Below are 72,089 nucleotides of genomic sequence, written 5' to 3'. Positions count from 1 at the left end.
CCAGATTTGCATCAGCTGAGTAAAGGCTTTCCCTTCACCACTATTAGGAACACCTGAACTATTTTTCCCCCCCGACACAAGTGTTTAGTGCTGGGTCAGAGGAGGTGCTCAATAATCTAGGCTTTGGGTACATCAGTGGATATTACGAAGACCCCTAGCCTCCTGAGGTCTAACTCCAGCTATCCATGAAAAACCACGGGCAGACTGATTTTGGATGGAACAGGTTTATGTAAGGGCATCATAAAAATGAAGATTGAAGGCAGAATTCTAGGCTTCTGGACCCGCTGCTCATTCCCCAGTTATTTATATCCGTAATTCCCTTTCTGATGTCCCACTCTCATCCTAGATTAGAATATACTGACTTTTACTGGACACTGTACTTCCCAGAAAGGACCCCAGAAGCACCAGACTCCTCTAATGATATCAAGTGAAAGCTAAAAATGCAAATCTTGACTTATTTGACAGAAGAGGTCGAACAAGAGACAAAATGATTTCTGAGTGTAAAGCACTCAGTTGATAGCGTTATGTAAGAGTTACCAGAGCAATGAAGGGCTACTACCAGGATAGCCTTTCCTCACCTAGAAAGTGGACCACTTTCAGTGATTTCCTTTCTAGGTTCTCTCCAGACAATGCACCTCCATTCTGCCTACACCCCAGGCTGACCACCCTCATGAGCCCACTCCCTTATACACCAGTAGTCTTCTTTCAAGTATTTGCTTAGCTTCATCTCATTGAGTCTTTCTGACCAGCTCATGTTGAACTGGTTCCCAGGATCTGTTTTTTCTAACACTTTCTACAGTTATTGAAAGTACTCTTAGTTAGCCCTCTTTAAGTGAAACCCCGAATGAGCCTTTTGGCACTAGAGAAAAGAGGAGAGAGTTTCTTCAGATGAAAAGACAGGAGAGAAAAGGAGATCTGCAGGTTAACGGTCTGCAAACTGGGCAAACACAACCTCAGCCTCCTGCAGAAACTGGAAATGTGCTCCACAGAGGTTAGGGGAGAGGTTGCCTTTTATAGAGAAAGTCCCCGCTCCGGTTCCCTATTGGTCCAATTCCATGCAAATTACATCTCCTGATTTGTTCAGTTTTAATTGGTCAGGATCACAGTTCTGATTGGTGAGTCAGCATTGTGTGTTCAGATTGGTTATTAAAGGGCAGTTCTGATTGATTGGGGTGTCTAATAACCCAATGCAGCTGGCCTACCAGGAGGAAGGAAGGGGGAAATCAGGCCTAGGAACCTCTCCTTGCAGCAACGTTTCAGGAATAAAGGGCAGAAGTACAAGATGGGGATGTTTGCCTGGGGCAGAGGGAGAAGGGAAGTAAAAGCTTCATAAGACTTTGGGGCTCAATCCATACTGCATAGAATCTGCATAACACAATGTGTTTCCCAAAGGAGTGGGATTCTGCCCAAATTCACCACAAATCCCTGTGCAGTCTTCAGACCATGGGAGAAGCACCATGAGAGAGCAATCAGATAATTTTTAAAAAATAATCAGCATTGGGAAGGGGTAGTGGTGCCTGCTAGGGGCAGCCAAGCCTAGCAGGTGCCATCGATTAACTGTAAAAACCTTAACAATATTGAAAACACACCTCATTCCAAGCACTAGGCTAATGGATTTTTATGTATGTTATATATTTACTAGTCACAGTCCTTGGAGGTCATTTGACCTCCCCGATAGGATGTGACAGAACCAAGATGGTAGCCGACTGCATTTGTTCAGGGGCACGCACGTGCACGCACACACACTACACACACACACACACACACACACACACACACACACGGCCACCCCTACTTCCCCAGGAAACTTCAGACCCACTGTGGGGTGAGCTCTCCAGGGGCTAAATATCGCTGTGAGTTTTTCTGGTGGCTTTTTTATTCATGTGACCCCATTTGATTTTACTGTTGGTGAAACCAAAGAAGATGTGGGTGGCGATAATAAAACACTTCGATTTGTTAGGGAGAAGGTAAATAACCAAGAATCACAAATAAACAAAAGAAGTCCAAGCTCAGCTATCTGGAGGGATGGGCCCCTGGGGCAGATCAGTAACTAGGAAGAAACTGATTAGCGCTGAGAGCTGGCAGATTGCTGTCCCAGCAGGGGTGAGAAAAGGGAAGACAAGCCTTGGGGGTGTGCATGGGGGGTGGGAAGCCTCTCACCCTCCTCCTTCCCTCCCCACCACCCCAGGGGGAGGCTAATTAGCTGGTGCCTATTACTAGGCCCCAAAGAAGTAACTGCTCCTTAGCTATACTTAGACTAGTGGTTCTTAGCCCAGGCTGAATTTGGAACCACCTGGGGGCTTTAAAAATGGCCCCCTCACCTCCTCCGATTATCATTTAATTGATCTGGGCTATGGCCTGGGTGGAGGGAATCAGGATTTTTAAAAGCTCCCTCAGGTAATTCTGATGTGCAGCTGCCAAGGTTAAAAACACCTGGGTTAGAACAAGCCCTGAAGGAGAGTTGACTGCCCCTAATATTTCGTGAGCAACTACTATCCCCCAGGCACTGTGCCGGGTGCTTTATATGGATCCTTTTAAATCTTTAAAATCAGCTTGCAGGTAGGTGTGTTCATTCCATTTTGAAACGTGAGTAAACTAAGCTTTAGGGCTAAATCAAGCTCAGAGTCAATCCTCTGGGCCTGCCCCCGAGCCCAACCCTTTACTGCTATAAACTCTCTGGGAGGACAGCACCATCATTTCCCACAATGAACTGACAGGTAGAAAGAGACCAGAGATTATCTCCCCAATCACTCCCCAGGATGGACTAGAAAGGCTCTCCACACCTTTTACGCCAATATCCTGTAACTGTCCTTGAACCTGAGTCTTCCTCACCGCTGTGCTGCCGTTACCTCTGAAAACGGTTTGCCCGTTGCTACTTCATCTTTCTTGTCCCTACGATGATGCCACCACGTTAGGTGCTAAGGGACACAGCAGAGAAATAGAATACACAGTGCCTGTCTTTCCGAAATCTCTTGAGTAGCAAATGTTAAATGAAACTGCTTCGGAACAGTAATAAAGGGCGGGGGGCGGGGGGGAATTTATTTGAAAGGCAATGAATGGCTCTAGCCCTACTTATTTACAATGTCCTCACACCAACTGCACCAACACCCTGCGGTCGCTCGTTAGAAATGCAGAATCTCAGGCTCTGCCCAGACCCGCCGATTCAGAATCTGCATCTGAAATGGTCCCAGTGCGATACGTTTTTACAGTAAAGTTTGGAAGCAGTGGTCGTTTGGAGCAGTATTATTGGCATTACTTCTGTCTCATTTGTGGCTTTAGGAACATGTGTTTTATTCTCTTTTCCCTAAGAATTTCTCCCATATGCACAATTTTTCTTTTCTCCCCCCCCCCCCCCCCCCCCTTAGAGCACAGCTGCAGTTCTCCCAGCCCCTCCTAAAGCACAGGAAACCGAGATGAGCAGAGAACCCGGGTCCCATTCACAACTAAGTCCTTTGTCGGGTTTCTGACATGGCCCCAGGTGCCCTGGCACAGCTGCTGATATTTAGTTACGTTCTGCACCAGCAATTCCAGCATTTGGGAAGTGAAATTCATTTTTATCTCACTGGCTTATGAAAGCCTGGGGCAAAGGAGGTGAAGAAAGAGGAGCTGCGAGGAAATCGGGATTGGAAGCATCAGGTGTGGCAGTGAGGTCGGCGCATTTTCGTTTTAGGTTCTGGCGTTTTATTTAGGCCTCAGCAAACTATCCCTTTAAATGGAGATGGGAGAATTTCTTTAATAAGGCCACAAACAAAGGTTTGTCGTTTTAAAAAGCTCAGCATTTGACTCACGAGTCCTTATATTGAGTTACACCTTGAACAAAGGTTATGTTCTGTTTGGAATGATTACTCTCGGAAACGTTCAGGGAAGTCCTCTTGAGCATGATCTTCAGACACTGGTAATATTAATTGTTTCATTTAATCAGGGAGCTACGACCTCATTTAAGCTCACATGGATGTATGATTTTCACTCAGTCAAGTAATAAAGTGAATCACTTTTTAGATCCTAGGTCTCCTGTTTAACAAACCTGTTCTCATTTTAGCATTAAAAATAAAACCCTACCTTGGTTATTGAGCAGATCCTAAAACAAAACCTACTCAAAGGGAGGAATAAATGTGCACATATTAGGGAACTCTTTGGAGTTGAAGGATGCAGGTGACTTTGAAACAAACTGATTTATTCTTGCAAAGTTGCAGAATTATGCTATATAATGTTTGCACTTGGGAAAATTAATTATGAGCCTAAGTCATGGGTTAGCAATATAATTACACTGATTAGTGTCATAGGATAAAAATAAAAAGGAAGGCCTGTGACAGCTTCCCGCATCCCCTCCCGCATCCACTCCCCAGAAAGGCTCTTAAAGGAACATTTAAAACACAAGCCTTTGTTCCCTCAATCTGTGGTGCTCAGGTCAGGTGGACCCTGCGGCGTGGCTGAAATATTTCAAACAGTCACTCACAAATGTGTCATTTGACCTGCTGTTCTTCCAAAGAGGTATGAAAAATGTGTTTCTTGCTGAGATAACTTGAAATCAAATAAACATAATCTCTTTAATTCTTTCAAAATAGTTCTATATTTTAAGTCTAAACACAATAGAACACAAAGCTTCTGGCTTTAAAAAAAGTTTATTTTTTTATGTGTGTGGTTGAATTTTTTTTCTTCCAGTTTGTGTTAGTTGATTTTAAGAGTATAATTTACATTTTGAACCAAGTGAGTATGTGTCCTTCAGTTTAGACAAACACACAAAGGATGGCAACGTTGTTACTTGGTTAAAGGTATATGTGTGTTTTTATGAGTGCTATCTATAACCAAAGACAGATTTCTTATGTATATTAACCACCACTTGATAGACCAGAGAAAAGTCTTCGCCAAGGCTTGCAACAAATGGAACGATATTTCCTTATGCAAAATCGGTTCTGGTTCATTGTTTTTATTTATCTGAAATAATGGTACTCACTCAACTTTGTAATAACACCGTCATGGCTGAAGGGAGTTTGTTTTAGGTATTATATCTATTATCGGCTTCCGCTCCCTTCTTTAAACTGAATCTCCAAGGAGAAAGTCTGAATGTAGCTCGGATTTAAGAAGAAAAGAAAAAAACAAAAGCTTTCCTAAAATCTCACTGGATTGGATGTTATTTTAAATTGTTTTAAGATTTTTAATAATTCTTGTTTGTTTGCCCTTGGCACTGAGCATCGAATAAAACAGAACTTGCCTTATTCTTAGAGAATTATAAGGCTCAGAATTACATGATGTATAATATTCGACTAATTTCTTTTGCTGTTTTGAGGCAAGCCTATCTAACCTTTTGATAGACAAGGAATATTTATCTCGAGGTCCCGGGCAGTGGCTAAATTCAGTAGTTTGGAAGTATGTGCTTTGCCTCAGCACCACTAGAGTGCGCACTGGTGCCATAAGATTTGGAATTTCCTTAGACAAAGTAGATGGATGAATTACCTAGAAAAGCACCTTTCCGTCTAATTATGGGCCCCTTTAAGTGTCTTGGTAAGACTGGATTTTGTTCATGGCTTTACCTTCAATATTAACACTTGATAATATTTTTTGAGTTTCATTTTTGTAGTTGAATTAGCTCCACTTAACTCTAACAGGGTGCTGAGAAATAGTACTTCCCCTCCATCCATAAGCTATGTTTTCAGGCAGGAACTCTCACTTTATTTATAAATTGGTGTCACTGTGGCCCCAGTGCATGAATGTATGGTGGGGTGACTTGGGAAGAAGCAGCCCCTTGATTATCTATTGCCCTCCTCTCCAGGCCCTGGCAGAAGACCCCTCCCCCAATCCTGGCCGTCGGGGTCATGAGGGAGCAGTCCCTGCATCTGCACTGGAGGCCAGCCGTGCTGGGGGACAGCGCGGAGCTCATCAGTGTGATCCCAGCGCAGGTGAGCAGCACCTCATTGTCCCTCAGCCCTCTACTGAAACAGAGCCCTGCCTTCCATCTCTACTCCTCTCCAGGAGAAACCAGGTCACTGAGGCTCTCTCCAGGCACTGTGGCCCCCCATCCCCTGGTATCTCCAGTGATCCAGGGCCTTTAGACAGCTTCAGATGGGATGTAACTTCCTTCTCCAGGCACGAGTCATGGATGCTCCAGCAAAGTCTGAAACAAGGTCCTTGTGGCTGGAAACACTTATCTCCCTAGATCAAACTCTGTCTGCCCAGGGTTCAGAGATCATGAGCTCTTTCTGGCCAGAAGGTGCCCCAAGACCACTTTCACAGAAGTATGGAGCTGCCTGGAGGCAGGATGGAGGCCCAGCTCCGTCCCTGAGGCAGACTGGCCCTAGGGGGACCACAGCCCCTAGTGCCATCTCAGGTGGCCCAGTGCACTAGGTTCCTCTGCCCCTGCACGGGCCTGGAGGGTCCCCCATAGGTGCATAACCACCTGTGTGGGACTCAGTGCTCCTGTTCCCATGAACCTGTTAGATTCGGGGTAGACAGCACCCCAGCCCCCAGTTCAGCTGCACAGTGATGGTGAATGCTCTGCAGTGGAAGGTTTTCTTGCACAGTGGAGACATGAACAGGTAGTTTGGGAGATTTCAAGGCCCTTCATCCCCCCCACACAAAATAATCTCCACCTGGCCCTTTTCAAAGCCACCTCACATAAAAGCAGAACCTAAATAAAAGCAGTGCATTTACTACGTAAGTACAGCTTTAAGCCCAGGGATGTGATGAGCAGCCCCTCCAGCTTCTGAGCAGCGCCCCATCCACACGGCCATCTGCGAGCCGGGGCTCATCCGCAGCCCCTTCCGGAGCTCAGGGGAGCGGCCGCAGCCGGACGCTCCACCTCCTGGGGCAAATGAGCACCATCTGTCCTGCTCCTGATTTTCAGATTCTGTCAGGATGAGGAGCCCCCAGAATGCCAGGATTTGTGGCACCTGAGAACCCCCATAAAGATGGTTTGTGATGGCAAAGCCTCCAAGCTGACCCTGGCTCTCCTCTTGCTCCCCTGAAGTTCCCTCAGCCTCTGCGCTTGTGCGATCTGCAGATGCTCCTTGAGCAGGAAAAACAAACGAACAAAAACACAAACCCCACTATCTGCTTCCCACTCGGCAGCACTGTGATCCTGTAGAAAGAGCACAGGACCCAAATTCCTCAGCTTGTCAGTTGTGTCATCCAGGTTTACTCACATTTTCTGGGCCTCGGTTTCTTTTTTTGTAAAAGACAGAGGATGTGAGAACCAGGCTTCATGTGAGTCCTGCTACCCAAAAAGTGAAAATCGGTGCTACTCACTTGGGCAGAGCATTTGTCAAGCTAGTGCACTCACCCATTTACTGATCCGCTCACCTGCAGATGGTTGATCAGTGCCATTGTTCGAAACTGCCCTCAAAAGGGACCTAGTGTATTGTTCCATGTCATTTATATTAGTCACCAAACAAGCTATAATTTCAAAGCAACACAGGTTTGGCAGACTTGAATAGAAAAAACAAATCTGAGCTCGACACACAAAAAAATGTTTTCCTACCACAATGCTGACTTTTTACCACTACACATTATATAATACGTTGGCTTTTTCAAATTATTGCAGTTATTTAACTGACACTTATTAAATGTACTGTGGGAGACACTGGAGATATAAAAATGAAAAGAAATATGGTTCCTACTTCTGAGCCATGCATATCCCACTGGGAAATAGAATCCATACTTAGGCACTGCAGAGGGAGACTGTTACCTAGAATCTATTGTGCATAATTATGGTTACTTCCAGTGTATAGTGATGAACGCTATTTGCTAATCTCATGCCAGCATGTAAATGTGGGAGTATTTCTATTTGGGAGTACTTCCCCCTGAAGCAGCCTACCCTATCCAATATAGTGACAGGAATATAGAAAGAATACTATGGAAAGGGCACTGGACTGAAGCCCAGTTCCAGGGCTGCCATCGACCAGCTGTGTGGCTCAGGTGAGATGCTTAACTTCCCTGGTGTCTGCTTCTTTATCTGTAAAATGAGAGCTGTAACTTTAGATCAGTGGGCCTCAGACCAAGCTCATCAACAGGATCACCTGGGAAGCTTTGAAAATATGCAGATATGTGGGATCTACCTGGAACTACTAATTAGACTCTCCAAGGGTGGGCCCAGGAATCCACAATTCTAAAAAGCGCTGCCAAATGTTCCTGATGATCAGCCAGGTTCAGGAAATACCATGTTAGAAAATGGCCACACTTGGTCTCTCTTTAAGACGCCTCTTTTCTCACCCCACTTACAGAAATCTCTCACATCCACCCCTGGTCTCTTGCATCACCTTTCCACTCCTTGCTGAGGGATTTCACAACATGCTCCTTTGCATCTGTGGCCTTAGAGACACACCTCTGCTTCTCCTATGTCCTCAGGCCCCCCCTCTATAGCAGCCCATACTGCTCTGACTGTTTGGGTTCCAGCCCTCACAGTTCACTAACCCCCCCCAAGTGAAGCCATTTCTCAGGATGAACCCAGTCCTTCCCACCCACCCCCCACCCCCACCCACACATCCACACACTCAGGCTCTGGGGCCAACCCTAGCTCAAGACCAGGGCACTTCCAAAACTAACTCCAGGACTCAGTGCAACATCGAGGCGTACCGACGACATAGCTGCGAGTCACGGCCACTGTGCGGGCCCTGAGATGAAACGCGGGGGTCTGAAGTCCTGCACTACCGCTCACTGGCTCTGTGACGACTCGGGCAAGTCACCTAACTTCTCCAGAGCTCCCTTTCCTCATCTGTAAAATGGGAATGAAAATGTTTTCTAGCTCACAGGGCTGCTGGGGGTGTACAATGAGCTGATGCGTAGCATTTTTCTGAGTGTGCATTGATGCAGCAACTGTTCTGAGCCTTGTACAGGAACGAACACATTTGTCTCCAACCCAGCCAGTACTCTACAACTCACGTAACTTCCTTGACGAAGAGCCTGGCGTACAGTAGGAGCTCCTTAAATATTCATTTAAAGAAAATCTGTTATTCTGACTCCGTTTTTATTTAGGATCCAACATCTAGGCTCTTGCTTTATACACTGGGACTATGCCTTTATCTTCCAGCCCAATTCCAGCCAACTCTGCATTATTCTCTAAGGCGCCACCTTATTACCTGCCCCTTAGCAGTGGCTGAGTCCTGGGGGAACTGGCTCAGCGCTCCCCCTCGTGAGGCCCTCCTTCCAAACCCCTGTATCTTCAACACCAGTGTTCCTGTTGTTCTGCTGTCACCCTGAGGACACAGCTGTGCTAGCCTGATGGAAGATGGGGGACACATGGAGAGTTACGTTCTCCCAGCAAGGCCGCCCCCGACCAGCTAGCAGCCAGCCCATCCTCAGACATGTGAGCAAGGTCAGCCCAGACCAGCAGAGTCACCACGACACTTTCCCCAGAAGCACGAGCACTAATAAACCCTATTATTACACGCCACTGAGGTTTTGTAGTGTTCTGTTGCACAGCATCATTGAAACAATAGGTGACTGGTGCGTAAATGTTAAGTGGTATCACATGAGTATAACAAAGGCCAGAATCTGAAAAATTCTAGAGAATAAATAATCCAGTTTCTTTTCTTATCCTGTAGACTTCCCCACATTCTGGAGGGAGAAAGGCTATAGATTAAAGGAGACTTAAAAGACTTATGAGCCAAAGGCAATGTCTGGATCTTATATGAACCTTACTAACAAAAAAAGCAAACAACACCTGCTATAAAAAATTGTGAGACAACCAGGGAAATTTAACTCTACCAGGATAGTTGATGTTTTAGAAATTATCACTAATTTTCAGGTGTTAGAGTGGTAATATACTTACGTTTATAAAAAAGATACCATATTTCTGAGACACGTACTGAAACATTCATGGATGAAATGATGTCTGGGAGCTTCTTTAAAAGAATCCAGTAAATCAAAAAGTAGGGGAGGGGTATTGATGAAACCAGATTAGCCATATATTGGTGTTAGAGCTGAGTGATGAGTTCTAAAGGTTTATTCTACTATTCTCTCCAGTTCTGTGTATGCTTGAAAATTTCCATGCTAAAAAGGAAGGAAATGAACAAACTTACAGGGACAAATGATGAGTCACAAAATGAGATCAAACTAGAGACTTACCACACAGTGTTATGGTGAGAATCTCAAGCTGGGCTATTAAGACCTAATTTGAAGGTCTGCATTCTTTAGTGTTAAGGTGGAAGCAACCATGACATGGCCTCAGACTATAATGGGGGAAATATAACAGCAGAAAATAAGCATGCAAACAATCTCGAGACCAATAAAACCCAATGGCACAAAATAAGAATCAACAGATCTAACAAATGGGAAAACGCACAGCTCAGAAAATAAACAGAGCAAACCTCAAGATAGTAAGAAGAAAATAGCAATGGTGAAAGTAGAACTGGATGTTCTGGGGGGAAAAACAAACTTGTGGTTATTAAGTAAGGCTAGAACGGTGAAAAACAAGAAGCAAGTAGATACCATGGAGGTGAAACATACAGTTGATTGTATATACCACTAAAGCATTCATTAGGTGGGCTAACTTAGAGCCTCTTTATAAATGAAGAGATAACTAGTAAACTAGAAGAAAGAACTAGGGAAACCTCTCAAAATGTAGCTCAGAGAAATAAGAAGTGGAACATAGGTAATAGATGTAGAAGCAAGGAGAAACCCAGTTGGAGCTCCAGAAGAAAAAGAAAGGTAACGTGATAGAGAAACAACCTTGGAAAAGATACTGGCTAATGTTTTTCCAAACTAAAAGACCTGAATCTTCACATTAAGAAGAACAAATGAGTGCCTAGCGGAACAAAGAAAGATCTATGCCCAGATACATCACGGAAAATTTAAAAACAATGAAGATGAAACAAAAAAATCCCAAAAGCTGCCACAGAGAAAAGGCAAAATATCTAAAGGAATGACAACCTGATTGATAACAGATTTCTCATGAATAGATGCCAGGGGGGAAAACAAACAAACAGAGTCATCAAAGTGCTGAGGGGGGGAAATGATGAATCTAAAATTCTACCCAGCTAAATTGTCATTCAGAAAAAGGGTGAAAGAAAAGGCAAGTTAAGACATAGAAAGGTTCAGAAACTACTGAAGAATATATTTCAGGGGAAGAAAAATGATCCCAAAAGGAAATGGCAGGATGAAAGAAGTAATTGCTTTTTCAGGCAGTACTTAGATGTTTTTTATTTTTTCCAAATATTGCCTGAAAAAGGCACCTGTATTTAAATAGGAATATTATAATGCATTTAATTACATTTTTCTTCATCTATCTCCATTATCATTACTCCGATTAGGACGAACGTCAGCTCTCCCATAGACTACTGCAGTTGCCCCTAACCACTTTTCCTGCCTTTCCATAAATGTACAAAACATTCATACATAGTTTTAAAGACCAATTATAAGGAAAATACCCATATAGCCACAGCCCAAGTCAAGAACAGAAACACGGATAGCACCCTAAAGCTCACATGTACCCCTTCCCAGTCAAGGCCCCCACTCAGCCCCATAGGTGACTACCATTATCCCAACATCTGTAATAATGATTTTCTGATTTTCTTTATAGTTTTAAACTCTATGGATATATCTCTAAATAATATAGTTTAGTTTCACTGTCTCTCAACTTTAAATACCGGAATCATTCTATATATATTATTTTATCGCTTGCTCCTTTTGCTTAGTCATTTTTGGGAGGGTCGCCCGTACCATCGCTGTAGTTCGTTCATTCCCTTTGCTGGGTTTCATTGTATAGCTATGCCAGGAATGCCATTCTCTCTATTCCATTGCCGATGGGTGTTTGAGGTTGTTTCTGCTTCGGCACTATTACAAACAATGCTGCTATGAACATGTTGTATCTGGCTTCTGGCTTCTCTAGGTACAAACCTGGAGTGGAATCTCTGGGTTACAAGCTCTGCACATCTTTGTCTTCACTAGAAAAATGTCTGTTTCCAAAGTGATTTTACCAGTTTACACTCCTGCTAACAGTCCATTGTTCCACACAGTTGTCAACATTACCCGTGCATAGACTTTCATTTTCACTAACCTGGTAGGTGTGTGGTATCTCACGGTGGTTTTAATGTGAATTTCTCTGATTACTAATAAAGCTGAACACATTTTCATACGTTTATTGACAATTTAGGTCAAATTTTAAGAATATTTTCCAAAGTTTTGATACATATAGCTAAACTGCCCTCTAAAATGTGATACCAAATTCCTTTATCACTGATACTCAACAGATATTAAATAACTTTGACAATTGGAAAGGTGAAAATGGCTCTCTGTTTTTATTTCAAATTCCTTTGGTTACTAGTACATTTGAGTGTTTAAAATTACTTTTCTAAGACACTAAGCCTACCACTCAGCCCCGGTGTATTCTCTAACTGGAGGTCTGAGGGAAGCAGAGCCAGGGTGGAGAGGCCTGGGCTGAAGGAAGCCAGAGGAGCCTGCTGTCCTTGAGGCTGCAGGGAGGGGTGGAGAGTCAGCATGCTTACTGACAGAGTTAGAGAACCGGCCACTCTTCATCCTCGAAGGAAATTAACTGCGAAATTAATGAAGCTTAAGTTTCACAGTCACAAGCACAGGCTCCTTCTAATGCCTGTGCCTAATTTTGTATCTGCAGTTTTATATTCTTTTGCTTAGAGGACTCTCCAAATTTCATAAACTCAAGCCCCATAAAACCTAGATATGTCGTCCCTCTTCATCGTCCTCACCTCTCCGTGACAAGCTGAGCACATATATTTCATTGACATTACTTCTAACTTAGCTTCTTGTGACACATCTGCAAAATTTCCCTCATGCCATAAGAAAATTAAAAAAAAAGGACCAATTGGCTTATTTTAATCTGTCTGAAAATCACTCAGCAATTTAATAATAGCATACGGGCTTATAATGAGTCATAGTCAACACACGCGATCAAAGTAGTTCTCGACTTACTCGCACATACTGTACGCACACCTCCCTTTGCTAGAACCCACGGTTCGACTCCGGGCTCCCGCTCTTGGTCCTCACGTGTAGTTCCACCCCACACCACAGGGGGCAGAAGCAGCCTTTCCGCACTCCGGTTTTCGACCCAGCTTGTCTCTATCAGGCCCTACCAAGTCAGCGAGACAGGGGGGAAATGGCCATGGCGAAGGAAGACCTGTGCCCACGCTTACTTTCTTAAGAGAAAGCCTTTCCCATCATAACTTCTTTGAAGCACATTATAACTCTGTAAACCCCAGCGCGTGAGAAAACTCCCAGGGCCTGGCTCTCGCGAGGCCTCGCCTTTTTATGCACCCCCCCCCCCCCCCGCTCCGCTGGAGAAAGGTGCGGCCCGGCCTTCGGAGGACCAACCCGGAAGTCGCCCCGCCGCGCCGACCGAGCCCGCCTCGTTCTGCGGAGGAACCCTCGCGCTGCCTGGATTCCTGTGCTCGCGGGGTCCTCCTTCCTGGGCGCCCCTTCCCCGGTCCCCACTGGTCCATGGGTCTCCACAGCGACGGCAGGGGCCCGGCCCCGGGGCGGGCAGCCCGAGTGGGACCTCGGAGCTCCGGAGGCCTGTGCGGCGGGGTCGCCGTGTTCGCCGGCGTGGCCGCCGTGTTCACCCTCACGCTGCCCCCCTCGGTGCCGGGGGGAGACTCCGGTAAAGTACCCGCAGGGTCGCCCTTCCCGCCCCTCCCGCCGGGCCCACGCTCTTCTCACCGGTCAGGTCAGCCGAGCTCGCGCCCTGCGTCCTCCCGCCCGTGCCCAGGACCGGCTCCGGTTTCTTTAGTTCTCAGGCTTCTGCGCCGGGGCCTGTTAGTTCCGTCTGGCGGGACTCAGCGACCACTCCGCTTGCCCGGGTCATTTCCCTGGCCCTGAGTTTTGCTTTCCATTCCCTTGCAATCCACGTGGGTTACTTATTGCCTGCTTGTTGCGTTCCGGACAAAAGGAATTAACAGTAGTGAACGAGTGTCCTGGGGAGGATTCTAGTGCTGGTAGACAATAAACAGCTGCATATTGATAAATTAAGGTTGACAGTAAGAGGGAAATGTGATTGAGAAGGGGGTGGCTAGTGGCTCCTTTTTAAAAAGAATTTTAACTTACTGGAGTGATATTGGTGATCAAGTTATACAGGCTTCAGGTGTACAGTTCTATAATCCATCATCTGTAGGTTGTATTGTGTTCACCACCCCAAGTCAGGTCTCCTTCCTTCACCATTTATCACCCCTCTTCCCTCTTCCACCTCCCCCAGCCCCCTTTCCCTCTGGTAATCAACATACCGTTGCCTGTGTCCATGAGGGTTTTGTTTGTTTAACCCCCTCACCATTTTCACCCAGCCTGCTGACAGCTGTCAGTCTGTTCTCTATCTCTGAGTCTCTTTCTATTTTATTTGTTTGTTTACTTTGTTCATTAAATTCCACATAGAAGTGAGATCATGTATTTGTCTTTCTCTGGCTGGCTTATTTCACCTAGCATAATACTCTCCAGGTCCATCCATGCTGTTGGAAAGGGTAAGAGATCCTTTTTACAGCTGAATAGTCAGGAAAGGCCTGTGAATAGGTGATATTTTCGTGAATATTGAGAAGGAACCAGCCTTGCAGAATATTTGGGGGAGAATACTTAAAATAGTGAAAGTCAGGTTGTGGTTTAAAGCAAGCTACTTCTATTAAAAAGAAAACCTTGACTCATGGGCCATTTAAATCACAGGAATTCTTGTTTTGTATTTGGTATGAGAAACATACCTTGGTTTTGTTTTGCTGCCAACTTGAGTGACCATCCAATAATGCCTAATAATGGCCAGTGATTTTGTCAGTGAATCTATAGACTGAAAAGGCTGAGGGCAATAGTTATCTTTGGCTGCATAACAAGATATCCCTAAATTTAGTGCCTTAAAACAACAAACTTTTATCATTTCATATTTTATATGGATCAGGAACCCAGGTGCTCTTTCTCAGGACGAAGTTGCTGTCATGACATAGCTGGGGCTGCAGCCCTATCTAGGCTCACCTTGGGGGAGGGTTCGCTTCTAAGCCAAGTGGGTCTGGGTGAGCTAACTTAGTGATGGAAGTTAGTAAGTCCAGCCCACACTCCTGGGGGAGAATTATACAGTGAAAATACCGGGAGTTGGGGATCATTAGGAGTCATCTTCAAGGCTGCCTGTCACATTTGAGGTTCCTTAATGCTCCATTTTCAAGTCATTACCTTGATTCTTTCAGGTCCTATTGAACACGTAAAAGGATTGTTTCATTAGTGTAGTGGGGATTTGAGTTACCATGTTTCCAAGGTTTATATTAAATAAGAGAAATAACTGTAGTTGTGAGAGTTTTGACATTGGAGAGCATTAGTCAGGGGTTGGGCAGTACTAATACTTACTGAGCACTTACTATGTGCCAGACACAGCTCTAAGTGCTTTGCATGGATTGTTATTTTAATCCCCCCAGCTACTACCCTATAAAGTAGATACTGTCAATGTCTTCCTTTTATAGATGACAAAACTAAAGCTAAGCTGTGTCCAGAATCACCCAGCTAGAAAGTAGGGGCAGTCAAGGAAAGAACCCAAAAAGATTGACTTTAAAACACTCTCTCTTAACCTCTACTCTCTATCAAAGAATTTCACAAGTTGTTAAATTCGTCATCATCACATATGTAATGATATTTAAAGTCTGTTTAAAATCTTTGGTTGCCTCATCTTTATTAATACTGTTTTAATTTTTCCCAAATGAATAAAGTTATCTACTATTCACTTTGAGTTACCAAACTTTTTAGGTGCTCTAATTTGTTTAGTTTGACTCCAAATAGTGGTCGCTTCTAATATTTTTGTTCATTTTTGAGAATGACAAACTCTTCCAAGTATTGCCAGTAAAATTTGTATAATATCTTTTGATAATTTTGTTTATGTTGAAAGGACTGTTATCCTTGACTGTTTATGAAATATATTTTCTACCAATAAACAACCCATCTCAAAACCAATATAAAGCATGTATTCTTCTTCCTGATAAGTTTTTTTTTAATTCGTCTTTATTGAAAGTATTACAGATACCCTCTTTTCCCCCCATTCACCCCCTCCGACTCCCACCCCCGCCCCAGGCTTTCACCGCACTATTGTCTGTGTCCAGGGGTTATGCATATATATGCATATAAATTCTTTGGTTAATCTCTTCCTGCCCTCCCCCCTTTGATAAATCTTAAACTGTACTCCTAAATCCATCACATTGTGTGGCCTTGCCAATGTTTTGCACTACTTGATACACATAGTTGATTTATGGGCTGGAGTGTTCATAGGCCTTTGGAGGAGAGGGCAAGTATCTAGCTTCACTTCAATTTGTTATTCTTGGGCAAAATGAATTTGCATTTAGGATACTGTCTTTAACAGACTTGATATATGACAATATAATCACTATAAAAAGTGTAAAGGAACCTCTTTTTTTTTTAAATGGTTAAGCATCTGATAACAACTTTGAGCTTGCCACCCATTTGTGTCCCAGACAGAAAACTGTGGTTCTCAAACTTGAATGTACTTCAGAATTGCCTGAGGCCCCAATGCCAGAGGGTCTTAGTGTAGGTAGGTTTGAGGGTATGGCCAAGAAATCTGTATTTTTACAAAACATCCAGATTATTCTTAGTGCAGGTAGTAGTAGGACACATGTCAGGAAATCCTGTGTAAAAGGCTGGGAGAAAGCAAGGACCCAGGAGGTTCTTTGTTGTTTTTATTTTTTACTATTCACTTCCCCTTTTCTCTTTATCACACTCAATTTTAAGAGTATTATTTCCCTTTAGATCTTTATCAAAGGTAAAGATAGGATTTGAATAGTAGCATCTTTGTATAGATTTTAATTTAACATTTGATAAGAGTTCGCGATGGAAGTTTGCCACATTCCAGATTTGTCCTTATACTAACACAACTCCAGCAAAGAATAACAGTATACTGACTTTTTAATGGTAAAAAAAAAAAAAAAAAAAAAAAATTTTGTTAATGTTAAATGGAATCCTAGATACATTTTAAATGGAGGAGAATGACTAGTCACCTTGAAATTTTGAACTTCACTCTACTTGATCGTACCTACAGAAATTTAACAACAAAAAACTTAAAACAGTTCTGGACTGAAGACATACAAGCTCTCATTCTACAGTAAAACTATATCCTTGACAGTGGTTACAAAGGGAACAATTCTAAACATTTTTAAACCACAAACAATTTCTTTAAAAAGTATGTAGGATACAAAAATTACCTTTAGCGTCTAAGGTTTTCTTCAGTATCTCCAGAAAACTTAACAGATGCCCTTAAGTCATGGACTTCAGTGAGCAATGCCTGTCTTTGGGTGCCTTTAGGGGCTCTCCACGATGCAGTCATTCACCTAAGAGGGGTGTCTAAGTCGCAAGGATGACCATGTGATACGTTTCTCTGTCAACCTCCATGTTCAGAGCTTGAATTAGGGTCTTTGTATGTGGTCAGAGGAGAGAGGTGGTGACATCTTGACAGGATCCTAAAATGGTTAGGATAATATTTTTAACTTAGTGGGAAAGACAGAAATGAAAGCAACTAACTAGAATGTAAGGCAATCTCAATAAGTGCTAAATAGGTTCAATCCTGACAGAGTTCGCTGGGGAGAGGGTACGTGTAAGGAAATGTCACTGAGGAGGTGGCAATTGAACTGGGCCTTGAAGGATTTAGTAGAGAATACTGGGTGAGAAGATGAGTGAGTGATAAGGGGCATGAAAGGACCGTTCCAGAGAACAGTAGGTAATCATTTGACTGAGGAGAGGGTAGGTTTCATGGCTATAACCCTTGCAAAGGGAATTTGAAGCCACAGAGGACTTGCATGTCATGCTGAGGAATCCGAACCTCATTGAGTAAGCGGAGAGCAGCCATTGCGAACTTTCAGACAAGAGATATGATCTGGCCTCTTTGGGGAGTTGAGGGAGTGGGTATGGGTGGCACTGATAAGTGATTTCAGTATGGAGATGAATTGAAGTAGAAGACTAGTCAATGCTATTGCTGTAGTCCAGGCCAGACAGGGTAAAGGTCTGCATTGTGGCTAGGGCAGTCAGTAAAAAGAGTGTTTAATAATCATTGAAGGATAGAAAATGGACATTAATACATTTCCTAATAGATAATACTAACTTTCATAAATCAATTAATATTGACTGATTTCTTATATTGTACTGTACTACAGTGTACAGATATGAGTCAAAAATAGTCCGTGCTCTGGATCCTTAAAATATTAACAAAACAGGCATTGAATTAATGCATTATAATTTTAGAAATAATTACTAATGGCAAGGAAGTATAAAGGGCTATGTAAATAGTATAGTGATTTAATGGTTTGAAAAAAATATATCATGGTAGTTGGAGCTTACCAAAACAACCTGGAGCAAATAAACACTCAGAAATTGTTTAAAGGTATCCACCTAATTAATGTAGAGAAGGTATTCAGATGTCAGGTTTAGGGCAGTATAGCACACTTTTTGGAGTGTCCAAACCTCAGATGTCTGCACATTCCACATTTCATACAGTGACAGTGCTATAGACAGTTTTGTACTAAATTCTAGAGGGATAATACAGCATATTACACTAATGCTCTGTAAGAGTTTTATAAAATATATTTGCAAGTGTGTTCAACTTTCAGGAGGGAAAATAAGCATTTTTATAAAAATGGAATTTACCTATACTTTTACTGACCAGTTCTTAAAAGCTACTGAAGATAGTTTGTTCAATAAGACCTAAGGTGGAAAATATTCTTAGACCATTCACGCTGTTAAATCTCTGCAGATTTACAGTTTTATCCAGTCAAATTAATGCAAAACCCCAATGCAAGCATTCGGATTTTGAAAACTTTGGAGGAGTGTCATTTTCTAATAGTCATTATTGGTTTTACATTATTTTTTCACAGGGGAACTGATCACAGCCGCACATGAGCTTGGAGTAAGTATTCATTTTATTGTTTAATCAATGCTCTCATTAACAGTTTTAGGAATTAAGAAAGTTTAATTAAGCATGGAATAAAGTAGATTAATTTATTTTTAAACCCCCAGTTTTTAGTAACTTATAAGTACAGTACGTGACAATTTACTTTAAGTTTTAAATCCAATTAAACTAAATTATAAAGCAAAGCCTTTACTATATATACAGTAGCTGGCTTATTATCACCCCAAATTTTGTATAAGCTGTGGAGAATAAAATAAATCGGGTTAACAGTTTTAATAAGTTTATTATTTAATAAACTTTATTATGGTGCATGATCCCTTTAGGCTAGACCTTAGGACTGTCAGCATGGTGGTAATCCGATAGCAGTGTGGTCTTTCAACTTCCTAACCAATACAATATTTCAGAACCTGCTTTTTTTCCAGTAGCCTTTTAAATGACCCTAATGTACTGTGAACCCAGAGAACAAACTGCTTAAGAATTGACAATGAAATATGTCACCCCTTCTCTAGGTGACACACCATGTGATAGAAGCTGCCAAATCCACTAAAGAAAATATTTATTTGTATTGGCACAAAAGGATTACAATAGAAAACCACTATTCAAACAGTTAGTCGTTGGCTCTTAATCTTTATACTTGCCTAAGGAAAGGGCTACTTTTCAATTAAAGCCAGTGTGACCCTTCCTTTACTAGATGAAAACCTTCTAACTGTTTCAAATTTTTCCGTAGGTTGCCCATCCTCCTGGTTATCCTTTGTTCACTCTGGTGGCTAAACTGGCAATTATACTATTTCCTTTTGGTTCCATTGCCTACCGAGTCAATCTTCTGTGTGGCTTATTTGGAGCAGTAGCTGCATCACTACTTTTTTTCACCGTTTTCAGGTAATGTAGTTGATTAGTTAAAATCCATTTTGACTAATTGGAGATGTAATTTTCTTATAGCCCAAATACATACATTAAGAAATGACTTTTTTTTGTTGTTCGAATGGTTTTCCAACATCACTCATGCAATTTCACTTTCTTAATTTACAGTAATTTTATATGCATTTTACCCCTTAAATGATTACGCAGTTGGTTCTGCTTCATACAATGGCATGAAAGTGTCACTGGTTCATTATCACAAGTCTCTGGTTAGGCAGAACTAATAAGGTTTGTCATTTTATGAAAATGCAGATGGGCCAGTTTAATTCAACAGTATGAAGTTCATCTTTGGGTAAATGGTAAATATCCTTTAATTACTCACAATATTGCTGATGGGCAGCTGCCTATCAGGTTCAGAGCTAATACCTAATTCTGTTGTATTTAAATATGCACATGTTGTATACTTTTTGAAATGAGGCTATTAACTAAAGAAATCAGTTTGGGATGTGGTTTTAGTAAGGTTTCACTTTGTTCCATTATAGCTGTAGGGAAAATAGGCAAATTAGACTCCACTTATTTCATTGATGGAAGGCTTTCTTAGTTTTGAATGCTACCCTGCTTTTAAAAAACGGGTCATTAGTTTAGGATATTGGTGAACTCATTTGTCTTTGCTATTTCTGTTTCCTTCATTCTTAACTCAGTCTAACCTATGCCTAAGAGGATTAGAGTGAAAAATACAAATTACACTTCCTGCAAAGGGAAAACCAAATTAAAGTACTTCTTTCAAAAACTATTGCAGGTTTGATTATAATTCAAATAACTTTTGTATGTAAATATAGTATAATTTGAATAGACATAACTTCAAATGTCATTTTGGAGACCAGTGTTTTTATTTGCATTAGTCATAATATTGCCCTGAAGCTAAATTCTTTTCTAAATTCTCTTTTAATTATTTATAGTAAGATGAAAGTTAACATAATTATGACTTTATACTTTTAAATCTATTTGTAGAAAACTTTCAGATTCAGATGTTATAATTGTTGACTGTTCACTAAATTTTTATCTATATTATTTAATTTGTTTCTATTTCAGTCTCACAGGTTTTCAGTGATAGCCAAATTTTTAAGCATGAAATATTTAAAGTATCATCTCTGCTTGGATTGATTTGTGTTGTGAATGTTATGAATATTTTCTTTTTCTAAATGATTAGAATAATCTTTATTAGACTTGTTCCTTCTGAGTCTTTTATAATTAAGAATCTGTCATTATTTCTATTGATAGGAAAACTGATCTTTTTTATTTTTAAAAACTTAGGTTGAAATTTAGACTTACGTGTTCTGTATTAAATGTGCAAATTATTCTCACAAGACATTAAGACAAAGACATTTAAAGATAGTTCATCTGTATTTTAGATAATTTCTATAATGTATACATATATTTAAATGCTGTGTGGCTATAAATAGCTTTTATGCAAATAAAGAGCTTTGTTTTCTAAAACTTTTCCATGTTTTTCAGTATATTAAATTGTTGATGCCATTCCACATGAAAACCACAGTAAAAATCATATATAAAAATCTTTATAGAATCCAAATACCTTTGGGGAGTAATTTCCCTTTGAGTTTTCTATATTTTAAAATAACTTTTATTAATTATTATGCTTAAGTATAATGGGTTTTAGATTAACCACTTGCCTGTAACCCCCTGTGTTGTTTGTTTTTACTATGCAGTCCTAATGATAAATTTATATACTTGCTGATATGTGTTTTAAATCAAAAACTCTTAATATGACTAAACCGGATATTTGATTTGTTTTAGTAATATAGTACTTTGGAAAAGTTACTTTCTTTCAGCAAAGGGATCTAACAGTATTATCTCGTACATACATTTTAATACAAAAATACTTCATTATTTTGAATACAAATAATTGACAAGGTACACGTCCTTTGGGAACAACCTAGTTCAAGTGGCAAATCTGTTTTGTCAAACAATAGACACCCTTCAGGAAAGAGCAAACCATCTCTATGGTAATAGGACTAACAGTAGCCTATTGATTGAGTGGAAGAAGACATTATACAATGTCAGCTGGCTTGTTACAATTTCATTTGTTGTATGACCTGAACTTAACCTTTAAAACCTTTCTTCTGTGAATATAAACCCAACAGCAGGACACAGTTTCTGTACAGCCATTACAGTGACAGCTTTTTTCCAGTCCCAGCATACAGTAAATGTATTCCTTTACAGGTTGACTCCTTCAGGAGAATTCGTTTAGGAGACATTTCACTACTTTATTCATTTACACACCAAATCATGATTCTGTTTTGTTGTTGAATATTGAAGGGTTTTGATCCAGGAAGCTGTTTTATTCTTTCTTTCCCCCATCACTTAAGAGAACATTACTGTACATGTGGGATTAATGCTGACTGGTGTGCAGTAAATTAATTCTTTTAACAGGTTTAGTGTTTTTTTTTTTCAGGTAATTGTTCACATAGTATTCACTATATTTAGCTCTTGGGGTGGATATAAAGACCTTCTGTACCTTTTAAACAAAGATTGTATTTCAAAAGCAAATTTCTGTTTAAATGTGTTGATATAAAAAGCTCCATTTTTTTTCAGTAAACATGACTTAGATTGAAAGAACAATTTATTTGTCGCTTCCAATTACTATGTAATTTTTGCCTTTCTTACATCTTTCTCTTGCTTTTAAAGGCAGTAAGATGTCATTAACACTGCATTTTTGTCAGTCTTTTCTAATGGTTGGCAAGAACTCATTTATATATTTGCTCTGCCCTAATGTAGAAAGCATATGAGTAAAACAGCACATTGAAAGTTATCTGTATCACTGCAGTGTATTGAATTAAAAATAGTAAGATTATGCCAGTTGCTTCTGTATGTATTTATTAATGTATTGTCCCTTTCAGGGGTATTTTTAAGCATGCATTATGTTAAGGGAGTTTAATCTAGTGCATTTAATTTATATGAAATATTATTCATTTTATTAAGTGTACATGTGTGCATTTAAGACTGTAATACAGTTAATGTTTTATAGGAACTGGGATTTTCTCTTTTAAGGCCATTAAAGTAAATGCTTTTTGAGTTTGATAGTATGATATTTAAAGTGTTAGACTTAAAATGCACAAATCCCATTCATCTAAAATAAAAAAAGTTATAATGTAAATTGCTACTATGATCACCACTTAGAAACTCAAGCACAAGGCAATGCTAACTTATAAAACATCGAACTAGGTCCTGTATACTGAATAAGGAAGGGTACTGAAATCACTATCGTTAAATATCAGTGTGCTTACGTTTCGCATGTTCTGGTGTCAATAAAAGAGGATGGAGTTGATGGCATTGTATAACAGCTTTCTACTCAGGAAAGATTTAAACTGTCTATGACCTCAGGCGAGGGCATATCTTGTATCATTTATTTTGGTTGTTACAAGGCAGAGAATATAGTTTCAACAGGCTTGAGAGTCAGCATATCCTTTTCAAACTATTAGGGGCTAAATGGAACTATAAAGGATTCATTCAGCAGTATTTGTTGAGCACCCCTGTGAATCGAAAGTAAACTTGTTTTAGTTTTTATAATCATAATTCTTATTTTAAAGGCAGTCACTAACCATTAAAGAAGCAGCTTTTCAGATATTTTTTTCTAAAAGGCACTGTTTCAGGAAACTTGCATGAACAAACTTTCTAAGACCATTAACATTGTACAGTAAGTAATCAGATCTCTGAATGTCAAGCAGGTTACCTAGGATATATGAATATTAATAGTAATTAAAGGTATATTGAAACTGTGCCTGTTTACTACAAAGACCCTACAAGCAGCTTCAGTAATATTTAAATATCTTCTGGCAGATTGTTTTGTGCCAGCATTTTATTTATGGGGTATTTAATTTTTTGTTATATATTTCTAAACAGTATGCTGCTGCTAAAAGTTAATTTGATTAAGCTTTTGGAAAAGGAACACTTGACTCTGAGCACTGTGCCTGCTATTGTTATAGCTCCAGCTAAGATTCCATTCAGTAAAGAATAGGAAAATGCCACACCTCAGAGAATATGGAATCTCCTGCTTAAGGGACATTTGGATTTTCCAACTCAGAGAGTATTTTAGATTATTGCCATAGAGGATAATACGAAGCTCTGCCTAATTTCAGAGGTAACTATGCATAAGCAACAAAGAGTCACCAAGTGTTTGTAGTTGAAGAAGAATGGAAAGTACTGGAGCATTAATTTCCATTCAGGAGACTATCTGTCTTGGTCCCTGGTTAATTGATCATATATTTCTCTCACAGTTGTATTAAAATTGCATTGACTCAGACTGGTTAAGCATATTAAGAGCTTGGTTCATTTGCATTTTCTTATAAGTGGGGGACATATTAGGCTCAAATAGCAGCACTTCATTTTGAAGGGAAAAAAGCAGGGCAAAAACTCTTTTTTAAGACTGTAGAGTCTTTTCTGACAGCTAGTCAGAGTTAGAATTAGTTCAAGGAAATGTTAATAATGCAGTGCCTGGCCTAATCCCTTTGATATCACCAGGTATCCTCCTGTTCATGGGTTAATTGCTTTAAAAGCGAAGGCAATATTCTGAGCGGTGGGCCGCTTCACCTTTTCACAGCTGTTACCATTGAGTGACAACTAAATCCCATGTGTAAGATGAGGAAGAGCTCAATCTCCAATTGGGAGAAAATTTATGTAAACCACAATCCCTTCAGAATGTGCGGAAGTCATAGACTTTCTTGATTTACTCTGCTTTTCCCAGAAAGCTCTATTGTTCAATTTCCTAAGTCCCATCAACCCTTTGTAGCAGAATATCACAGCGGCAGCAGATAGCTTGAAATATATAAATGCTATCATAGCTCTGATTAATAGCAGTGCTTATGAGTCAAGTCTGATAACAGTGCAGCTCTCCACTCAATTTCAGATACTGCTAATGGAATCTGTCTTCTCCAATTGTAATATGAGAAGGCCTAATTTGCCATGGAGCTTGGAGCTGTCACCAGTAGGGGATTGTGGGGTCAGATGGGAGCTGCCAGGTTTTTGCCCTGCAGCTTGTATCTCTCACTTTGAATAGAGCAGCCCCCTGCCTGCCAGTTAGCTGATAGGCCGCCGTGGGGTTTATGCCACTATATACAATAGGAAAGGGCTACATAGGCTGACTTTATAATTGTGAAGCTAGCTCATATTTCCACAGCTACTGTGCTGCATAATTTCTAATAAGTGGTTTTAACAAATGTCAGATTATGAAAAGTTTCCTCAATTACAAAAACTTATAAAACATTTAAATTGCTAAATCTGTTTCCTGCCGAGATTTTGCCACTGGAGCTGGTCATCAGTCATTATAGCTATAATAATAAATGCATATATTTCTTAAAACTACAAATAAAACTGTAGATCATAACTTCTATAGATTTGCTGCTTTTCAAAGCCATAGAAGTAGAAAACAGGCTTAATGATTTGAAATATTAAGATAGACTTCATAACTTTGCATAGCAAGACTACGTAATACTAATTTTCTATTGTTTATTAAGTTGGTTAGTGTTGCTAATGAAAGTAGTTTAATACCCTCATTTTGTTGATTTTTGTTATTTCAATTTTTTAGGTTTACTTCATGTACCTTTAGGATCTTAACATTTTAAAAGTTATGCTGGAATATACTTTCAACCAATTTTGATTTTGCTGCTGAATACAAAATACACTATCCAAATTGAGTAACAAGCTAATATTGAGGTCTTGTGTGTTTTTAAACGTTTTAGACAATATTGACGAAAATCTGTAATTTGGGAGTTATTTTAAACTAGGCTGTGCTTAAGAAGATAATGCCTCCCGTTGTGCAGGCTATTTGGCATACCATGAAAACTTAGTAAAATGTAGAGTAAATGATGATGATTTCTATAAAGCCCACTCCAGTGTTTTTCCTTTAGGTATTCAGGTATAAGTTGATGGGATATAATAAAATGAGTTGTTCTAAACTGTGAATGGCTTTCTCATTTATTAACGCATAAATCTTACTTGTAGTGGAAGTCGTGTGCTTACATTTTATTTATGGAAGCTATTCTTAATCTTATTCCTCCATTTCAGTGGTGCTTTTTTCCCCCTTTTTTTGAAAGCTTTCAAATTTTTACCCCCAATTTTATTCAGTGGTTTAAAATCAGGAATAATACTTTGTACTTTATCTCTGAGTGCACTGGTGACTGATGCTCATGTAGCTGAAAGTTCAGGGCAGAACAGTTCTGTTCCTTTTGATTGAATCTCATGAACTAGAACAAACCTTAGTAGGATTTTATCTGGAGTGAAAGTAAATTTTTATAAAATATTGGAGATGGAAATGTTTTACATTTTCTACGTGCAATGGTGGTGGCTTCAGAGATAGATACAACTTTAATATACCATGTCCTGAATTATTGACATATGTTCATTAGATCTAAACTTGAAAACGAAAAGAAAAAATTTAGATTCTACTGCTCTCTAAATGGCCACTGACTATGATTTGCCTGCAGAGTACCTGGTGCGTATCAGATGCTCAGTACCTGTTTGTTGAGTGTTGAGTTAACTGCCACGGAAAGAGAACAGTTCAGCAGTGCTCCTTTCTTTTCAGCAGCTTAGCTTCCCAGTTTGACATTCTTCAGGTACACTGAGAGGTAAACAGATGGGCGTTGATTATGCAAGTGAGCCCGAAGGTAACGGTTATATAGTTTGCATGAACAAGACCCAGAAAGAAGAACTTCAGAGGATGGAGGTGGGAGGTTTGCTATTAATTGTATCTTGCTTTACCGCACTGGAACTCACTGCGTTTTTTCAGTCGTCAGTATGAGCTGACCAGAGGAGTAATTTCTTTACAATAGTGCCCAGATGCCGCCTCATGGCCTTTCTACTCACTGCACTTACTTCAAGGAGTTTTCCAAGTAGGAGGAGGCTAATGTACTCTCCGTGTTGGGTTCTTTGCATGCAAGTAACACCAAAGACAAATACATTCATGGATTTTATGAAGCACGTCAAATGTGTGTTCTGAAAGAATTTCAGGTTTCTGTTATTTGCCTTTTGATGGAGGGTTAGACAAACATGTGACTACACATGAAAATCAAATACCGTGTAGTGGAAAGAAAAAGATACCTTATCATCAATAGCAAACCTGTGTCAGTGGTGTAAATTGTAACCTCCTGATTTATCCACTGTGTCAACAGATGAATAGTATTCCATCAGGGAGAAAACTATTGCACAATCAGTAACTTTATAAGGAATCTTATCTAGGTTTCACGGATTTTGTGGACTGAAGAGAAGGCAGATATGTTTTAACCGTAGAATTCTGAGCTTCACATTTGTTAGGATGCTCTTAATAGCATCACTTATTCCTTACGCCACCTCCACCCCTGCCCCCCCTCCCCGGTGGGGAATCTCTGCCATGTGCATTATCTGGGTGACATTTTAAATGATTACCCTTCCCATATTAGCTATTGTACTCTTGGTGTATCTTTCTTCCTTGACTAACCCCTTGCTGTCCCAGAATGTGAACTACATGATTTTAGTGCCAACCCAAGTATAAAGCAATTAGGTAGATGTATTTACTGCAAATATACTACAAAATGTATTTTAAAAATAAATATGTAATAAAATTTAAAAAGTAACAGAAGATATTTATATGAAAGGTGCTTCAGGAAATTTTGGATTATTTGAAATTTTGAGTCATCCATACCACGAATTTACTGTTGGTGTGAGACCTTGAAAACTGAGCATATGTCTGCAATGTGGAAAATTTGATTTTGATTGTTAGTCTTCACGTGTGACTATCTTTTGCAGTAGTTGTGTTATTAAAGTAATCAAAGTGGTGGTGTTTGAAGTGTGATCTCCATATAGACCCATTAGATGTTATCTCTATAAGCTAGGTTAGATTCCAAAAATGTGTATTTCACCGGGTTGGTGTGGCTCAGGGTTGAGCACTGACCTAGGATCCAGGAGATAGCGGTTTGAGTCTGGGTCAGGACACATGCCCGGGTTGCGGGCTTGATCCCCAGTGTGGGGCGTGCCGGAGGCAGCCAATCAGTGACTCTTATCATTGATGTTTCTCTCTCTCTCCCTCCCTTCCTCTCTCTGAAATCAGTAAAGAGATATATATATTATTTATTTATTTATTTCATTTGAAGAAATGTCTCGTTGTACCTTCTATGAGGCTCTATGAGAATTAGATTGAGAATAGAAAACATTTTTTCTCATCTTATATCTAGTTTATTATAAGGTGTTCTTAAGTGAACATGGAAAATAGTTTAAACTACTTGGCAATTTAGTGGCGAGTTCTAGTGAAAAGACTTCATTTTATTCACAATCTCATTTGAATTTTTCTTCTTTTTCTCTACATTTCGTTGAAGTAGTTTTATCAATTTCAGTAGAAAAATGTGTGCCTTTTAATTTTAAGATGCCGCTGTACACACTAAATGTAAATAAATAAACATTGGTTTCTTGGTTGCTTTAAAAAAAATTATTAAGCATATTTATTTAAAACAATAAAATGAAAATTGAGAGTAGGACTCCTGGATTGCCAAGTGAAAACACAATGGTGTTTCTGATTATGTCTTTTTTTTAAAAAAAGATTTCTTAAAAAATAATTTTTAGAGAGAGAGGGAGAGAGAGAGAAACATCAATGTGAGAGTGAAACATCCATTGGCTGCCTCCTGCATGTCCCCTACTGTGGATGTAGCCCCAAACCTGGGCACATGCCCTGACCAAGAATGGAATGAGCAAGTATCTCTACTTTTCCTAATCCACTAGTCTGTACGTGTACATGGTCAGTAAATGTTGACAGCTTCTGGATCTTAGCATAAAGCAAACTTTTAAAGGCAGTGTGTTCAAATATATGCATTTTACGGGACATTCACAGTTTGATTTATAAAATTTACTAAAAAACCTTTGAGTGTACACTTTAAGTGGATGAGTTATATAGCATATGAATTACCTCAATAAAACTGATTTTTACAAAAGGAAACATTCAATTCTAAAATTGAAAAAAAGAAAAGAAAGAAAAGGAAGTTGTTGGAGACCCTAGGGAATTTCAAGGAGGGCTGGATTACCAGGCTCTTATCCTGAAGCATCCAGAATCCTAAGCAGGTATGTTCCAGTGAAACCACCACTGGCTGTCGTCTCTGAGCACCGGACACCCCAGCTTATATTACCAACTGACCTGGATTCTGAACATTGCCCCCGAAAGTGCTGCCATTGTTTTCTCTAGAAATGCTGTAGAAATGCCACCAGCCATGTCTGAATGTATTCCGTCCCCATTCCTGCTGCTTTGCCTCAGCAGTTTCCAATTCAAGGAATGGAGTGGGTGCTTCTGATAGGCAGAGCCCAGGTCATACACCCACGCTCTAGCTGCAAGGGAGGCTGGAAAAGTATTTTGTATTTCTGGCATGCATAATAGGAGACGGCTGTGCCTCATAAGCTGGGTATCCCTCAAGCATAGAAAGGGATGTTAGATGTTGAGCAGAAAAGTTAAAAACAAAACAAAAGATTACCCTTTGGTTTTTATATTAGGACAACAACTCAAATTCCTGTAAGACTTAGTTTGATTTCTAAGCAAGCTCTTTTGAGTTGCTAAAAAGATCAGGATCATGGGTTTGATTTCCATTACTAGTTTTATAATTAGTTACAGCTCTTCTCTAACCTTACTCAGCAGTCTAACAAATCATTTCTCTGATACCAAGGAAAATTGGGTGTTAAGAATCTATGGATTATTCTTTGCAAAACCATCCTGACCTTGGCGTGGAGGGTGGTCGAGATTCGTATTGTAGACCTTGCTGATGTAGGATTAGTCTTCCATAAAATGCTAATGTGTGTAACTAACTGTAACAGTCTAAGGTGATCACTGAAGTTGATTATTTTACATTACTCTCTTCAATTTTTAAAACCTTATGAAATATTTGAAAAGGCAGTTGATTCCAATAATTATGTCAACAATTCAGACACTTTAGGATGTCTTCCTGAGCGTAATAACGTGTTAGAAATCATTGTAGATTAATGAGTTGAGTTTTCTTCCTGAGGATTCAAACGTATTAGGACTGTCATCTCTTTTCAGTTCTCTTTAATTAACTGATGGATTTGAATTTTGACTAATTTCCCTTTCATAGGGGATGGGGGGGGGGGGCTAAGACCAGTCTTGAGAGATGCTGAACACAATTCAAGCTGATAGTGTGTTGTTTTGATAAAAGAGAAATAAACACAATTCTAATGATTGATGAAACTTCTATTCTAGTCTATTCTTCATCCAGGGGGTACGTAGTTAACCAAATAAAAGTACATTATATCATTAATGTAAAATAAATTATTTTACATTAAAACTGAAATAACCACCTTTTACCCCACAATGTAATGGCACTAAATAGCTAGACTAACAGTTTGAATACTGGCTCTTCCACTTAATTGCCATAGGACCTTGGAAAAAATCACTTTGCCTCTCTGGGTCTCAGTTTCTTCCTTTGAAAAGAGATAAATAGCAGCTATGTATAAGATTATGGTAAAAAATTAAATTTATATAAGGTAAGCACTTAGAACAATACCTGGCACATGGCAGGCAAGAAAACTCAGTAAATGTTAGCAAATTATCTAAGGAATTTGTTGAGTTATTTTTTCAGCTTTTTATTTTGACATAATATCAGACTTATAAAGAAGGGGCAGGAATAGCCCAGTCTTTGTATAACCTTCACCCAGGTTCCCCAGATGTTAATATTTTACCATTTTACTTTGTCCCTGATTCTGTTTGTATCGTTTTGTTTTGTTTTTAACCTTTAACTACTTCAGGGTATGGTTCTTAAAAGCCAGAACTTTTTTTTTTTTTATGTATCCACAGTGCAGTTCTCAAAATCAGGGAATTATCCTTGATACAACATTATTGCCTAATCTATAGACTTGATTCCGATTTTGCCAATTGTCCCAACAGTGTGCTTTATAGCAGAAGCAAGTCCCAGGTCATGCCTTTTATTCCACTGCCACATCCCTTTATTCTCTTTAGACTGGAACAGTTCCTCATGGCGTTTTTGGTCTTTTAAGACCTTGAAATTTTTTGATACATACAAGCCAGTTATTTTGTAGAATGTCCTTCAATTTGAGTTTGTTCCCTCATGTTTAGACTCAGGTAATGCATTTTTGGTAGGAGCATCATAGATATACTGTGTGCGTTTGTCCCATTACTGAGCTGTTGACCTTGATCATGTGGATAAGATGGTTTCCACCACTGTAAAGTTAATTCCCTTTGTAATTAATTTATGTGTAGGGAGATGCCTTTAGACTATGCAACTGTTACTGCAAAGCTGCACCCACTAGTTTAGTATCCATTGATGATGATTATTATAGTTGTCAAATGGTGATTTCTAATTCCATCATTTTTATACAGTTATTAGTTGGCATTCTATGGACTTTCCCTTCTCCCCCATTTATTTATATCACTACACATTCACAGATTCTTATTTATTCATTGGGTTATAATCTATTGCTATAATTATTTTGATGCTCAAATTATCCCCGATATGGCCAGCGAGAGCCCCCTTACGCTGGCTCCTGTGTCCTTCTGTCGTGCCTGTCTGGGCACTTCCTTACTTTCTGGCTCAAGGTGTTTCAGATTCATTTTGTGCTTGAGCTACCCCAGCCCCGAACACACAGCCATTTCTCCCAAGATGCTAATTGATGTTTCAGTAGAGGAAGGAACCCTGTATCTCATGCTGACTTTCCGAAGTAATATTGACAGATGAGTCATAGAAGTTCCTTTTAAAATGTCACTAATACTTTAAAATTAGTTCGTTCTCTCATTTCACTGAGTTTCCTTTCTGTGCGTGGGGCTAGGTACTTCCAATATAAGTGAGGTTTAACTCCAGTCCACATTTCAAAAACAGTGTCAAAATCTTAGTCACAGACAATGAAATGCTACAGGTGTTCAGGGATGGGCTAGAAACCTGGGGATTGAAGAGACATTTGAGAAAAGGGTAGAGTTTGAATAAATAAAAAGGAGCAGGGAGGACATTCAGTTCGCGGGGTATAGGATGAGCAAAGGTGTGATGCTGGGAATAGGCATGTTTTACTGGGGAATTTTGAGAAGCCTGACTAGTTGGTGGAGAAAATAATGTTAGTAATTGGTGGCTAGGTGAGTGGGGTTCTGTTTATTGGGAGCCTGGGCTTGAGGCTGACTCACTTAAAACTTATCCTATAGGCGGTGAAGAGCCCCTACGTTTGGGGGCTAGGTAGTCATAAAGAGTATGTTTAGGATGTTTAATCTGATGTTATATGGCAGAATAGATCGGAAAACAAGACAAGTTAGAAACTATTTGAATAACTGAGTCAAGGGCCGTAGGAATACAAATTGAAGAATTTGGAAGGAAGAAATGGCTTTAGTGGGTTGGATAGGATAACTGGGAGAATGGGGGACTCTGATGAAAGAAGAAACTGATGATTTTATAAAGGAAAGAAAAAAAATTACAAAAAGAAACTAAGAAAAACAGATCTGGTGATAATAACTTTTTTTTTTTTTAATATATCTTTATTGATTTCAGGGAGAGGAAAGGAGAGGGAGAAAGAGAGAGAGATAGAAACATCAATGATGAGAGAGTCATTGATCAAGCCCGCAACCCGGGCATGTGCCCTGACCAGGAATCGAACCCCGGTCACCTGGATCCCAGGTCGACACTCAACCGCTGAGCCACACCCGGCCCGGCGATAATAACATTTTTATTGTAACTTTTTTTCCTATAGTGGTTGATTGAGAACCGTAGAATTACTCCATAACTTTTTATACAAAACAATGCAGTTAAAAAGTAATTATGTGGGGCCATGTAATGTTATAATTATTACAGTAATGCTTGCTGAATTTCATAACACTTGTTAGACAAATATTTGTAATAGCTTTAATTTTCATAGCTTTAGATTTATAGTGAAATAGGTTTTGTTTAGATATGTGGTAGTATATTCAACCATATTACCAGTCTCAAAGCACACCTCTGAATTGAGATCCGGATTCCTGACTGATTTGGAATGTGTGGCTCTTGTTGCCATTTGTGTGTGTGGGGGGGGGGGGGATGAGAAATTTGTTTCCAAGTGTAGCGTTTGACTTTTTGTGTCTTATTAAAATTCCCATCCCCATTCCTCGCTTTAAAAAATACATCATTTTAACTTCAACTCTGCATAAAGAAGAAATAATCAGAAACTAAGAAGTTAGCTAACAAGATCTTAAAGTCACCAAATATTGTTACCAAGACTTACTTGGCCATATTTTGGGAGATGAGATAGAAAGTACCTAGATCCAGACATTCCCAGGAAGTGAGGATGAGAGTTCCTGAATAGATATTTTGCCATTTAGTTAATTTTTACAATTAAACATATTTCAGTCTTAACCAGACCGTCATGTTTGTGGATATAGCAAGAACAATGACACAGGTTTGTTATCTCTCTAGCTACTATCTCTTCAGGCTTTCTGAGCTGGCTTGAACCCTAGAGGTTACATCTGAGAACTAAACCTGTTTTATCCACAGGACACCAAGCAGGTCTATTCATTTGTTTGTTAGTAGGTTAATATATGGACTTCCTAATTAAAATCTGTTGAAAAATATTATTACATGGAGGACTGTATTAACCGTGTAGTGTGTTGGGATAGTGCTGGGTGACCGTCATAATTTCTGCCTCTACAGTTTATAGAAAGGAAAATAAAGTCGGTTCTTTTTGTTGGGAAAGAAGATTTCATGTTATCTGTATTTGCAGGCTTTCTGGCTCACATGCGGGAGGAATCCTTGCTGCAGGGGTGTTTTCATTTTCTCGTCTAACGTGGCAGTGGTCCATCGCAGCAGAGGTTTTTAGCTTAAACAATCTGTTTGTGGGGCTGCTTATGGCTCTAACTGTACATTTCGAGGAGGCAGCGACTGCAAAAGAAAGATCAAAGGTAACCTATTTTGATCACGGTGAAATCACTTTTTGTTTTAGTTTTTAGATAGATGCTGCGTTTCTTTTTAACTTTGGTTTAGATACTGTTTATCTGTTCTGGTTACTTTCCAGGTAATCTAGGCATATTGACAGAGAACATAGTCTCAGGACTTTTACTGGGGACAGTGAGAGCCTTTATAAAACATGGGATCTTTTTTTTCCTTGAAGTTCAAAAGTTTTTTGGAGAATGAGGGGGTTTTGAAATCCCCTTTGAGTCCTCTGGGAAAGATAGGCTTGTTGGCTGATTCCACCATCGTGTGTGTGTGTGTGTGTGATCCTAAGATGCTAAGCTCTAGACTGACCACTTTAAATTATATATCATTATGGTAGGTTGACTTATTTCCTAATTGGAAAAAAAAAGATTAAGTTTGTACTTTTTTAAAGGGGAGCACCAAATGTAAAAATTAAGTAGTTCAGAGGAGATGACAATAAATTCTAAGGCAGACGCTATCATCAAGATAATTTGAAACATGAAGGAAGCCTGTCTTCTAAGAGCTTACAGTCCACACACTGGAAAGTGCAAAATCATCTCAGTGTAGGCAGCGTGGTATCGTTAGAGAGCAGAGACCCAGAAACCGCTGTGGCTTGCCTCTGGTTTCCAAAACAGACCTGTGATGCTGTTAGAGTTTTTGTCTGTTTGTTTAAAATAAACTTTTTCTGATTATGAACATAACTTAACGCATGTTCAAAAAAAGTAAAAATACCACCCATTGATAAACAGGTTCTAAATAAATAGTGTTACATTATATTTATTTTAATTTAATAGAAAAAGTAAAGCAAAGAATCGATGCATTTTAATTACAGATTTTACTCAAATAAGAATTACACGATATCCTGTTACTGTTAGGACTTACCTAGTCCTCATACAGGGCTTTCTGAAATTTAATTTGAAGACAGTCATTTAAGGTCAAAATGCAATGATTTGATAAGAATGAAAAATATTTAAAAATAATGGTGATAAATATTAGTGACTGCTAAAACATGACTGTGTCTAAGTGACTGATTTTTAATCTGACCTGTGGTATGCCTGGTTTTAATATAAAGGATAACTTTTTACTCTTGTGCTTACTTAGAGTTTTAGGTGAATATTTAACTTGTTGTTTTTTTAAATTTATTTTCAGATAGCAAAAATTGGTGCCTTCTGCTGTGGCCTTAGCTTATGTAATCAGCACACAATAGTACTCTATGTTTTGTGCATAATACCATGGATTCTCTTTCGACTTTTAAAAGAGAAGGTAGGTTTTGAATTTTGTAAAAACGAAAACTCATAATATTTCATTTGGGCCCAGTATACTTTGTTAGGCAGTAGAGATGTAAGTAAAAAGAAGGTAGGGAGCTCAGTTAGACAAACAAAGCATCATGGGGCTTTAATTTTATTTTAGTTTTATATTTTGCATAAATTACCTTAGGCCCTAACAACATTGAAAAAATAGGATTTACAAAAATTATGCAGTGTTGATTGCAGTGGCATCTGGCCTATTTCATAATTTTTTAGGGATTCTGAATAGCACCTTGATGAACATAGGCTAAAAGAACTGAAAACAATAGCAAAATGCCTTAATTGTTTTATTATACTTTCTAAGACCAAGGCTAGTGTATTAATAATAGTTCATTCATTCATCCAGCTGTTTGTTGAGGGCCTGCTCTGTACCAGATGCTGCTCTAGGTGCTAGAGATTCAGCTCTCAATAAAACAGACACCATCGCTGCTACTGGGAAATAAATAATGAAATCTCTGGTGAATAACAGTTATATTTTCTTAGATTTTCCTAGAATTAAAATGATTATTTTAGTTTTTTTTGTGAAAGGAAAAATGATTGTGAATTTAAATGGTGACATAAAGCAATATAGGAAGATTACTTTGTTAGGCAGTAGGAGACGTAGGTAGAGAAGGTAGAGAGCTCAGTTAGACACAAGTCCTTGGAAAGATAGAAGCTGTGTTCTGTCCGTCTTCCCCAGAGGTTAAAACAGTCTATGGACAAAGCCAGTGCTGGAGTATTACTTAATTTACTGTTTGTTCGTTAATTACACCTCAGGCACATTTATCATTTCATCATTTATCACATATACCCAGTATCATCAGAATTATATTAGAAAAACACATATAATAAAATTATTACATAGAAATAGGGAAATAATTATATCAAAGCTTTGGATAATTGTATTTACTATGCTTTAATATGTTTTCTTAGCTTCTTGGCAACAAACCAAAAAGAGTAACATGAAATTATAAAATTCTTATTATGTGATATAAATAAAAAGGAGACATAATTGACAGGAAAGATTAACTTTTTCTTGGAACTGAATTTTGTTAAATCAGTCATATCAGACCTTATGTAATGGATGTAAACAGCATAATGGGCGCTGTCTTTCATGGTGGTCTTATAGAGTACAGAGAAAGCTCTCTATATGGTCTTTTATTATATAAGCTCTTAATACATAAAGATAGAACATTAAAAATGGAGTTCAGCAAAGACTTCAAGAGGACCAAATATTTTTCTTGTGAATTGATGGATCCTTAGATAGAGATGCATTGGCAGCCTGCTATCAGTCATCTTAGCCATCCTGATATCAGTCATCAAGCTTCTTTTTATTGTTTCCAGGTTTGTAGAAATATAATTGGCATATAACATTATGTAAGTTTTAAGTGTACAATGTAGTTATTTAATATATGTGTATATTGCAACATGATTACAATCAGGTTAGTCAACAGCTTTATTACCTCACAGTTACAAATTGTGTGTGTGCATGTGTGTTGAGAACTTTTAAGATCTAGTCTCATAGCATCTCTCAAATATGCAATACAGTATTGTTAACTATATTTACTATGCTGTACATTATATCCCCAGAACTTATTCGTTTTATAACTGGAAATTTGTACCCTTTGACGAGTTTCATCATTTCCCTCATCCCATAAACCCCATCTCTGGCATCCACCAATTACTTTCTGTTTCTAGGAGTTCAGTTTTTTTAGATTTCACATGTGAGATCACACAGTATTTGTCTTTCTATCTCTGATTTATTCCACTTAGCATAATACCCTCAAGACCTATCCATGTTGTCACAAATGGCAGGGTTTCCTTCTTTTTATGGCTGAAAACTACTCCTATGTGTATGTGTATAGATACAGATATAGATATTACATTTTATTTATCCATTTATTCGTTGATGGACACTGAGGTTATCTTCATGTCCTGGCTGTTACAAATAATGAGGGAATGAACATGAGCATGCAGAAAAGTGATTTCATTTCCTTGGGATATATACCCAGAAGTGGAATTGATGGATCATGTGGTAATTATGTATTTAATTTTTTGAGGAACCTCCATAGTGTTTTTGGAAGTGGCTGCACCAGTTTACATTCCCACCAACAGTGCCCCAGGGTTCCTTTCCCCCGTATCCTCATCAGCACTTGTTATATCTTATCTTTTTATTAATAGCCATCATAATAGGTGTGAGATGATACTTCATTATGGTTTTGACTTGCGTTTCCTTGATGATTAGTGATGTTGAGCGCCTTTTCGTGTATCTGTTGGCAATTTGAATATCTTCTTTGGAAAAATATCTATTCAGGTCCCTTCTCCATTTTTCAGTTATATTATTTGTGGTTTTGTTGTTGTTTTGCTATTGAGTTGGATGAGTTCCTTATGTATTTAGGATATTAAACCCTTATCAGATATGTGGTTTGCAAATATTTTCTCCTATTCCACATGTTGCCTTTTCATTTTGTTGATGCTTTCTTTTTCTATGCACAAGCTTTTTACTTTGATATAGTCCCACTTATTTATTTTTGCTTTTATAGCGTGTGCTTTTGGTGTCATTGCCAAGACCAGAGTCAAGGAGCTTTTTTCCTATATTTTCTTCTAGGAGTTTTGTGGTTTCAGATCTTACACTTAAGTCTGTAATCCATTTCGATGCAGTTTTGCTGAGTTGTATAAGACAGGGATCCACTTTATTCTTTTGCATGTGAATATCCAGTTTTCCCAACAACATTTATTGAAGAGACTGTCCTTGCCCCACTGATTATCTGTATAGGCGTGGGTTTATTTCTGGGCTCTCAATTCTGCTCCCTTGGTCTTTGTGTCTTTTTTTATGCCAGTACCATACTGTTTTATAATATAATTTGAAATTAGGAAGTGTGATGCCTCCAGCTTTGTTTTTCTTTCTCAGAATTGCTTTGGCTATTTGGGATCTTTTGTGGTTTCATAAAATTTTAGGATTCTTTTTAATATTTCTGTAAAAAAATGCCATTAGAATCTTGATAGGTATTGCATTGAATCAGTAGATGGCTTTGGGTAGTATGGACATTTTAACAATATTAATTCTTCCAATCCGTAAATATAGGATATCTTTCCATGTAGTTGCATCTTCAATTTCTTTTATCAGTGTCTTACAGTTTCTGGTGTACAGATCTTTCACTTCCTTGGTTAAATTTATTCCTAAGTGTTATATTGTTTTTGATGCTATTATAAATGGAATCATTTTCTTCCTTTATTTTCTTTTGGGTAGTTCATTGTTAGTTGTAGAAATGCAGCTAATTTTTGCATGTTGATTTTGTATCTTGCAACTATACTGAATTCGTTTATTAGTTCTAACAGTTTTTTGATGGAGTCTTTAGGATTTTCTGTATATAAGATATTATTATCTGCAAACAGAGACCATTTTACTCCTTCCTTTTTGATTTGGATGCCTTTTATTTTTTTCTTGCCTAATTGATCTGGCTAGGACTTCCAGTACTATGTTGAATAAGAGTGGTGAGAGTGGACACCCTTGTGTTTTTTCTGACCTTAGAGGAAAAGCTTTTAACCTTTCATTATCGAGTGTGATGTTAGCTGTGGACTTGTCATATATGGCTTTTATTGTGTTAAGGTATGCCCTAGATCAATTAAATCAGAATTTTTTAGGGTGAATGCAGATGGGCAGAACTGCTGGCTGGAGTCTTTGCTCAGGCAAACAGGAATGCATTTTCCCAAGATCTGAGCACTGGTTGCTTTGTAAGCGGCTTCCTTTCTCCATCTCTGTCTGATCCTCAGTGTTGGAGCCTCATGAGCGCCCAGCTGTGGTCCCTGTGAGGCGTGACTAGAGTGGGCTTCCTGGAAAGCATCCTGCAATGCTGGAGGAGCTGACTGTTTTTCCCACAGGGAAAACCGTAGCCCCGGGGGTGCAGCGCTGTGCTGGCCTGGGAGGGGTGACGCAGTCACCTCTGATGCAGTCCTCCTCGGTCCCTGTGTTCCAGGGACATGCTGCAGCCTTAGCCTGGACTCTGGTATTTTTCACAGTGGTGTTTTGTCCATGGACAGTTGCTGGTTGGCCTTTTTGTGAGGAGGAGTGAAGGAAGGAGTGACCTATGTTGCAACTTGATGGTGTCACTCTCCACCTGCCTTCTGACATCAGAGAAGGTACATCCAGATGTCAGAGAGGTGCATCCTCTGGCAAGACCCTACAACCAGGGGTTTGTGTTAGTTGCTGGAGAGCCTGTATGCTGTGTGTAAAACATGCAGGACTCTGAGTGACCAGTCAGGGGGCTGGCCCGAGCCTGTGGGCCCTGTACTGAGGTCAGCTTCTGAGGGGGATGGGATTGTGGGGAGTGGGACTCTTCAAAGGACCTTTTGTTCCCATTAGCTATGTAGCAGAGGCGGGAAAGTTGGGTCTGCCCGTCACCTGACAGGGCAACTGGACTTGAGGCGGAGGAAGGAGTCCTGAGTCACTTGGTTACGTGAGCAGCCAGAATTGCAAACTATCTGGAAAGCTTTAAAAAAGTATGTGTGTGTGTGTACATATATTAATGTATGTATATAGTGTGTATGTATGTATGTGTGTGTATATATGTGTGTGTATGAAAGTGCAAACGTAAGTCAGCTGCTTGTCCTACATCTGGTGAACATGAATCTTGGTCCTTGTAATCATTGTCACATATGCATTTCCCTCTCTTGTAAAGGAAACGTTGGAAATTTCCAATGATGATATTTGTAAGAGACCCTCTTTCCCAATTACTAAAGTGACCACTATTTGAGTCTTCCTGATAGTACACCAGAGTGCTTTTATAAGACTTGGTCAATATTACCCTTTGTTTTAGAAATGTGCTGATGAGAAATATATTCTCATAGGCAACATTGTTACATAGAACAACAAATTTCCTTTAGTACTCCATTCTATATGTAAAGTGGGAATAAAGAGTATTTGGGTGAGCTGGGAAGTTATTTAAAAGCTAGCTTTATTTGTGCCAAGTATTTCCACAAAATGTCCAAAACTCTTGTAGAAAAAATCATACTGTCAATGTATGATCATAATACAGTATATAGTTAAAGTCTACTCCTGATGCAGATGATGAAATGAATTGGTAGTAGGACAATACTTGGGGCATATTCAAAATCAGCTGAACAACTCAATCACTTCCAAATGGGTTATCTCGGCAATGCTGCATGTCACGACATGGTTTTAAATGTAAAAGATGCAATAAACATGGTCCTTAGGAGTCTTGGCTAATATTATTTGCTTCACTAGATTTCACCTGCCATGCAAAGGAGTTCAGGCTGTTGCAATTTCCTAGTAATCCACGGCCATCAGAAGGTTTACCATGGTATTCTGTGGTGACTTAGTATAAATTGAGAGATGAGCTCTGAGTAAACACGGTTGATGTTTTCCTTGACGTGCTCTGGAAGTTGCAGGGTGACTCCACGAGAGTAAACACTGTTACACAGCGTCTGCTCTGATGCAGGAACTCTCCCTGGGCTCTTTGCTGGAGCTGAGCCTGTACTTCTCGGCTGGTTTGCTGCCCTACGTCTATCTTCCTGTCTCATCCTACCTCAACCAAGCCCGCTGGACCTGGGGAGACCAGACAACGTTGCTAGGATTTGTGACTCATTTTCTCAGAGAAGAATACGGAACATTCAGTCTGGTAAATTCATATTCTAAGGAACACTTCTGCTTTCTGCCTGGACTTCTGTTAGAAAAAAGAAAATACAATCAATGTCTATCAGTGACAGTATGCAGAACTTTCATTTCAGTTATTTATGGAACAAACTTGCTCATTGAAATGTGGCCTTTAACATAAGTCAGGAAAAAAAAATGGAATCACTTAACCCAGTATTATACTGTGTACATCCTGAATGTATTTTCAGGGTAACGGCTTTCAGAAGGCTCTGTCGCCAGCACTGGAAGCGTTTCCGTAGAGCTGGATGTCATTTTGGGCTCTTGGTCTGTGATGTAAAATATTTTGAAAGGATTAAAGGGGAAAAACCTCAAAATTTTTCGTTTTCCTTGACCCAAACTTTCTTTTTACATACTTTATGAATAGTGTTCATGTTAGTATTTAAGGTAATGCCTATGTGTAGAGGCTTTATAAAATATCATTTCACTCACTGTGTGAAATTTACTGTGTTCCAAAGAAGTTCAAAAGGGCTTGTTTTCCCTAAAATTAATGTAGGGGAAACCACTAAAGTGGTTACAGTAAAGGTTATCTGGAAAATAAGAGGATAAACATGGTATTCGTGGTTTGTGCTTTTCGTGCCTTACTTAAGGCACATCTCAGAAGAGTACATATTATATGATACCATTTATACAGAATTCTAAATCATGCAGAAATTGAACAATCTATGGCTCAAGGATACATACAAAAGTAGTAAAACTGTATATTTTCAGAAAGTAGGGGAAAAATTAACACAGAGTTCATGGTAATAGTTACCACGGGGGGATGAGAAAGGCGAGGCTGTGGGAGACACCTTATGCATTTGTGCAATTCTGTTTCTTAAATGAACGGTGGGTCTATAGATATTTTTAAACTGTCACTTTAATACATATTATATGTGTTGTTTGTAAGTCCGATATTTCATAATAAAATAGGTTAATAAAAGCATACTTAGTCATTTTTTTACTTAAGAGTTTGACACTTTAAATTTATATTCTGGTTTGTTTATATTGGTCATTCCATTCAAGTATTGCTTGAGGACCATTCCAGATTTGAAATTTGTATAATTCACACGACTGTGAAATCATAGACCCACAGGTGATAATGAGCTCTAAACAAAGTGCCCAAAACAGAGCTTAAAGAGACTCTGACAAAAGTAAAAGCCTATTAATTCATTAATGTATTAATGATTTCTGCTGGAATAGTTTATTTCTAGCCAGTTAATATTTCTGAAATTTTTCCTAAAGGAAGAATGTTTAGCTTTCACTGACTTTGCTTTAAAAATTCAGTAAGGCCCTGAAGTAAAGACTGAATGAAGAGTGGTGTTGCATTGTATATTTAAAGCATGTATCTCTGAAATTGAGGTAACTAAATACTATAGCCTCACAGAGCTTTAGTTTAATGCTTGTGCAAATAAACTTTTCTCATTTATGTTTAGGCCAAATCTGAAATAGGATCCAGTATGTCTGAAATTTTACTGTGAGTATAAAATATTTGAAACTGTTTTTAAATGAACTCTCTATTTATTCCTTTAAATGGTTTTGACGTTTTCTGAGTTTCTCTCTTTATGAAGTGGTATGTCTGTGAGTAGCTTTTCACCCATATAGTTGACAGTTGTTTTGCATATTGTCAAATAGTCCACCATTTCCTTCAATAAGAAAAAACTTAAAATGAGCAATAAATCAAACAGTGAATGGGACTATTATAGGTTCTATGTAGTCTCCTAAATCTAAAATGTTTCAACTTTCACTTGATACAGAATTACCCAAAGTAGTGTTGCTTTATAAAAAGTTTATGCTTTGTTCTGGTTTTACATATCTTCTTTCTTCTACAGACATTTTATAACATAGTATTTATCAATTTGAATAATTATTTTCTTGTTATCTTAGATTGAGCTATGGCTTTTTAATTCTTCGGAGCTTAGTTTATTTAATGTCTCTTAAGACTTTTCCTTTAGGCTGTCCTTAAGCTCTTTTTTTGACTTACATATTTCTAATGTTCAACCTTATCAAAGCCAGCTCAAGCAAATATATTTCAACTATATTATCTACTAACATTTTTTTGAAAACTGGGTTAATATTTGCTTTAAAACCTACACAGACTAAGACAGCTTGAAAAATATCCGTACCAATCCTGTAATATTTGTATAATATTTTCAATATAAAACTAGGGAAGAATAGTTTTCTACAACACTCAACTTATCTCTATTAATTTGGGATTCTAATTATTACTTTGAAAACCAATTTAAGAATATTGGGAGGCCTGGCTAGTGTGGCTCAGTTGGTTGAGCATCGCCCCATTCATCAAGAGGTGGTGGGTTTAATTCCAGGTCAGAGCGCATACCTAGGATGCGGGTTGGATCTCTGGTTGGGGCATGTACAGGAGGCAACCGATCGATGTTTCTCTCTCATCAGTGTTTCCCTCTCTCCCCCCCCCCCTCTAAAAATCAATTTTAAAAAATTAAAAATATGGGGAGAATATTTCAATCTATATATGAATCAGTTCCTAGGTTCTCACGGTTTCTATCTTGTTTACTTGCTAGCTCGCTTTCTTTCATCCTTCCTTTTCTTTTAAAATGACCTTTCCCCCTGCTTTCCAAAAAAGGGTACGCAAAAGTTGTTATGAAAAGTTTAGAAAATATAGTTAAGCAAAAATAAGAAAATGAAAATTACTATAATTCCAACATGCAGGGATAACCACTATTATTAATCCATTAATGTTTTTATGTATTCTTCCAATATTTTTAATACTTTTTTAGTTTTTTTTAAATGGGGTAATAATATACAGGGCTGGGCAAAAGTAGGTTTACAGCCTTTCATACGGAAAAATAATAAATAGTAATACAAGAATAAACTCTGTTTTGCTTACGGACAACTGTAACCCTACTTTTGCCTACCCCTGGACATACTGATTTATTAGTTGCCTGTTTTTCATTTTCTGCTATATCTTGAAAATATTTTCCTGCCACCAATTATTCTTATATAACCTTTGATGGTTCTCACAGTTGGTTTTAAATATTTCTTTTTATGTCTGACTGAGACTTTTCTGGCCTCTTTTTCTATTTTGCTGGGGAGAAGGTAGCAAGAAGCTCACTTTCCCTTTTAAAGATAGGGACAGCTTTGCCAGTGTCCCTGGGTTTTTACTTCATTCTGTTTCACTCCGTGTGAAAAACACTGCCTGCTCTTTCTGCCTACCTTTCGGGGCTGTTATCACGCTCAGGATTACTGGTATATTAGGCTTTAACAAATCCCACGTGAACTCCAAAGAACTCTCAAGAGCAATCCTAGACCAAACATGTAACTTCTATAAGTTGCATATAAAAGTCATCTGTTGGGTAATTAAAGGCCTCCTTTATGTTGAAATAATAGCAGTTTGGTTATATACCCAGGAAAAAGATCTGGCAAAAGTGATGACCACTCACACTATTTATTCGAACCAGATTATAATGTAAAAGTGGAAGCATAATCCTTGCACCCTCTGAGCGAGAGAATTTCTAGTGTTTAATTGTTTCAGGTGGACAAGAGTGTTGAGAAAAGGGAACTCATAATTAACTTACTAGAAAATCCTTCAAGACGATGGAACCTAATCATCGACCCTTTGCCAGTCAAGCAAATTAAATTCTTTCCCCATGCGTATCTCTAAATTGCAATCCTGTACAAGGAAATTATTGAATCTAACCCTAGGCAGTGACCATGGTTTAGAGCTTACATTTAAGCAACAGATCCCCAAGAATTAATTTTGAGACTGACTTCATTCCTTTTGAAGAATGGCTTGAAATGGGCCTCATGCTGGAATCAATTTTTTAAGTGTATTTGAAAACGAGTAAGGATATCTTCCCATAGTAGATGAGTGTCCATTAGTAAAATACACATTGTGTGGTTCCCATAATTGTGGCATCACATTTTCTACAGTAAAATTGCCAGTAGGGAGAAGAAAGTTCTTTGAGATGGTGTACAGAATCATTTCTCTTTCAAATAATGGAGACTGCTAGGGCTATTTTACAACTCAGATACCACTTGGAAGATGCTTATTAGTTAATGGAGCTAATGGAAGAATTTAGTTTGATTGTAAGGAAAAAAAGGATACACTTCTCAGAGGTTCCTTGAACATTTTTTGAACCAAATGATATAGAAAACAGGGATACATTTTAAGGAGGGAGCTAACCCAGGAAAGAATGGTTGGAGGTCACTTCTTTTGTCCTTTTTAAATTCATGATTGGATCTCCAAAAAATGATTTGAATTAATTTTGTTTTCAATTGCTAATCACTGGAAGCCATGAAGAAGATCAGAAACGCATTTCAGATGACTTCTTATCAAACCAGTCAGAAATAGGAATTGTTTACAGTATCCGTGCAGTTTACAGTATCCGTGCAGTTTACAGTATCCGTGCAGTATACAGTATCCGTGCAGTATACAGTATCCGTGCGGCATACAGTACCAGTGCGGCATACAGTACCAGTGCGGCATACAGTATCCGTGCGGCATACAGTACCAGTGCGGCATACAGTATCCGTGCGGTATACAGCATTCTTGCGGTATACAGCATCTGTGCAGCATACAGTATCGGTGCAGCATACAGTACCGGTGCAGCATACAGCATCCGTGCAGCATACAGCATGCGTGCAGTATACAGCATCCGTGCAGTATACAGCATCCGTGCAGTATACAGTATCCGTGCAGTATACAGCATCCGTGCAGTATACAGCATCCGTGCAGTATACAGTACCCGTGTAGCATACAGTACCCGTGCAGCATACAGTACCGGTGCAGCATACAGCATCCGTGCAGCATACAGCATGCGTGCAGTATACAGCATCCGTGCAGTATACAGCATCCGTGCAGCATACAGCATCCGTGCAGCATACAGTACCGGTGCAGCATACAGCATCCGTGCAGCATACAGTACCGGTGCAGCATACAGTACCGGTGCAGCATACAGCATCCGTGCAGTATACAGCATCCGTGCAGTATACAGTATCCGTGCAGTATACAGCATCCGTGCAGTATACAGCATCCGTGCAGTATACAGTATCCGTGCAGTATACAGCATCCGTGCAGTATACAGCATCCGTGCAGTATACAGTACCCGTGCAGCATACAGTACCCGTGCAGCATACAGTACCGGTGCAGCATACAGCATCCGTGCAGCATACAGCATCCGTGCAGTATGCAGCATCTGTGCAGCATACAGTACCGGTGCAGCATACAGCATCCGTGCAGCATACAGCATCCGTGCAGCATACAGCATCCGTGCAGTATACAGTACCCGTGCAGTATACAGCATCGGTGCAGTATACAGTACCGGTGCAGCATACAGTATCCGTGCAGTATACAGCATCCATGCGGTATACAGCATCCGTGCGGTATACAGCATCCATGCGGTATACAGCATCCGTGCGGTATACAGTACCCGTGCGGTATACAGCATCGGTGCGGCATACAGTACCGGTGCAGCATACAGTATCCGTGCAGCATACAGCATCCGTGCGGTATACAGTACCCATGCAGTATACAGCATCGGTGCAGCATACAGTACCGGTGCAGCATACAGTATCCGTGCAGCATACAGTATCAGTGCAGTATACAGTATCAGTGCAGTATCACAAGCACTGAAGGATTATTTATGTAAGTCGGTAACCAGATGTTACAGTTGGAAAATATCTGAGAGCTGTTTAACTCGTTCTTGCTGTACTTTTTCTCCTGAGTTTGAAAGAAGACAAAACACTTTTCAAATCTGGCTTCAGCCCTTAAAATTATTTAGTGCGTAATCCAATGTATCTTATAAAGAATGTTTTATTTGGAATTAACCAAATTTGTTTTCTGCCAACAATAAGTCAGATTGTCTATTACAGTTCTCAGGTAACAAACATGAGGACCGAACTCTCATTCAACATCCAAGCCCTTGCAGTTTGGGCTAATATATGTTTAGTAAGAAGGTGAGTAATAGAATTTTTTTCCTATTATCCTTCCCATGTTTATTAATTAAATTAATATTTTCAACATGTCATTGTAGAACATTGCCACTAGTATTTTATATTCCAAATAAATGACTCTAACCTCTTCTGTGAAGGCAAATATGTGTTACTTTCTTGCTAGGTTTTTTTCCTAATTATAAATTAGTAACTTTGAAAGACTGAGCAGTATATTACAGTCTAACTAGGTGAGCCGTTTAATGTCTTAAACCTTGGTTTGATCCCTTACCCTGTACATAGCCAATTACTATTATTACTTTTGAAAAGAAGCAAACAATTATTTGAGTTCCTTTGAAGATAAAAGTAACTCTAATGATAAAAGAAAACCTAAAAAAAATAGCACTATTAACCTTCATTAGTTTCTTGTTCATTTATCTAGCCTGTTGAATATATTTTTATTGAAATATATATATGTATATACATTTATAGTTTTGTTTCCTTAATGCCTAACATTATATTGTGAGCAGTTCCCTATACCATAAAAGATGTTTAAAATCATTTAAATGTCTGTATAATATTCCATCCTATAACCTAGGCAAATTAATTTAAGTGTTCTCCTATTTGAGGATCTTTAGATAGCTTCCACTTTTTCCACTGTTATACGTGATGCCAAAGCATTTTTATTGATTAGTCTCTGTCCACATTTCTGGTTATTGCTTCAAGATTTATGCCTACACATCAAATCACTGGGTCAATGAATGTGAATATTTTTAAGGCTCTTGATATATATTATCAAATTAACCTTTCTAAAAGATTGTACCAACATACATTCTCATATAACCACATTCTCACCAAAACTATTGAGATTTGTCATTTTATTATTTTGGTGCATGAAATTACTCTTGTTTTGCATATGTTAATTACACCTTAAATTTAACAAGATCAACAATTTGTATTTCTTCTGCAAATTTTAACTTTATATATTTTACTACATACTTCCTAGTTGTCTATAATATATAGTACAGTGTAGTTTATGACTATGTTTTGTTTTTTTGAATTTATTTTTATTTTTGAAAGTATTACAGGTGTTCCATTTGTTCCCCCAATTGACCCCCTCCACCTCGCTCCCACCCCTCCCCAGGCCTTCACCCCACTATTGTCTGTGTCCATGGGTTATGAATATATGCATATAACTTCTTTAGTTAATCTCTTCCCACCCTCCACCCCCCTTCCCTCTTCCCTCTGAAATATGATCATCTGTTGCATGTCAGTGCATGACTATGTTTTGGTTATCTCTTCCAATTCAAATTTGAAAAACTGAGATCCTTTATTGTTACTTAAAATGGAAAGTTTTATAGTTTTAAATATTTTTCTATAGTGTAAAACTATGTAATATTATTACTGATATTCATGTATATAAATAATTTGGGTCATATTTTAATTTTTTATAGGGATAAACAGAACCCACCATTAGTATGGCTTTTTACTGGAATGTTTTGCATTTATTCATTGTTCTTTGCTTGGAGGGCAAATTTAGATATTTCAAAACCACTTTTCATGGGTGTGGTAAGTTTTATTTAGATATATCCTTTGACCAGAACATTTGTGAAGAATGTATCAGTTTGTCTCCCAGGAATCTTGTAGAAAAGCAGATTATCTCAGAAATAGTTAAAATTGCATGTACATTATTATAAATCAAAAGTTAAATTATTGAACCAGTAAGACAAAGTCCTCTTTTTAGGGGGGAAAAAAAGCATTGTTTAGTTAATATGATGGTTAAATAGAAAAATAAACAAAAGGTAGATTTAAGTTAGTCATTTTCTGTGTATATTTATAGATAGATATAGGTACTACTGTATTTCTCCTGGATTTTTTTTTAAATAACAAAGAAATATGGGTTGTAATTGGAGGCTCTTATCACCCCAGTTCATTATTTTTTACCGTACCAGTCCAGGCCTGTGCAAAAGAGCAGCCACATTTGCCTGGCTGCCATTTCTGAGATTCTCCTTACAGTAGAAACTCTGTAAGTGTAGGTAGCTCTTTTCTAACAGCGGAAACAAACAATTTTTTATGTGTTCAAAGTGGCCTCGTAAATAATACCCTACTTAATCACCTGAGATCCAAATCAGTGGAGAAACAAGATAAACCAGTACAACGAGTGGGAGAATTGCCTTTACTACTGATAACGCTGATGTTGGACAATGCGGTTTATGTCTGGGAGCAAGGGGCTTCCTCACCCTGCATGCAATAGGCAGAACTACCCACCTGTCACAGGCAGCGCTGCACAGGCCAGGCCTCCCCACCCTACTCCCAGAGTCTGCCGCTGGACAAGTGCTTCCTGTGGGCAGCTCCTTTCCAAGAGAAAGAGAGAGGAGAGGGGAGGGGAGTGCAGGCCCAGGCCCAGCTCCCAAACTGCCCAGTCAGGCCAGTCCCTATACTCCTACAGGAAGAAATAAGTGAGACGGCAGAGGGAGGCCAGGAGTTAAGCTAATGGCACTTCAGCACATGGAAGGGAAGGGAACATCAGGAGTCAGGCAAAAGCACTTCTCCACCTCTTCCCCTTTACATGTTGCAGGAGTTCAACACGAAGTCCATAGTATGGAAAAGGGTGTATGGATCCCAAAAGGGAGCTAGCTTCACGTATCAAACTGGGAAGAAGGGATGTTTGAAAATCTAAATTGAAAGTAACATGGAGTTGGGTTGGGGAAGTCAGTTAGCAAGACCTGAATGACAGAGGCATAAGCAACTGGGTGTATGCAACATGTTTGTAAAATATGTAAGTGCCAGATCAATCGCAGCTCAGTCACCTGGACACACAGTCTCGTGCCTCTTCACAGGTGGAGCGCTTCTGGGTGCAGAGCAACGCGGTGGTGGCCGTCCTCGCGGGCGTCGGGCTGGCCGCACTGGTGTCTGAGAGCAACCGAGTGCTGAACATTAAGGGGCTCCAGTGTCTGGAGTGGCTTTCAGCAGCTCTTTTTGTCATTTACCAAATATATTCTAATTACAGGTAAGAAGTGGTTACTTCTATGAAAGGTGGCACTCAAGCCAGAGATGTTTGGATATTTAGATTCTAGAACCTTATTTCATCTTTGACTTCCACTGGATTTCAGAGTGAGACGGCGTGGTCTGAATGCCGTGGTTCTTAAACTTTTGAACCAGAGTCTCGGTGTGGGTGATGTGTAGTTCAGGGCATTGCAAAGAGGGTTCTGGTGGTGCAGGTAAACTATTTGTATATTTTCCTCTAAGGAGCCCTGAGATAGTTTGTAGAATCTGCAGTATGTGTAAAATTCCAGGATATAAAAGACTCCTTACATGGAGAGTGAAGATATTTGGGCCTTCTCATATGCCGTAAAGTAATTCACTCTAGGCTTCTAAGATTTCATCTTTTGAGTAGTTCCTGCCCTTACTAGTCCATTCTGTAGTAGTGAATATTAATTACTTTGAAATAAAGTTCTAAAAGTTTCTGTAACCCATAGGCATTATTAGTATTATATGTATTTTTCAAAATCTTTTTAATAACCGTTCCAATGAAAATCTCAGTCTAACATAAAAGATATCCAAGGTTTAGGTGCTAGTTCATTGCATAGACATTGCAGAAGTGGAAGAGTCCATGGGAGTTTTGTTATAGTAAGATTTGATTGGTATTTTACAAGGTTAAATTTCCTCTTTCAATTTAACTTTAAAAACCGATGCTCTTTATAATATCTGGGTAGAGCCAGTGTTAGGAAGGCTGCATCACGAGGACGCCTGGTGGGAATCCCGGACCCGTCTCCATAGCCAGCTCAAGGAGGGTTTGCCAATCTCACGGTGTGCGTTTACCCAATTTTTAAAAAAATTTTTTATCTCAGTCTTCTCCTGGCTCGGGTCTTTAGGGCATTACAGGTTCAACACCAGGGATGTCAGCACAGGCTGGGTAGTTTTAATTTGGTTTTGATTCTTTTATTTGCCCCAGGTGAATGGAATAGATAGCAACCCTGCTGGGTGGTGAAATGTGAGGCATCGCCCTGCAAAGTAAGGGATCACAGGAGGAAAGAGGCATCAGTTCCAAAGGCAAGGATAATATTTTGGTCCTGGAAGTGTTTATTTGCTTTGTTTATTTGCTACTAACAAGTTTAGGCTGTGTTTCTCACTACCATTAAATGTAATGGACCTGATAAGAACAGGAAGGACATGGCTTGCTCAGTTTTTTTATACTTTCGCTCTTGTAGTCTTTTTCTTTCTTTGTGGGAATCACTCAAGAGTTCATGTCAGCTTTCCTTTGAAGTTGGAGCATCTACTTCATCATTGAAGGGGGTTGTACTGCTTCTGTTACAATGCCTGGAGAGAAGTAACAGCTCCTTCCTCCCTTCTCATTGGTCTCATTCTCTAATGATTTCTTGGTCTGGAAGGGAGAGGGGAACACAGGGAGCCTGTGGTTCAGAATAGTGCAGAGGATCAGCCTTGCATGCAAGAGTCAGACAAATGTCATCCCAGTTCATGCCAGAAGCAGGCAGATTTCTTTTTGCATTTCTGAATATCCTTTGGACTAAATGGAATTAATGTGAAATTACCTTAAATGCCAAATAGAATCAGAACCTTTTTAGTGAAATTGGATACGCGTTTAGGGAAATAAAGGCCTTATTCTTGAGTACTAACTGGTTCTCTTTTTTATGAAAATTATTATAAATCCCAGAAGTGAAGCAATACATTGATTTTTTTCAATTGCACAATTAACTCCTTTTTTCAGATGATAGTGTTCACTTTTCAAATATAATCATGTTTTTAGAACATACAAATTTGAATACTTTGAAGCACTAAATATAGATTGTGTGATGGGAAAGGAATGGGGCAGAAAATAAGCCCAGTCTTATTAAAACTGAAGCAATATGTTGCTATTTTAATGTGTTTTTGATCCTTTTATTTAGCATTTGTGACCAAAAGACAAACTACGTGATTGATAAATTTGCAAAGAACCTTCTAGCCTCCATGCCTCATGATGCAATTATCTTACTCAGAGGAGATTTGCCAGGAAATTCTCTCCGTTACATGCATTATTGTGAGGGACTGAGGCCAGACGTCTCATTAGTGGATCAGGAAGTAAGTATATGGAAAATATACTAGAATATAGTAATTATAATCATTTAAAAACATGCTTTTTTTTAACTATTTTTCAACAGTGTATGGGTACAGTTATCACAATCACTCTTAGGTAGAATATATATCACATTCTCTTATGTATTTTAACTACTGGTATAAGTCATTTGAGTTTTCTCTTCATTATTTAAACTAAACTGAATGTTCTAAGAATGTGTTTCATGTTAGATTCAAATAATATCCTAGGTGTCTAGTTCACATGACAAACCGTGGAAATATTGTATTGTAAATTTATTTTTAATTTGTCCTTTTACATTCAAATTAACACTGCCCACTGATTCAGGGATTAAAATAAATTAGGCTGAATATAAAATAAGTCATACTGCAGGTAAGTAAACATTTCACTCAAAATAGAAATTATTAACCACAATTTTGCTACAGAATTTTTGTGTAAATTTTGTTGATCATATGAAAAATATATGGTTGGAAAGGACTAATGAAAATTTTGAGGTCTATTAAAACAATCTTCTGGAACTGAAGAGATATATTTAAACTATAAGATTTATTATTTAAACCATAAATACTTAAAAGGGAACAAATCTGTCTCTGGTGTTTTTAGAGCAATCATCAGGAAAAGAGAAATTCTTAATCTTAAAAAAAATGCTGTGATTAGTTTGGTTGAGAAAATTATTAGGCACAATATTTAATATATTTTGTTGAATTAGTGAATAACATACTTTTTTGGGGAAAGCTTTATAAACATTTGTGAATAAAGGGAAATTTACAAATGACATTTTTATAAGCAGTTTGCATTTGTATCTGGTACAGCAATTGATTAATTTGCCTTTATTCTAGCTTCTGATGAAAGCTAGGTTATTTGTTGCTAATATGGTATCACAGTGAGGTTTGAAATACTGTATGGGATGGCAGCTGCTATAGTTGAGAGGCTTGGATTTCAATGTTTATTAGACCTAAATTCAAGCCCTCATCCTGTCACTCTGAATATACGACATGGGGCTAATGATTTTTCCTCTCAGAGCCTCTGTTTGTTTATTAAATGGAAATGATTGTCATATAAACATAGAATACTCTTGAGTGCAAGAAGCAAAATACCTGATTAAGAGTAGCTTAAGCTATGGAGTTTTAATCTCACATGACAAGTAGTCTGAGATAGTTGGTTTTAGGTTACTATACGCAGTTCAGTGACGTCTGTGTTCTGGGGCAGCTTTTCTGCAGGTATCTTGAACTGACAGGTGCCCTTTCCCAAACATGACATCATGAAGCCAAGCCACATAATTCTTCTGGGGCCTGCCCCACCCCCTCTCTCTATGGGGAGAAACGTGCACCCCAGAAGCCCCTCGCAGACCTCTACTCGGGCTGCACTAACCGGTATTGGGTCATGTGCCCACTCCTAACTTCACTGGCAAAGGGGAATGACTAGACCCAAGCATATTGCTGCCCTGTTACCTGATCAAAATTGGGATTGTGTTAGTGAGAAAAAAGAAGGTATTAGCTGTTGATTGGGCAATCAACAGTATTGTATTAATTATTCTCACATAATAAGGTTAGTATGAGAATTAAGTAAGAAACAATGTCATAGCACACCGTGGTTATTTAATTAATGTTAATGTCCGCAACAACTGAAACTATTTGGAAATAAAATCAAATTCAGTACATATTTTGTGAATATTTGCAACATACATTTACATTAAAATTAGTCACTTTTAATTGACTTGTATAAAGCAAGTAAAACATAAGCATAATTGCTCAAATGATGATATCCACACTTTAACAAAGCTTTGAAAGTGTAAATAGGAGTCTTCTATTTAAAACCAAAAAAAATCTGTACAAATAAAAGTATAGATAAGTATATATTAACTATGGAATTAAGAAAAATGACTTTTTCTGATGTTAATGATTTATTTTAAGTGTCAGGATATGTAATTTACTTGGAGATACTAATAAATTCAGATGATTTAGCCAAAAAGATTTTTATCTTTGAACCCTAGATTATCATATGATCAAGCTTCTCCAGGGCAGGGATTCAATCTTCTTCATTATAGGTGAGCAATATTTTTTTGGAAGGAATGAAAGAATGGAGTAATGACACATCTTTATTTTACCTAGATTGTCTAGGCTGGCCATCAGAGACATTTCAACTTCAGCAAACATAATCTGAGAACTGTTCTTTGCCAGGCAGTGTGCTAAGTGCAGAGGCACAAAAATGAGAAGATACAGTCCCTTCCCTCTAGGAGTTCATAGTCTAGTGAGGAACAGGCCGAGGGCTATAATAGAGGGAGGTACAAGTGCTGCAGGAGCATATCATTCTGCTGTGGAAACTGGAGAGGGTACCCTAGAGGAAGTGATATTTAAGCTGGTTTGGAAAGTTGAGTACACATTCTCTAGGTGTAAGAATGGGGGGGAAGGTCATTCTGGATAGTCCATCAAATGCATGGAGGCAAATGAAACTACCTGCTGACCTTACCCATGACAGTCATAACTTAAAACATGAAAGCCAAGGTTTAAGGCATTACAAGAGCCATCAGTGCCACATACTTCGATTGTGCTCGTATGTATTTTTCGATTATGTTTATATTTGATGGGCATATCCACATTTTGGAACTTTTTTGTTGTACTTGCTAAATTTGATTTTTCTTAAAGAAGTATAATAAAAGCATGACATCGTATGTTATTTTTCTGGCAGATGATGACTTATGAGTGGTATTTACCCAAGATGGCAAAGCATTTACCAGGTGTCAACTTTCCAGGGAACCGATGGAATCCTGTGGAAGGAGTATTACCCAGTGGAATGGTCACATTTAATCTTTATCATTTTCTTGAAATAAATAAACAGTAAGCATTCTTTTTATATAATAGCTTTTCTAAAATCTTAAGCTGTTCTAAAATTGTTTATGTAGCAGCTGTGCTTCATCCAAAAGACCAATTTTCTACACCTATTTTCCTGTCACCGGTGAGATTATCTTTGTAATTAAATTGAATATCTGTGCATAAATGAGGCCAGGCAGAAATAAATGGTATTGTTCTGGGTAAAGGAAAAATAAAGACAGATTAGCGAGAATAGCAAATAAGATCTTAGTATAATTCAGAGAAATTCGAGATGTGCCTGCCTACTTGAAATCATTGCAGGTAGATCGCAAGCAATTATAGTTCCCCCTGATCAACGCCATGGCCCCCTTTTAAGTGTAAAGGAAATGGTTTCCAGGAATAATCACTGTATAAAAATAGCTTAAGGATTTCTTATAAAGGATAAGGCATTTTTATAAATAAGAAAAACACCTACAGTTATATTGGCTGAGATAACATAAGAGAATTGTGAATTCTATACTCAAGAACATAAAATTATTCATAGTTAAGGTCAAGAATAAATAACTCCTCCAATAGTATAGTGTTGAACATTTCTCCTGTCTGTGAAATACTTGCGATAGTACAGAGTATGAAGAAGAAAAACTTATTTCATAATTTCTATTCTCTTCTAAAGGAGACTTCAGAAATTCCTTGTAAATTGCAAAGTTAAATTATCCCTTACTAAGAACATAATAATATACTTTTGGTGTTCAGAGCCTGAAGTTTACTGTGGCTCATGAAGTAATATGAAGGTAATGGCTATAAACATGCTGTGAAAGTAACATTTAATTGTTCTATTTTGGAATAAAATGCTAAGAACCATTAATATCCCCAAATAGGCATTTTTTGCATGTGTGTGAATTGTATTTATTGAACATTTATTTAATCTACCATGTTCCAGCTTACATTAGGCCCTGGCAATGTAATGAGACTGAGTTCCAAATTTAAGTAGACCACAACCCAGTTGTAGATATACATAGATATGAATACAGCTGGCCATAATATGATGGGAGAAGCTCTATACTAGCAAAGCTTTGTAAAGTGTGAGACACAGCAAGTGTTCTGTATGTGCCTACTAAATGGATGGTTTAACTGACAGTGTAAGCCAAGTGTTCTGGGAACATGGTTGAGGAAGCAATTCATTCTGCCTTGAGGCATTCATTCAACACTTATTTAATAAAGATTGGATGTCTAAAGTGTCCAAAAAACTACTAGCCACATGATCCCCACTATTACAGTCTTTTCCGATACAGTTTCAGATGGTATCTTAACTATGAAACAGGTAAATTATAGTATCATATGGTAAGTGTGATAATGTTAGTATGTACAAAATGTTGGAGACCTAAAGGCTAAGCGGGAATTTGTCAAGTGGGTGGAAGAAGGCTGATTCAAAGGAACTGCATGCACAAAGTTATGGAAACAACCAGCTGGGCACCAGGGAAACTGGGGGTGGCCCAGTGTGCTTAGAACTCAGGGCTTAGAGGGCTAGGTGAGGGGATGAGTGTGGAGGGATGGTGGGGCCCAGGTCATAAAGGGACTTACTCTGTAGGCATGGATGAAGCATTTCCTCGTTAGGGAAATATCCCATGCTCCTTGTTAAAAGCTCTAGATGATACAGACAAGTATAAAGAAGGTCAGTATCATCTGTCTTTTGAGGACAACCACTGTTAACACTTTAGGAAGCTTTTGGGGATTCCATTTGTTTTTAACAAATTATTTATTTATATACACATGTATATACACTTGCATAATATATTTTACATAGCTGGGATAATATTGAGTTTCCCGTCAATTAATTTTTCACCAGTATCTCATTATGAGCATTTCCCCTTGCATTCAATAAAAGGTCTTCATTAAAATCATTTTGGGGGGCTGTATAATATTTTTACATAGATTCATGATAACTTGCCAAGTATTTTATTGTTAGACGTCGTTGTTTCCAGACTTTTGATATTGTAATATAGCATGGTGATGAACATTCTGGCCCATAAATTTATGTTAATATTTTTGACTGACCAAGGCCACAGGATAAATATTGTTTATTGATATCAGTTTTTAGTGTAAAATTAGTATGTGTTAATTACAGAATAATAAATTATTTTTTTAAACTAGGAAAAGTACGATCCTGTTACTTAGATATAAATATATCAAAAATGCGTATTTTTTACAAAGTTGAAATCACAATTTGGAAGAATCCTATTTTTTCATTGACTGTCATACAACTATTTTCTTAATCTTTTTACAAACCCTTTAAAAATATTTTTAGTAGGTACATGTACTGTAATTTAATAATAGGGGAATTGAATTCTTAGTAGAAACTTAATGTGATATCTTAATTTTTAACTATTGTAAAATTACAGGCTACAACAAATGCCTTTGTGTATATAGTTTTCTTGTGGAGGAGGTGGAAATTTGAATTATTAAGGTAAATTCTCAGAAGTAAAATTATTAAGTCAGAAGACATGAACAATTAAAAGGCACCTAATAGAGATGTTTCCCCCCCAAACACTGGACCGTTCGCATTAAATGAAAGCTCTCTAAATGGGTACTTTTTAAAAGGAAGAAAGCTAATATTTATTGAAGACCTATTGTTTTGTTTTTAATGTGCAAAAACTTACTTTTTTTTGACACATGTCTATGAATTTTAACATGTGTATACATTTGTGTAACCCTGGCAACAATCAGGACACAGTACAGATCCATGACCCCCCAGACTCCCATGTGCTTTTCCTATGTAGTGATACTGTCCCCAAAGCCCTAACCCTTGCAACCACTGATCTGTTCTCAATTATTGCAGCTTTGCCTTTTTCCAGAATGCCATATAAGTGAAGTCATATGTAACCTTTGATACTGGCATATTTCACTTAGCATGGTACCTTGAGATCCACCTACGTTTTTGTGAGTCAGTGGTTTATCCCTTTTCATTGCTGAGTAGTGTTCCATTGTGCAGCTGTGCTACCGTTTATCTGTCAGTTCATCTGTTGAAGGACATTTGGGTTGTTTCCAGTTTGGGGCATATGTGAAGAGAGCTGCTGTAAACAGTTATGCCCTGGTCTGTGCGTGAATATGTTTTCATACCTCGGAGTGGGATTATTGGGTTGTTTGCTTTCTGACCATTGAGTTTTAAGTTCTTTAAGTATTCTCGATACAAATCCTTTGTCGAATATGTAATGCATAAATATTTTCTCCCAGTTTGTAGCTTGCCTTTTTATTCTCCTTGAAGTATATTTTGCAGATAAAAGTCTTTTTTATTTAAGATCAAATCTAATTACCACTTTTTTCTTTTATGGATCATACATTTTGGCATCATATCTAAGATACTCTTTGCCTAATGCCAGATTACAAATATTTCCTCATGTTTTCTTCTAAGAGTTTTATAGTTTTAGATTTCAGATCAATGATCCATTTTGAGTTAATTTTTGTAATGGAGGAGGGATTAGGACAAGGTTTGTTTTTGTTGTTGTTTTCACATGAATGTCAAATTGTCCTAATATTATTTGTTGAAACCATTGTCCTTTCTTCATTGAATTGCATTTGTACCTTTCTCTGTATTTACCCAAAAAAAAAAATCCTTCTGGGGTTTTTGATTGGTTTTGATTAGTATTTTCATGTTATATCTTTTTTTTATCCTTTTGCTTTTAATCACTATGTTATATTTAAAGTGGTTTCTTGTGGATAGCATATGCTTGGGGCATTATTATCCATTCTGACAATGTCTACTTTCATTGGTATATTTAGACCATTTGCATCTAGTGTAAATATTGATATGTTTAGATGTCTGTCTTCCATTTATTATTTGCTTTCTGTTTTGTTCCCTCTGTTTTTATTGTACTGTTTGCCCTTTCCTGCCTTCTTTTAGATAATTTGATTTTTTTAGTATTCCATTTTAAATTATTTATTGGGATTTTTACTATGTCACTTGGTAAATTATTTTTAGTGGTTGCTCTCGGGATTACAGTATACATACTTAACTTTTCAGTCTATTTAGGTTATATTTTGGTACTTCAAGTGTAATGTAGAAAACTTAAATCCCTTTAACCATCCCACTTTTGATCGTGTTGTCATGTGTATTATATCAGACATGTGATCATTTTTATTTTCAACTGACAGACATATTTTAAAATTTAAGATAAAAAGTAGTCTAAAATATTAATATAGGTATTTACCAGATCTGTTGCTCTCCCTTCATTCCTGATATTCTGAGCTTCCCTCTTATATTATTTCCCTTCCATCTGAAGATATTCCTTTAACATTTCTTTTAGAGCAAGACTATATTAGCAGTGAATTTTCTTAGTTTTCCTTTATCTGAAAATGTATTTCACCTTCACTTTTGGTGGATATTTCTAGATATGGGATAATGGCTGATAATTTTACCCCTCTTCCCGCCCAACACTTTAAAAATGTTATTTTACATACTTTTGACCTACCTGGTTTCTGTTGAGAAATCAGAGTCATTCAAATCATTATTTCCTTGGGTGAAATGTGTTGTTGTTTTCTGGCTGCTTTCAAGATTATTTGTCTTTAGTTTTCAGAAGTTTGACTATTGTGTGCATGGGCATGGATTTCTTTGAGTTTTACTTGTTTGGGGTTCACTGAGTTTCTTGAATCTGCAATGTGTGTCTTTCCCAAAATTTGGGAGCTTTTCAGACATTACTTTTTTAAACATTTTTTCTGCTCTACATTTTTTTCTCTTCTTTTGGGGTTTTGATGACATGAATGTTATTGTCCCACAGGTGGTTTCTTATAATGTTACAAACAGATAGGTTTTATCATTTATGTCTGTTTACTTCTCCCCAGCCCCCCAAATAGCCTTTTCACACTAATATAAATTTCAAACAGTCTATTTGGAAAAGATTTAAATACACCAAAATGCTCGCGAATGGCTTATTGGTGACTAAGGTTTAAGGAGTCAAAAATGACCCTTCATGAGTTATATTTATTGAACACTTAGAACTTTAAGGTAAAAATATATCATATACTTTTTACTTTTTCTGTTTTCTATAGAAAAGAAACATTTGTTTGCATAGGAATTCATGAAGGTGACCCAACCTGGAAAAAGAACTATTCACTTTGGCCATGGGGTTCTTGTGACAAATTAGTTCCTTCAGAGATTGTATTCAACCCTGAGGAATGGATTAAACTTACAAGAAATATCTATAACTGGACTGAAGAATACGGACGGTACGAACAGCAGTTATATTTTTCATCAGAGTATAACAATCTGTGTGTCTAAAAAACTAAAATTTTGAGATGCCTTTAAATTTCTTGGATATTTTAATTTTTTTTATTAGTTATTAATATTGTGATTTGCTGCCCACAGAGTATCATAATAGAGAAAGAGAACATGTTTTGTTTTTTTTTTGTCCTCATGTTTGAAGGGAAAGGGAGGCTGTGGTTGAGCGGGCACAATAGTTAGGTGCCTGGAATTTCACTTCCAAGGCCTGTAACGCATATTGCCCGCCAGCCTGTATCTCAGACCCTTACGGTGGAAGAGATTTACTCACTGCAACAGAGCTTTAAAAGCCACTCTGTTGCCTGGATAGTTTCCACATCATACACTTGTCGTATTTTTCTCTCTTCCAGAGTGGCAGCCCACTTCTCTAAAGGGAAGGCTGGGACTTGAGTTACTATTCCTTCACAATTATTTGTCATCAGCCTGGTTATGTTGTTTTGGGCATGATATGTCTTCCTTGAAGCAGTTTTCTCCCATATGGAAAATGAGTCACCATCTAAAGAAAGGTGCCCCTATTGCCTGTGTTTAAAAATATGAATAATTTAGAGATTAGATAATTACTGCTTATAATTCAAGTACAACAGGCAAGATCATGTGAAAAATGCTCTAAATGTTTTTTAAACAAATCGAGCCAATGGACCACCTTGCTGTGCACCAACTGGAGATGGATAAGTAGGTCTCCATCAAAGCACTCCAAGACCATCGTTGGGAGAAGTTAGAAAATAACCACTTCTGTAAACAGCTCATGATGGTGCAAGGACACATATAACTCATTATCTCTTTCAGGCAAAATAGATCCATAAGAGAAAGAAAGAAAAAATTAGTCAGTGGTTTAGCCAGTGTTCTTTGAGTAGCATCTAGCTCCAGCAATGATTTAGCAAAGCTAGGATTCCCCTCTCTTCAGGCCCATTTCTGGGCTTCCCAGCTCACTGGCTCTTGGAGTTACTGTGTCCATAGAGTGACTGAGGCCTCAGCCCTGCCCCTTTGCCTGTCTGACAGTTTTTAGAACAGCTGGCTCCCCAAACACTCCAGCCTCTTCCCACCAGTCCTGCGTTTGCTCCCATGAGGCACTGGGGCTCATTAGGCAGATTGAGAACGCATTCACCAAAACTTCAAATTACTAACAATCCAACTTTTATAGGAGAACACTTTTTTTTTTCTTGTAACTGCAGGTTTGACCCATCTTCTTGGGAATCTGTGGCCAACGAGGAGATGTGGCAAGCGAGGTGACTAATCTGCACTCCTGTGTGTGTGGCCTGTTAATGCAGCAGAGAAGTGGCCTGTGGTGCTTTTCATTGAGGGAGTAGGGGTGGGTGGGGAAAATAAAAGTGACATTTATGGGCAGTCATTTTGTCTGAGGCAGTGCACTAATCATGATGATGAGCACTCTTACTTCACCCTCACAATAACCTACCCAGAAGTTATCACCTCCGCTTTACAAAAGACCCAACTGGAGGTAGAGAGGTTACTTGTCCAAGGCCACATAACTGCTGGTGCTGGAGTCTGACTATGGAACCCTCGTCACTCCTCTCTTCTCCTCTCCTCCTGCCTGGACTAAACCAAAGTGAGCGTGATTGAGAAGGTGACAATGACCCTGTCGCCATGTGTGATGTGCTAGTTAATCACTTAAGCGCTTACTGAATACTTCCTGGAGGCCAGGCATGGAGACTGCACATGTGAATATGAGCTGCTCGCAGACTAGTGGAGCCGTCAGACATGTTCAGAGAAATTTGAATATTAATGTGCTAGATGCTTTACTTTTCTGTTGGTCCTGTAGAGAACACTTCATGGTGATGCTATTGACTCTTCTGGTTCCTGTCATTTTAAAACATTTGAAATACCTAATGCTAACAGACTTTGGCCCAAATATTAATGTAAAAAATGCTAACAGACTTTGGTCCAAATATTAATGTAAAAGTTCTAAATGACACAGATGGGGGTACCACATACATGGGACATACTTCCTGCGGCAAAGGAAGGAAGCCCACTCCGGGCCAGGGACTGTGGTTTGCACTGAGACTTGCCTTAATAGTGTATAAAGGGCTTACTTATAAGTTTAAAGAGGTTTTTTAAAAATTGTCAAGAAATACAGCTCCAAAATAACAATCATAAAAATAGACTTACTCTAGCTTTTTAAAATGTCAGAAAATGGCACATTTCAAGTTATCAGCCTGGTTATAGAGACAAATACTTGCTTTGAAGAACTGAACAAAGATATACCGTATGTTTGCACAATTCTTCCCTGCGACTGAATGCGGGAAAGCTGGGGAAGCAGTCACATAAAGGAAGGAAGCAGGTTATTATTCGGGCGGGTATTGATTTAATTGGTGTGCTGAATACAATTTGGATGCATTCACGTGGCCAGAGAGTGCAGCCACCTTTGAGGAGCTGGCCACACACGGCCTGAGCCCTTGTGATGGGCACCTTCAGGAATGTGCTGCCAAACTCAGCAAGTCTCCCTGTTCCCAGCGGCTCTTGCATAGCAAAAATGTGCATCTGGAGGGGAAATGATGTGTAACAGTGGTGATGAACGTAAGCTTTTTTCCAAAAAATTCGGCCATCAGCGGAAGCAGGGTCTTGGCAGTAGGGGGAAGGAGGGGCTACTCTCGGTTCAGAGTAAACACTTGGATACGAGAGGAGTAAAAATAATGCAGTAAAGGGTTTTGTATGTTCCTTATCGATGGAAAAGTCTGGCAGATGAGCTTTGAATTTGAATTTGACAGCCTGATTTTAATGACGCCTCCCCCTTCCAGGATGAAAACCCCGTTCTTCATCTTCAACCTGGCAGAAACTGCGAATGTGCCTCCCGGCGTGAAAGCTCAGCTCCACACTCACGCGTATCACGTAGGCTACACTTTTACACATAGTGATGTGTTTGGCTGGAGGGTGGGGGCGGTTGAGGTAGAGAGAGGGTGTATCACAGTAGAGTTGTAACTGTTTAGTTTCTAGTTTTATTTGCCATTATAAGGCAGTGTAAATGGAAAAATACTTATATGTATCACAAATAACGTCTAAAGTGAATGGCTGTAGTTGGCAAAATAAGGGTCCCCCTAAAGATGTCCATGTCCTATTCTCCAGAACTTGTGAATATGTAACCTTACGTGGTGGAGGGGACTTTGCAGATGTGGTTAAGGATCTTGAGGTGGGGAGATTATCCTGGATCATATCCAGGTGGGCCCAGTGTCATCACAGGGTCCTTAGGAAGGAGAAGGCAGGAGGGTAAGAGTCAGAGAAGGAGATGTGACAATGCCAGCAGAGGTCACAGAGGAAGACCTGAAGATGCTCTGCAGGTGGCCTGGGAGATGGAGGAAGGGACCATCTGGAAAGTGCAGGCAGCCCCTGGAAAGGTAGAAAGGGCGAAGAAACCGATTTTGGAGCCTTCAGAAGGAGCATAGTCCTGCTGATTTTACAGAACCCTTGGTTTTATGACTTTTGACCTCTGGAAGTGCAAAATAATTTCATATTGTTTTATGCCACTAAGTTTGTGGTGATTTGTTACAACAGTCATGGGAAACTAATCTGATGGCTTTATTTAAAAAGGCGTTCTGACAGGTTGCCCTCTATGACCCTTGCTGCACTCAAACGATAGGGCCATGGCTGGCTGAGACTTCATGAGAAAGATTAAGGGTCTAGAGAGTAGCTTTGTCTTCTGTGGTCCCAAGAAGCCAAACAAACCTTAAGACCCGCCCACACTGAGGCTCTTGCAGTCAGTTCTTTCTGATGGGAAATGGAAGTACGGAGCAGAGGCTTGCTTTCACACTATTTTTTAAATTTTTATTTTTATTGTTGAGGATATTATAGATGTCCCCCATTTTCACCCCCTCTGCCTGCTCCCACCCCACCCCAAGCCTTCGCCACACTGCTCTGTAGGAAACAGATATCCTGGCGTGGCCAATGAGAACAGAGCCCAGGAGCTGTTGTATGAGCAGCGGAGCTGTTGCTGCTGCCTCTAGGCTGCTGTGGGTCTACTCAGCCGGGGCATTTGTTTGGTGCCGAGTTAAAATAGCATGATATCCAATCAGTATGACTAATTTTACTTTTGAATTTTGTGATCATTGGTTCACTGTCCATTTATTCATTCACTCACAGACCATTTATTGAGCAGCCAGTCGGTACCAGATATTGTGGTGGAGACGATCACGCATTGTCCCACTCTCAAGGGGGTGGTGGCAGGCTAGAGAGGGAGCCAGAAGATCAAGTCTTTAGCTAAGTTCACTCTTGTAAATGACGGGAGACGTTTGCAGAGGAGCTGTGAGAACAGAGAGCTGTGCATGAGTCCACCCGCAGGCAGGGGTGGTGGTAAGGAAAGGAAGGCTTCCAGAGGAGGTGTCACTGGAGCTTCATCTTGGAAGGTCAGAAGGAGCTAGTCAGACAGATATGGTGAGGCAGAATAGTGAGAGAGGAGGGAGGACATTCCATAAGGAGGGAACCACAGGGACAGAGGCATAACCCTTGAGGTGCCCACCCAAGGACAGCAAGGGATGGATTATAGGACAGCATGCTGGAGCTCCGTCTGGCAGTCAGGAGGTCCAGCAAGGCTCGCTCCACCAATGATTGTCAACTGTAAGCCAATTAACCATTCCAGCCCTCAATTTTTTCTTTAAAAAGTGGGCTTTAAACTCTATAGATTCTCTCTCATATCCTGGTCATATATCCTGTTCATCTATCATATTCTGTGATTCTGTGAAAAACAAGCAGTATTTAGTTGGGAGGAATCTGAGGCTTACTGATATTTCATCTTCTCATCAGCAGCCGGTTCCATGGGCAGTTGCTAGGCCACTACTGAAGCTCACTCATGGATTTGTTGTCCCTTTGGGCCTATAAGCTTTACTCTTCTCAGTGAACCAAATTCTTTAGTACAATCTATAGGTATCTCCTTAGCATATGTCTCCAGATCCGTGACATTGTTTGAAAGACAAATGAGGCCAAACACTTGATGGGTCAACACAAATCCACCCCCCAGTACTGATTGTCCAAAGACATTCTTATTAGGTGTAAAATATATTTGTTATTAGTTACATTACCCTGTTCAGTAGCTTACACAGAACATTCAGCTCAGGGGATATTAAGTTCAGGGGGAGCACAGAGTATCCCTGTTATCTTTAGGAATACATTTGAGAAATTAAAGATGTCCCCAATAAATAGACTGCAGTCCACCAGTCACAGTAACACATACAGAGGAGGAGATGTAATTCCCATGGTGAGGGATGACTGGCTTCTTAAGATACTGTGCCTATGGCTTAGTGGACCCTCCAGAATAAGGGTGCGTCAGTAGCAAAGTGTTCATGACATGGGCAGTGTGGTTATTCTGATGTCTGAAGGCTGTAGCAGGGGGTCATGAGTGAGCCTTTCATTCTCTTGAGCCACTGGAAATGCTCACTGAGGTGCTGGCCTCGGTTTTGAACTCCAAAACCTTAGTAGGATTTTGGAAACTTGGGGAAGTAGAGAACGGGAACAGTTCCTGAGCGCCTGCCCTGTGCCGGGTAGCGTGCCCTGCACTTCCACACGGCCCTCATCAGAGGGAGGCTCAGCAAGAGAAGCAACAGGTAGAGAAAAAGACTGTGGGGAAAGGTAGACAAACAGTATTTTACCAAGCCAGTGAAGGGGGGGGCTGGCCCTGGCCGGGTAGCTCAGTTGGTTAGAGTGTTGTCCTGATACACCAAAGTTGCGGGTTCGATCTCCAGTCAGCCTCTCCCTCTCTCTTCCTCTCTCTTGAAGATCAATCATTAAAAATTAAAATTAAAAAAAAAGAGTGGGGGGCTAACTTCCTAGCTTTGGTGTATTTGAAAGTATATTCATGAAAGTGCGGGATGACTTTCCTGTTTTGTGGAGTGAAGGAAAGAAACTTAGGGGAAAATTGCTTTAAAAGGCAGCTTAAAGACAGAAGACTATTAAACGGCATATCAGACATGGATCATGGAACTTTTCGTGTGGATGCTATTTAAAAATAAGTTAGGTATGTATTTGTCTGCTCTGGAGTAGGCGTTGGATAATATATTAGGTCCCTTTCAAAGTAAATGACTTGGTGAATCCAGTTCTAATTCAAAAAGTACTTCTCCCTAGAGGAAGGCGTCACGGCTTGCTCTGTGCTCTCGTGGAGCCGGCTGGTAAACTCAAGTTCCTGTGGCTCCGACTCCAATTCGACAACCCTCAGGAAGGCTGGAAATTCCCAGATGACCAAATGTAATCTTCCATTTTGCAGATGTGTATCTACTTTTGTTAAAATTTCATGTTTTTCCATCAGAAAACTACCAAAAAAATTTTAACTCTAACACTGTCTCTGAAGCTGAGAAACAAAATTCCCAATTCCTGTGGGTGAAGTTTTTACTATCAAAATTGTAATTATAGGATACTGTGAAAATTTTTAATATCTCACTTTAAGAATCTCCCTTAGATTCTTTATACTTAGCCTGTTTGATGCTGGATTCATTTGTTTTAGCATTGCTGTTGTGATTACTGTTGTTTTTAAATGTTGAGAGAAATTTATGTAAAACTGAGGGACGGAATTTAAATTCCTTCAAGTTCTTTTCCCATGCAGTTTTCTAAAGAAAGCTATTTTTTTTCTCCAACAGCTAAATTTAGAGTTTCAACCTTTCTGCCTATTGAGTAAATAGCTTTCCATGAATTAGAACTAAATCCCTTTCCCAGAACATCTTTCTGCAGGAAGAGCATTTGTCCTGACACAGTGTGTCTAGGTTCCCTGTGCAACATCTGAAAACCCCAGAAGCAGTTTTAGATGAAGCACATTCGCCTCCTGCCACTGTAATAATTATAGTAACATCCCTGCATTTTCTGCATGGCCTGGCAACGATTAGATTTCTACTGTAGGCTGCTTAGATTTTTTTTTTTCTTGCGTTATTAATTCCTCTGTTTTCTGATTTTTGGAAAAAAGTCAAGGGATAACAATGAAATACCATCATTTTTGCCGTCTTCCAGCTTTATAAGGAGATTGTCTATTTACAAAAGGAACACCCGGTGAACTGGCACAAGAACTACGCCATTGCCTGCGAGCGGATGCTGCACCTTCGGGACAGAGGCACAGACCCCGAAGTCTTGCTATCGGAAACCATCAGACATTTCCGTCTCTACACTGAGAAAGCGCAGAATGACCCGCAGCTGGCCGATATTTCAGTTGCTCTGAAGCACCTAAGAAAAGAACTGCAAAGTCTGAGAAACATGAAAAATGCCTGAGACAGCAAAATGTGGAAAACCTGCCTGTCATCCTGCTTCCAAAATCTCAAGGTCCAAAACTTTTTCCTCCAAGAAAAGAAACTGTATAAAAAAATCAAAGACTGGCACTTCCCAGATAGAAGTAACAGTGCAGCAGGACTTATTTTTGGGGGGTTTAGTGACGGAGTTGTGCTACTTAGGCAATACCTGTTTATGCCATGTCCCCAAATTAGCATCTCAGTGAGAATCTTTCGAACATTCCTCCTATTTTCACAACCTTTCACCTAATGATTTTGCTGGGTTAGATTCTAAAAGAGAATGGACTCTATTCATATACTTAAAATACCTACCGTGAATCTTTTAAGGGCCCTGCTTATTGGGATCAGTTTTGAAGGTTAAATTCTTCAGACTTTAATACCAGACCAAAGACATTTTCTGTTTCCCAAAAGTTAACTTTTTTTTTTTAAGAGAGAATCTTGTTATGCTGCAAGTCGGAACTCTTTTTTTAAATTTTATTTTATTAGCTGTGGTTGTTACATAATCTCCTGCTTCAAGCTAAACACCAACCAGATGATACTTTGAAAAAGTTGGAGTTTTATTGTCTTGGGCAATTCTCTGAAAGCTGAAAACTAAAGTGAATTTGTCATTTGCTTTTTTCAGTTGCATAAACTGATTGGCCAGTAGGAAGGATTTGCAGTTCTTTAATTAATTTTATATTTAGGTTTTTGCTTCTATTTGGGCTCATAAATCTGGGCCCAATAATTAGTAGGCTCCTGCTGCCAAAATGCAAAAAAAAAAAGGTGCAGGGATTGGTGGGAGAAGATGGGGAAGTAGTTCAATAAATTCATTTCTGTTACAAGCATCTTTTATACATATTACTAAAGAGAACCTAGTAAGAAATGCAAATAATAGTTCTTTATTTTATTATGACAGTTAATTAATAGCAACCTGTTTTAATGAATAAAGTCACTCAGAGTCCTTCAGCACTTCCTAAGTAGAGGCCCTGAATCTGTAGGGATTCTTTTCCCCCCAATTGTATGGCTCCTAGACTCCGGGCACTATATAGGCCCCTGTATAGAAATGCTCACTAATGAAGAGGGAGGGCTAGAAGCTTGTCTGCATTCAAAGATCACTGGTGAGTCATTCAGCGAGAAAAGGCCCCTCACCAGGAATAGTCACAGTTCCGTGGCATTGTGCTAGCAAAAGGGTCTGATCAAAGGTCTCCCGTGGAGCTTGCATGGTTCCCTTTCATACCACGGCCATAATTAAAACCACTAATTCTCTTTTAAAATGCTGCAGGATGCCATGTAGGCATCTGTCTGGAGTGTCCTTTGTGATGTCATAAGCTGTTAAGGACCAGCGCCGAGGGCTTTTGAGCGAAATGCCAGTCATGGAGGTGCTTCAAGACAAGGGTGCCTCTAAAAGCTTGACAGGGCCTTGACTGCACAATTCGAGCTGAATTTGCCCCTTGTCAGCTGCCAGTAAATAAATCTCAAAGGGGGAAAAGCTGAAGTTTCATTACCTGATCCATGGGGCTTTGTTGGTTTTGGCACCACACAGGGGAAGCTCTTGCCCCTCCATTCTCTGGGTTTGAAGATGTCCATTGGAGCCTGCAGTGCCTGGACAGGGTTCAGAGCGGAACCTTTTGAAGAGTGTCAGTAGTTGTAACAGTTCAGCTGTTAGGAAGACAAATAAATGGAGGAGCTCATTAATCCGCTTTTGGCTCTCGGTGCCTTTTGCCCTTTTATCACAGCCTTATTAGGCTCCTACTCATCTTGAACCAGAAAAAAATGAATTGAAGTTGTTGAGTACTAATTGGCAAGGACTTTTAATCATGGGCCAAGAACTTTCACTGACTTGAAAGTAACTTCTCCACAGGGAGGGACCAAAAACCTGGTTCACCTTAAAACAAAAACCTGTTGGAGTTCAGTGTGGTGTAAAAATTTAAGGAAGCATTGATAAATTGCCTAAGTTTATCCATTTGAAAGAAAGTATGTAAGATTATGATTTCCACTTTTCTATAAAAAGTACAATAAAAAATCATATGAACACTCCCTGGAAATGCACTGCCTTTATTGCTTCAGAAAAGAGACTGCAGACATGAGAAGATCATGCTTGTTTCTGAACATCTACATGTACATGTAGTAAGTCTTCGTCTGAGCTTCTACACATACAAGTGGTGGTGGAGGAACTGTATTCAAAGTAGTATTTCCTGCTTAGAGCCTTAAGGATGGCCAATGAAGATGTCTTTTTGAGCATATCTGCTTTTTCAGTTTGTCTGCACTGTGGCTGTGTGTGTGTGTGTATGCATCTGACTGCTTTGTGGATTGACTGTTGTCACATGGTGCGCAGATTATTCTGTATTTGTCCAGCAGTGGCTTTGGACCACTCTGTCTAAGAAAGCAATGATATGATGGCCCAAAGTGGATAGGGTCATAATTCTTTTAAATTTCTGAACACCATCAGTAGATGAAAAAATAGCAAACTGAGCTGAGTACTGGGGATGTTGGGCTTCATTCCCAGATCGTCTACCTTGAAGAATCCTCTCCTTTCTGTTGCGTGAGGTTAAACAAGTTGCTTTCCTTTTCTCCCTCTCACTTGTCCTTGGCTGGTGCACAAACACCATAACATCTGACAGAAGGGGTTCCCTTCAGCCCAGCCCCCGACGTGGAAGACAATGTGAAGAGGTGACTTCTCAGGCAGGATTTGGCCAGCGTTCTCCTAGCTGTGTCCCCGGAGTGCCAGGGCTTGGCAGGACGACAGGAACCCCACAAGGCCAACTTCTGCCTGGACTTTGGCCTGAGGAGCAAGGGGGAGCCAGCAAAACTGTCTGCCTGTCCACATGCTGCTGCGCCCCGCTGCCGGGGCTGGCACGCCCGGGGCGGTGGGGCGGGGGGCGGCTCCCTGCTCTAACGGGGCCCCGCAGCCCCGCTCCCGCTCGCCGGACGTGTGCTCCATTCTTGCTGCTGGCTTTCCTCTTGTCTTTGGTTTTTTTAAAGGACCCATGTTTAAAAAATGCTTTTGTTCTATTACTCAAAACGGAGCCAGGATAGAAGGGAATCAATTACTAGTGTACTCTTTGGAAATCCTCGAACAGAAATGATGAAATGTTCCTTCTGTCCATATTCTTAGTATTTCCTAACGATAGAACCATGATATTTAGCCTTCATGATATTTCATTAAATAAAGCCCATTTTGAGTGCCAGGGTTATGTCTGATGAGCTAATGATTTCTTCAAGGCATCAGGCGAGGACATGAAGAGCAGTTTTTTTAAATTTATATTTTAAAAGTTAAATAATGTGAGTCCTTAATCATAGTTCCCACCAATATTCCTCAGAATTCAAAATGTTAGCACTTTCAATATTAAGGAAAAAAATTCATAGCAAAGATTGAAGAAGAAAAAAAAGGATCCCATTACAGCAAGTCCTTTTACTCTGTTCAATTCTAGTGTGTTTTATAAATGCACCAAGGTGAGGTATTACCTAAAATTCTGCCCTTCTGACTGGTTCCAGGTCCTGTGGTAGGTAAAGAAAGTCATTCCAACCCGGTAAGAGATTCACACTGCTTTGTTCCTCCTCATAGTTTGTTGTGCATTCAAAACCATTCTAAGCCTTATACTCACAAACAAATAAGTAACGTTTCCAGGGACTCTGGGAACATCTAAAGGCCAAGGTCTTGGCACAGCATTACAGAGCAAACAGGGAGCTGAGGCTTTGAGAGTGATCACATGCGATGAAGACGTCATTGTCAGTGCCGTCTAAAGGTCTGTTTGGTTTGGATCAGCATGGACAGTGTAAAACAAGCCTCAGTGAGAGCACAGTGTGCTCACCTGGATAGAGGAAAGCAAATGAAGAGGACTGTCTTGAGAAAGGGATTTTTCTGTGGGGGGGGAAAAAATCTGATTGCTTTTCAATGCTGTGACAATATTTGGTGGAAATTGTATGTACTGGGAAGACTAGCTTATGTCATACTGGGGGGAAAAGAAAGGTGGGGTGATGGGTAGAGGTTCGAAGACTGACCATGAAACCCACAATTATTGACCTTTATATATGGAGTTACCTGGGTATTTTTTGCAAATCCTAAGTGTTACTGGTGAGGCTTAATTTTCAGTAATATAAATATTGTGATGATTTTAGAAAAGCCAAATTGAAAAGGTTGAAAACGTTTCAAGATATAGATCAAAGACACACAGGCAAATAATTGGACCAAGTTCCTATCCCAGTGATCCAGCTTCACAGAGAACCCAAATGCCTCAGGTTATTTTGTACATTGTTGCCATTAGGTGAGGATGGTGTTAAATAAAGGTCCAATGAAAGATAGATATAAATAAGCCAAATCTAAGATTTAACCCTTTTATAATTTTGTTTAGATTTTTTTAATAAATCTGTATAACTAGTATTGGGGGGGAAGTATGATTGATGGGATACAATCTTTATAATAAAATATTTAATAAACCTAACAATATAAGCAAATAAATGGAGATTACATCGTATTTTTTAAAATATACACACAAACCATAATTACCTCCTACTTAGAAGTGTTACCGGCAAAGGGGTTATTTTGTAACCTTTTAAAGAAGTAATTTCGAGATTTCTCTCATCTAATGAAATAGTGCCGATGGTTGAATGATTGGAAATACCCCTAATCCTTGTGTCTGTTGCTTACATGCAGAAGTATGTGTGATTAAAGTAAGAAAGGGGACACTGCTTGGGAAATCGGACCCAGTTTTCTCATCGTTGGATTAGGGTGTGATGGGACCTCACTGAAGTACCTATGACCTTAGGCCCTCGAGCACCATCTCAGACATGAGAGATCCTGTAACGTGGCCTGCAGGGCGTAGGATGCGAGGGCTACAGTCTTCGTACAGTATCTTCCCTCAAAATAGGTCTTGAGAGTGGAAGGAAACATGATTGTTGTATGTTTAACAGTGCTTTTAAAAGTTAATATTTAAGAAGTCAAGGGCTCCTTTGAAATACTCTAGCAAAAACTACGGAAACTTGAAAACGGGTTGTTTATAAACAGAAGACGATCCACTTAGCAAACACTGGGGTTCCTTTGATTGAAGAGTACTTATACTTAGTGGTTGTTTTTATTTAGTGCATCACAATTTTTCACTAAAGTTGTAGCATATTCCTTCAGTATGTGGACTGGTATCTACACAGTTTGTATAATTTTTTTCAGTGATCAGAATTTTAACCATTAACCTCTACGGTGACCTGCACTCACCTGGTGGCAGGTCCTCACAGTGCAGGATTGTGCCTGGCTACAGTGACTGTCAAATGGGGCCATTGAGTCA

General features: G+C 39.0%; 1 protein-coding gene across 6 annotated transcripts; it reads left to right on the top strand.

The window, feature by feature from the left end:
• Window positions 1-13,343: 13,343 nt before the first annotated feature.
• On the top strand, window positions 13,344-69,881 carry TMEM260 (transmembrane protein 260). Of its 6 annotated transcripts, none has more exons than XM_016198167.2 (16): window positions 13,344-13,564; window positions 18,795-18,826; window positions 19,557-19,708; window positions 33,416-33,593; window positions 34,756-34,869; window positions 40,352-40,531; window positions 41,979-42,019; window positions 46,393-46,476; window positions 47,904-48,018; window positions 49,290-49,459; window positions 51,357-51,528; window positions 54,230-54,378; window positions 59,395-59,571; window positions 60,796-60,849; window positions 62,377-62,467; window positions 66,590-68,847. In XM_016198167.2, the coding sequence occupies exons 1-16, from the start codon at window positions 13,405-13,407 to the stop codon at window positions 66,812-66,814; spliced, it is 2,094 nt and encodes a 697-aa protein (XP_016053653.2). In that variant the 5' UTR covers window positions 13,344-13,404; the 3' UTR covers window positions 66,815-68,847. The 6 variants fall into 6 exon arrangements, with proteins under 6 accessions (XP_016053653.2, XP_016053655.2, XP_016053654.2 ...); XM_016198166.2 differs by having other exon boundaries at window positions 13,345-13,564; window positions 66,560-68,847; XM_016198171.2 differs by lacking the exon at window positions 66,590-68,847 and adding an exon at window positions 69,435-69,881 and having other exon boundaries at window positions 13,346-13,564.
• The last annotated feature ends 2,208 nt before the right edge of the window (window positions 69,882-72,089 follow it).

This window comes from Miniopterus natalensis, chromosome 1 (genome assembly GCF_054644295.1).
Source record: "Miniopterus natalensis isolate mMinNat1 chromosome 1, mMinNat1.hap1, whole genome shotgun sequence".
Taxonomy (NCBI): Eukaryota; Metazoa; Chordata; class Mammalia; order Chiroptera; family Miniopteridae; genus Miniopterus; species Miniopterus natalensis.
Note: the sequence above shows the minus strand (reverse complement) of the source record. Positions and strands in the feature narration are given on the sequence as shown.

What these genes read in the sequence shown, in the direction of transcription:
- TMEM260 (XM_016198166.2), top strand. Translation starts at nt 13,405, where the DNA reads ATGGGTCTCCACAGCGACGGCAGGGGCCCGGCCCCGGGGCGGGCAGCC. An exon ending in TCTCATTAGTGGATCAGGAA is followed by an intron (nt 51,529 to 54,229) that starts GTAAGTATATGG and finishes TTTTTCTGGCAG; the next exon opens with ATGATGACTTATGAGTGGTA. An exon ending in GAGGAGATGTGGCAAGCGAG is followed by an intron (nt 60,850 to 62,376) that starts GTGACTAATCTG and finishes TCCCCCTTCCAG; the next exon opens with GATGAAAACCCCGTTCTTCA.